This window comes from Lepidochelys olivacea (assembly GCF_965140295.1).
Source record: "Lepidochelys olivacea isolate rLepOli2 genome assembly, chromosome: 2".
Classification (NCBI taxonomy): Eukaryota; Metazoa; Chordata; order Testudines; family Cheloniidae; genus Lepidochelys; species Lepidochelys olivacea.
In genome coordinates, this window is record NC_140412.1 from 205,152,041 (window position 1) to 205,224,129 (window position 72,089).

Below are 72,089 nucleotides of genomic sequence, written 5' to 3' on the forward strand. Positions count from 1 at the left end.
GGACTGTCTATGCAAACCTTGGACATTCCAACTTGCTGCTCTTCCCTTCCTTAAGGTAGGGTACTCTGAAGAAACAAGCCTTTGGCAGGGAGGTAGCAAACACCTGATACTCCCCATCACAAACAGGAACAGGGATGTTGGCATTTCAATTCAGTTGTGATTTTTCTGGACTAAGCCACAGAACTGGCAAACTTAAGTGCTTAAAATGTACATGAGAAATATATTCCCCCTATCCATTAAGCGAGGAAAGAGCTGTTTCATGTCATATAACCCTAAGACATCATAATATATAATGCGAGGCTGCCTAACTGGATATTGTGGCTACAGCTGTTGGAGTGAAGAAAGTGAATATATAAGTCCGTTACAGTGATGAGGGAAATACTAGTTGTTAGTACAGTCACTGCTGAACATATACCAGTCACAGGAGCTTTGGAACTTAGAAACTGCTAGCTGTTAGCTGATTCTATGTGCAGCTTACAGTAGTAGTGTGCGGGTTATGAAATGAAAAACATGAATTTGGTCTGTAACTCCTGTGTCTATGGTGAATTACTGTCATTGGGATCTGCCTTCAAACATACCCCCATGTGGTCCTGCAGGTGCATTGCCCTCAGCACCCACTTGGCTTTCTTCAGTCAATTACTCAAGACTCAATTAGTTCAAAGCATATGCCCCCCTGATGGGGGTCTGGTTTATTAATTCTTTCTATAGAGAGTAACTCATTTCTTTAGTCACTCAAGTTCACACCCACACTGGGTCCATATAAGAGTCCCAGTAGGTTTTTCTTGTCCCTGTTCAGGAGGTCCCCCGGTCCCCTTCCTGGAGCTGAAGTTGTACTTTAAACAGTCACACTCTCAAGACAGGAGTCCCCAGCTCTTCTCCTTGGAGCTGAGTTGTAATTTAGGCAGTCCCTCTGCTTTTCCGTAAAGCAAGAATTCCCCCAGCTCTGCTCCATGGAGCTGGGTTATAATTTAGGCCAGCTATAAGGCCTTAGCCGGCTTCTCCTTAGGCTAGCCCCTTTTCCACAATTAGTCCCCCAGCTCAGAGGGTTCAGCAGGCAGCTTTCTCCTGGTATGAGGGAACATATAAGCTGGTCCCCTTCCTAAAGCTCATACCAATTGGTTGGGTGAGAGGAGTACCTGGCTTCATCCACTGTGCAAGACTCCTCCGGGTCCTGAGCACATAAAGAAACAGTGATGGGATTTCCTCCCAAACACTACGTATTCCCAGGACTGCTTCCTATCTACCTATAACTCCTAGGTCCTTGTACATATAAGACCTTTCAAAACCCTAAAGGGCCACATCACGGGATGGGGATGGGCTGACCCCTAGTCACCATGACTCTTAAGGGGGTGGACTACCCTGTCACAAATTACATTTTGCAGAAAGACCAAAAGATTTATCCCTTGGCTATGCTATTTTAGGGTTTTTGTTTTGTTTTTATATATCTTAATGTTGTGGTGTTTTGAGGAGCTGGGAATGGTAAAGTGTAAAGAACCTAGAGCACAAGTTCCTGTCTGGAACTAGAACAAGAAAATGGGTGCTAAGTTACAACACAGAAATACTTTTCCATTAATTTAATGTATCTGCTTTTGTGTACATATTATTATGAGCATAGTAATAAAGTTGAAAGCTTGTCTCCTCTCTTCCTATATTAACAGCCCTAACGTTGTTAAGACTCAGTTGTCTTAGTGTGTTTATTATTTTAATAGATGATGCCATCATACAAATTTATTTTGCTACTATATCTCATAGGGTGATCTTAAAATGTAATGGTCTTATATTTATATTTCAAATGGATTAAAAAAATATATGAGATCACGTCATCAACCACTGAAATGCCACCACGGTGCAAAGAGGCAACTGTTTATAATGACATGCAGCAATGTAGTAACTCAGTCGTTTATCGATGAAAATCAAGAATACCTTATTAAAGTAAAACTGAAGCGGTATTTTAGGCAGGCAGAATGTACCTACTTAAACTGGAATTTGTCCCAGACACTACAGTTAACATCCTATTTATGGAGAGTATTGTGGGATCTATTGATCATAAATTCTCATCCAAAAGACTTATGCCCCTTAAACAATGAACTGAGAAACAGAAGTGTGGATAGGAAAAACAGGAGTGTCAGAAGAAACAGGAGTGAGGACAGGAAAAACAGGAGTGTCAGGAGAAACAGGAGTGAGGACATCCAAATGCTTAATTGCTTTCAAGTTCTTTAAATTCAGGCCAACGGTGACCAGAGGGCAAGTGTGAAAAATCGGGACAGGGGTGGGGAGAAATAGGTCCCCATATAAGAAAGAGCCCCCAAAATTGGGACTGTCCCTATGAACTCAGGACATCTGGTCACCCTATTCAGGCCCAACTCCAAAATATTTAAGTGCCCTTAACACCGTATTCTTGTAATTTAAGTACAAGTATGTAGTACGAGGAGTGCTACAGCATAGTGCTGCTGCTATGCCACCATAGCACTGTAGTGTAGCCACTACAGCACAACAAGGGGTTGTTCTATCACCTTGTAGTAAATCTGCCTCTTTGAGAGGCACTAGGTAGGTTGACAGAAGAATTATTCTATTGACCTAGTTGTGTCTACAGAAGGGGTTAGATCCTAAGTACACTGCACAGAGTATGACATTTTTCACTGTCTTATGGGCTGCAGGTCACTTAATCTGTTTTAGGTGTAGACCAGGCCTAAGTGAAGCTACATAGAATGGCCTTGCTGAGTCTAGCAAGGGTAGGGATAGCTCAGTGGTTTTGAGCATTGGTCTGCTAAACCCAGGGTTGTGAGTTCAATCCTTAAGGGGCCCGTTTAGGGATCTGGGGCAAAAATTGCAGATTGGTCCTGCTTTGAGCAGCGGGTTGGACTAGATGAGCTCCTGAGGTCCCTTCCAACCCTGATATTCTATGAAGTCTTACCATTAAGAATAAGATTCTGTTACTTTCATCCCTACATTAATTTGAAGTAATTTAACTGATTACAGGTCCATTATGAATGTTTAAATTTTATTTTACTTCCAATGACTATGGGCCAAATTCCACAGCCTGTACTCAGGTAGAACTCTCACTGAAGCCAGTTAGAGTCAGTGCAAACACCTAACAAGGATCAGTTTAGCATTAACTAAGGGCTTGGCTACACTTGCAAGTTACCAATGGCCGAAAGACTCCAAAGAAACAGGAAGCATCCACGAAGAAGCAAAGAGGATCCTTAATGAAAATCAAAAAGTGCAGGAGTGGCAGGAGACTGAAAGGAGGCTCCGCCAGCAGAATGTGGATCGCTGGCACCAAAGCACGGAGCGGCTGCTAAGCATCATGGAGCACCAAGAGGACTCGATACAGGCGCTTGTAGCAATGCAGACGGAGCACATCCATGCCCACCTCCCCCCCCCCCGCAGCCCTTGTCCCAAAACTCTCTCCCTTGTGCCCCCATGTCACCGCCAATCTGCTTTCCCCAACATCTGGGTTCTTATCGTCACCAGCTGCCTCCAACTCCTGTAGCTTCACCACCCAGCCTACAGTGCAAATTACAGCCCTTACCCACTGCACTCAACCCCCATCACCATGCATTTTAGCCAGCCTGAAGTGCAGCCACCCGCTTCTCCACTGGCAGGGCAGCTCTCAATCTCATGTCCTTGCACCGCAGGGTGGGGGCGAGCTCAGCACACAGTCCCATGAAAGTGGCTTTCCTCATCTGAAAGTTCTGCAGCTACTGCTCGTGGCTTGCATGACGATGTGATCCCACCACTCAGTGCTTGTTTCCCGAGCCTAAAAGCGGTGTTCCACTGTGGTGAGCATGTCCGTGAATGCCACAAGCAATCTCATGTCGTATGCGTTACGCAAGTCGACATCATCATTGGACTCCTCACTGTCAGTTTGTAGCTTAAGGAGTAACTCAACTGCAATTTGTGACGTGCTGGCAAAACCCATCAGCATATTCCTCCCAAGTCCAGGATCCATTCCTGCAGATCGAAAGGGAAGACAGAGTGCGCAGTACAAAAAATGTTGAAAGATGGCACCAAATGTGGATGGAAGCACAGGGATTGCTGGGATGTGAAGCGATGCATTATGGGGCATTAGGACAGGACCCAGAATGCTCCGCACCTCCCGGAGGTGCCACAAGCCACAAGCGCCAGAATGGGAAAAGGTGCTCTGTGGGATAGCCGCCCATAATGCACCACTCCCAATGCCGCTGCCAGTGGTGCAAATGTAGTCACGCCACTGCACTTGCAGCTGACAGCGTGAACACATGGCAGCGCTTTCCCTGCTGCGGTCTCTGAGGGCTGGTTTAACTCACAGCACTTTACATCTGCAAGTGTAGCCATACCCTAAATCTGATTTAAATTAAACTGGTGCAAACCCTGTATGGACACTTGTTTCAGTGTAATAGTGCCTTATTTCAGTGCAGCTTAAACAAATTATAATGTTGCCTTCCCTTCCCCCTTCCTCTCCTACAATTCTCACCTCCTTCTCCCATCACAGATGCAGAAGTTTCTAGTCACTCTTCTCTTGCCCCAGTGATCGCATCCCCTCCAATTCCATCTCCAGATCTCCCTCACATCCACTCTCATCTCCACACTTATTTTTCTCCTTAACCTCTCACTCTCATATTGCTCTTTCCTCTCACAATACAACCGGGCCCTAGTCTCCCCCCATCTTAAAAAGTCCTACCCTTGGCCCCACTTGCACCTCCAACTACCACCCCAAGCTCCGTTCTCCCTTTTATCTCTAAGTTTATTAAAGGCACTGTGTGCAATCACTATCTGGAATTTATCTCCTCCAGTTCCATCCTAGACCTTCTCCAATCCAACTTCTGCTTTTTAAATTATCCTGAAAAACCACTCTAAAGGCTCTAACCTCTTCCTAGCTCAAAACCAGTACTCCATCCACCTCCTCCTTGATCTGTCTGCCACCTTTGGCACCTTTGACCACACTCTTCTTTTAGAAATGTCCTCCTTGGCTTCCGTGGCTCTGTTCTATTCAGGTTCTCCTCCTACCTCTCTAATTGATCCCCACCTTGTCCTTTGGAGGATCCTCCTCACCACAGGGCTCTGTCCTTGGTTCCCTTCCCTTTTCCCTCTACATCTAATCTTATCCACAAACACAAATTCAACTACCATCTCTATGCTGGCAACTCACAGATCTACTTCTCAACTCCAGACCTGTCTCCTTCTGTCCAAACTAAAATCTCAACCTGTCTCTCTTACATCTCCTTGTGGATGTTTGGCCACCAGGGCAAGCTAAACATGGCTAAAAATTAATCTTCCTACCTAACCCCTGCCTGGTACCTTCTATCTCAATCACTGAGAACAACACCAGCATTCTACCTGTCACTCTGGCTCATGACCTGGGTGCCGTCTTCAACTTGGACCTCTCTCTAGGTCCTCATATCCATGCTATATCTAAATTTTGCCAATTCTTTCTGCAAAACATCTCTAAAATATGGCCTTTTTATCCAGAGCTCAAAATCTCTTCCACCCTCTCATCATCTTGTGTTTCAATTACTGCAATGTCCTTTTCTCTGGCGTTGACAAATGCAAAGTGGATTAAACTGATATAGAGAAAAGCACTCTGATTCCACAATAAGAGCATCCACACATGGAGTTATTCTAAATTAGCTATTCTGGAATATCTCCATATGTAGATAAACTCTACTTGTGTTAAAACTACAAACTACCTTGCCTTCATTAGGATTTTACTTCATGTCAGGCCTTGCCTGCACATAAAAGGTTTGCTTGTATAGCTATACCAGCAAACCCTCCTAGTGTAGACATTGTTTATACAGGCAAAAAAGTCCATTTGCTGGTATAATTTATTTGGTTCCCTGAGCAAAACAAGCTATATAGGCAAAAGGATTTTCTGCCAGTATAATTTTGCTGACAGCTATATCAACAAAAAAATCACATCCCCAACTGACACAGCTACACCAACAAACTTTTAAGAGTAGACCAGGCCTCATATATCACATACTACCAAACACAGGTTAACAGAACACACCTTTTTTCCATTGAAGACAAGCCCTCTGGTCTTGTCCATCCCAGGCAGAAAGGTGTTTTTTTAAAATACAACAGATAACATGTTTTAAAATCCTAGGGTAAAACACAAACTTCTGTTGCCTGAAACAAGTATTTGAGGAATGAACACACTAGCCTTTAAATTAATTGGCAAAAGAAAGAGAAACCCAAATCCTAGTAGAGAAGCTTGGATTTACCTTGATCAGTTAACACGTGTTAAAACTAGAGTTTGCCTTATCTGCACTAAAGTTTTAATGTGTGTTAGCTAATGTCTTAAAAACACACCTGCTTTCTTAGTGGAGAAAAGGACTAGGAGTAAGTGTGTGTGTGTGTGTTGTTTACATTGGCCTAGATCAGAAGTAACTCTATTGAAGTCAAAAGTAGTACACTGGTGTAAAACCAGTGTATTGAGAGGAAAATCAGTCCCAATCTTCATGCTGGGGGAAAAACAGCAGAAAAAATCATTAAAATAATAATTGAGGGTGTCTTTGCATCATATGCAAGCAGTAAATAGCAACAATAAGTAAATAAATAAATACATACATAAAAGTTTCCCTACAGTGTTTTCCCAGGAGAAAAAGTGAGAATAACCCACATAAGAAAGTGTCAAAAACAAGGAAAGGCTGGAATACAAGGTTCTTTCAGACATAGTTAATGTGATCTTTGATTGGTGTGTATGTTGCCAAGATACTACAGTTATGGACAGGTGACACATGCTTATACAGATAGTTTGGATTTTTTTGTTGCTTTGCAGCACATCTTTAAATTCTGCAGAAATCTGAGACAAGGAGACTAAAGTGCTCCTACTTATACTGCAAGCTCTCTGGGACAGGAACTGTCTTTTGTTCTGTTTGTACAGTTCAGGTCCACCAACAGCAATTGCGGGCCCCAGGGCAGAACACTCAATGGGTGCTCTTCTGGCAGAGCCAGGGCTTCCACATGACTGCCTGGATGGCTTTGCCACCTCCACTACCACCCCACGCGTCCCTAGGATCCCAGTGGCCATCCCGGCTGATTTAAAAGGGCCCGGGGCTTGCAGGCCCTTTTAAATCGCCAGGCCCCTGGGCCACTGCCCTCTTTGCCCCCCGACCCTCTGTCAGCAGGCCTGGTACAGTTCCTAGCATAATGGAAACCTACCTCATGACTGTTGCCCATAAGCACTAGTGCAACACAAATAATAAATAATAATACAAGCCTTCCCTTCAATCTGCAGAGCAGTTTCTCCCCTGAGCTGAAGGCAGAATGTGATCTTTTACTTTGGAATCTTACAATCCACCTTTAAGCAATTATGTATCACTAAGAACTCAGCTGCCTTTTAAGCACTGAATTAAACACAAATTGCATGCTAAGTTCTTTAGAAAATCTGGCATTTATTTAGGTGTCTAAATGGGAGCTGAGCTTTTTAGAAAGTCTGGTACCACATCACAAGAGTATCCTGTCTCTCTTAAGTGACACTGGGCACTGACTTGTTGGTTGTCAAGAAAAACAAGTAAAGGAAACAAGTAAAGTTTTAATGTTTTCCCCCTGTCTTCAAAATAGAATTTTTATAAACCCTACATTTATAATGTACGAAAGTGGCCTTAAAGGCTTCCAGCCTTTGGAGATTGTGTTTTTAATGAGCTGTTGCACTCAGTATAGTAACTTTGATTTGAGTCATAAAGCTATGCTTTTGGATTGAAAACTGGACGGATGCCAGCGTTTTATTTGAAGGCAAACCATACACTGTGGTATTAAACAACAAGTCAAACGGAAATATTAAGGGTCTGACATAAGCAAAGAAATTCAGAGTTAATAAGACCTAATCACTCCAGCGTGATTATGCAGAATTAATTATTCCTCCCTATACTAAATGCAGCACATATGCTGTACAAACCATAGACTACATATGCACCATATGAGGAAAAGATATAGCCATATGTTGGCCAAATCTACACTACAAACTTACACTGTATAATTACGTTGCTTGGGGTGTGAAAAATCCACATCCTTGAGCAATGCAGTTATACCGACCTAAACCCCGGAATAGACAGCGGTATATCGATAGGAGGGCTTTTCCCATCAAGATAGTTATTGCAATGGTGGATTAACTGCGCCGACGGGAGAAGCTTTCCTTTTGGTGTGACAGCGTCTTCACTGAAGCGCTACAGCTGTGCTGCTGCATCGTTTTAAGTGTAGACCTGCCCTATAAATCATTTCCACAGTGTTACATCCTGGTTCCACTGAAGCCAATGCCAAAACGCCCATTGACTTCAGTGGGACCAAAATTTCACCCGTCATGAACAAAGCTGCCATGGTTGTGCCACAGGATTTTCATGGACTATTACAGAAAAGCCTTAGAATCATGGAGACAAAGTCATAGGTATCGTAGCAAAAATAATGGAAAGTTTGTGCTTTGTGATTACAAAAGTGTCTTTGCAAAACAGAACCACAGCATTTTATTGTGAGAGGTCTTTTTAGTGGTTGGGAGGCTTCTCTTGTTCACTCAGCTAACGTCATTTTTAAGTACAGGCATCTTTATTTCTCTTTTCCCTAAAAGGTTTGCCTTGAAAATTATGGGGGGCACAATTAAGGTTGATGTTATCCATCCGGTAGTATTCAGGAGACACTCCAATGATGATGTTTACATTAAAATGCGTGTGCTCTGTCCTACCAGTGGTTTTTTTTTTTGTTTTGTTTTGTTTTTAAATATCTAATCATTGAAATAAATATTACTGAGTTTATTTCATGGTGCAATGCTTCAGCAAAACTCATAGGCACTTGAGTAGCTATACTGACCTATGCCCAGATACACAAAGGTATTTAATTGCTTAACTCCCATTTATTTCAATGGGAGATAGGCACCAAAATATTTTTGAGGTTATAGACTCTAGGTACTAGAGGTCTAATCCTACTCCCATAAAGTTAAAATAATCTTATTACCAGTGGTACAAGATTAGACCCTAGTATTGTACATTGTTTAAAAGTTAGTGAAAAAAATGAAATACTGTAGATATAGAGAATGCAATTTTCTAAAACTTATAGCTTGAATTTTTAAAAACTAAATTTCCTCAGACATGTCAAAGGCACTTTATACACTGAGAACACTCAGACCTGAACTGAACAGACGAGAGAATAGACAATCCAGGGCAAACTTCAAGTTTTGGACGAGGCCACTTAAATTTTCAGCCTATCTTGCTGTGGCACCATACACACAGACACACAGTTGTAAGCAAGGAACAAAGCTCGGACCTTTTAAGCACAAGCCTTTACTATTTAAGATAAAAGAGGGTTTCTTAAGTTATGAGGAAAATAGGCAGCTATAGTCGGAGGCGTCAGAGATTGACATGATGACACGTACTACTTGAGCACAAAAGATATACATCTGAAAAGTTGAGTAGATGATGGAAAACAAAGTCTAAAGAGAAATTTACCAAATGTTTAAAACATTACCTTTGGGCTGTAAGCTTGAGAAAATTTCAGCCCAGAGAGTAAGTATTTTTGGAATGTGATTAGCATCTGAAATAATGGGAAGGCCTTCTCAACCAGAAGTACAATGTCAGTAGCACAGCACTATACCAGAACTGCGGTTAGGTACTCTCCCCAAAGCAGGCAACCAAATGAACTTGCATACACTGGGCACTAAGGATTGGACAGAAATCACATTTTGAAAACTACAGGATTTATTTCAGTGTTAAGAGTGCAAAAAATCATGCAAAATCAGAAAATAATATAATATAATTTTTACTCCCTTGTAACTTGATGATGATGGTGATGAAGATCCATGTAGGGTTTTTACACTTCAGGGTTTCAATTCAAATGGAAGTCAAGTATCGGAGGGGTAGCCGTGTTAGTCTGGATCTGTAAAAGTGGCAAAGAGTCCTGGGGCACCTTATAGACTAGCAGACGTATTGGAGCATAAGCTTTCGTGGGTGAATACCCACTTCATCAGATGTATGTGGAAATTCAAATGGAAATTTTACAGCTGTGAAAATATTGGTTTATAATGAAGAGGCTGACTCATGACAAAAGCAGAGTAAAAGGGGCAGCTACAGCATAATCAGTGATTATTTATTTATTTAGCAAAACCCTGTCTGTAATTGCCTGATCAGCAGCACTATCATCATAGCATTATATGTGCATTATGAGCAAGATTTTCAGCTCATTTTAAGGCTAGGCCACAAGTGTAGCAGACTATCTAAGGACAGTGATGGATGGAATTACTATGAAAATGCTGGCTCTGTAGGCAAATATCTAGGATACTCTTAGAAATGAAAGCAATAAAGAACAAAAAATTCCCTTTAAATCATGTATCAATTTTTATTTTAAAATTTTTTATACATGGAGTGGTCCATATGCCTTTCCCTTTCCTTCTTCCCCACACTGAGAAGGACTTTCCTATCTCTGACTTATATGATTATTATACAGTGATTCTGGTGCTTTGGTAGGGAGTGCACAAGATCAAAGTGAAGTAATGTCAGGATCAAGAATGATTAGTACTAGCAGTCCACTCGCTATAGCTTTGCCCTCTGGACTTGAACACTAAACTCAAGTGTGAGTATTTGCCTATTCTAATAAATTAATTTTAGGCATTTCTAGAACACTCACACTATAGTATCTAAGTCTTCTTGTAGTATCTAAGTCTTAATGTAGTATCTAAGTCTTCTTGATTTCTGCATTTGAAACTCTTTTTACAAGACAGATGTGTGTGAACAACAGGCTTCTCCGCCAAACGTTGCTATCTTAAATTAGCTAGCTGTAGAAAATTGAATGCCACTGAGGTTAAGAGAGATGTGTAGATTTTTAGATTCCCTCTGGGTGTGCCTTCCTGAGAGGTAGATAGGCCAGATACATGGGCAGATACATAATGAAATGGTAGGAGGGGAGGTTAATAAAGGCAGTGATTCCAGTATTGCCAGCTTGCACAATTTTATCATGAGTCTAGTGATCTGGGAGAAGGTTTTTTACCTGTCTTAGGAAAACAGGATGAAAGGCTGCCAACTCATATTTTTCCCTTATTCCACCATCTCCTATTATTGTCAATGGGACTGAAGCCAAATAGCTGCCATTTCCCTACAGTTTATCTGCATATGGAAGTGAGGCTACCCTTAATAAAGTTGGCTGTCATCACTGATTGTTTTCAATGAGATTGAAGCCACATTCACAGGCAAAATGGGAGCAGTGAGAGGTGCATGCAGAGAGTGAGGGCAGCAGGGCACTGAGGGGAGCAGGCAGCAGATTTAGGGGTACAGGAGAGTGGATGAGGGGAGTGAGAGATGGTGGAGATAGAATGGCAGCTCTTCTGGCCTGGGGGTAGTCAGAAAGGGGGAGTTTCCCCTCCTAACAGTCAGGGGCAGGGAGCAGCGTGGTCAACTCTTGCAAGTTGCAGGATTTTCTTGCCTCCAAGAGGAGCTGTCCCGATGATGTGAGAAGCTCCTCTGATCCTGCAATTTTCAGGGATTGGCATGTGGGCAGCGTTCTGTGTGAGAGCCTTGTGGTGGGCACATGGACCTGCTCTGACACTGAGCCCTGCCTTCATGTCTGGCCTTAGAGCAGAGAGAAGAGCCCAGGGCAGCGAAAGGCAGGCAAGGGGGAATCGTGGCAGCCAGAGAGGGCATCTGGGGAAGTGGTGCTGGTGGGACCTGGGCAGAGGAGAGGCGCCAGAAGAGCAGGAGGCAGGGGAACTGGGAAGTGGTATCATTGGGATTCCCCCAGGAAAGCGGGAGATGAGGGGGGGAATTGTGGAAATGGTGCCACTGGGCTCAAAGAGAGAAGCCCTGGGCAGAGGGAGGCAGAGAAGTGTTGCTGTTGGATCAAGACTGTAATAGGAAATTGATGGCAATTTCCGTATATCGGGGTGAGGAGACAGTAAGTGAAGTCTACATCTGAGCAGCCAGGAAAAGGTGTGCTTTTGTGTGCGCGTTAAAGGTTGACTTTTCAACCTGAACTTATTGGCAGAGGAATAGAAGGCTGTTAAAAAGTCCAGTAAGAAACACGATTTAATTTAAAACAACAAAAACCCCTCATGAATTTTTCAGGCATTCTCAAGATTTTTGATCTCTGAGCACGTCTGACTCATGATTTTTGATCTCTTCAGATTGGCAATACTGTATTTCCAACTTCCATGATTTTATCATGAGTCTTATAATTGTTTTTCTTGAAGCCTTAGCTTCTGGAATCATATGAATACATGAGAATGTCAGCTTTTATTTTAAAAATAGTAAATTTCCAGCCTATATGGTTGTGGAGAAAAGACTGAAAATGTGAACCAAGTGTACACTAAAGGCTCAAAAACCAGAAGGCAAATAAAAAAACTCATAAACCGTATTACTTTAAAAAAAACTCAATAGTGTTAAAGCCAATTTTCAGAATGGAGGGAGGTAAATAGAAGTGTCCCCCAGGGGTCTGTACTGTAACCAGTACTATTCAACATATTCATAAATGATTTGGAAAAAGGGGTAAATAGTGAGGTGGCAAAATTTGCAGATGATCAAACCTACTCAAGATAGTTAAGTCTAAAGCAGACTGCAAAGAGTTACAAAGGGAGCTTGCAAAACTGGGTAACTGGGCAACAAAATGGCAGATGAAATTCAAAGCTGATAAATGAAAGTAATGTACATTGGAAAACATAATCCCAATTATACATATAAAATGATGGCATCTAAATTAGCTGTTACTACTCACAAAAGAGATCTTAGAGTCATTGTGGATCAGTGGTGGGTGCAGCCTGTCAGGGTAATCCGCTGGAGGGCCGTGAGACAGTTTGTTTACATTGACCATCCGCAAGCACGGCTTCCCGCAGCTCCCAGTGGCTGCAGTTCACCGTTCCCTGCAGGAAGTGGCATGGACTGCAGGCACATGCTGGCTGCTGCTTCCCACAGCTTTCATCGGCCGCGAATGGCAAACCACGGCCACTGGGAGCTACAGGCGGCCATGCCTGTGGACGGTCAATGTAAACAAACTGTCTCATGGCCCGCCAGCAGATTACCCTGATGGGCTGCGTGTGGCCCATGGGCCGCAGGTTGCCCACCATTGTTGTGGATAGTTCTCTGAAATATCCACTCAATGTGCAGCAGTAGGCAAAAAAGCTAACAGAGTGTTGGGAATCATTATGAAAGGTATATATAATACAATGGAAAATATCATATTGCCTCTCTATAAATCCATGGTACGCCCACATCTTGAATACTGTGTGCAGATCTGGTCGCCCTATTTCAAAAAAAGAGATAGTGGAATTGGAAAAGGTACAGAAAAGGGCAACAAAAATTATTACGGGTATTGAACAGCTTCCATATAAGAAGAGATTAATAAGACTGAGACTTTTCAGCTTGGAAAAGAGATGACTAAAGGAGGGTATGAGAAAGGTATATATTAATCATGACTGGTGTGGAGAAGGTAAATAAGGAAGTGTTATTTACTCCTTCTGATAACACAAGAACTAGGGTCACCAAATGAAATTAATAGGCAGCAGGTTTAAAACAAACAAATGGAAGTATTTCTTCACACAGAGCACAGTCAACCCGTGGAACTCTTTGCCAGAGGTTGTTGTGAAGGCCGGAGTTCAAAAAAGAACTAGATAAGTTCATGGAGGATAGGTCCATCAATGGCTATTAGCCAGGATGGACAGGGATGCATAACCATGCTCTGAAGTGTCCCTAGCTACTGTTTGCCAGAAACTGGGAAAAGGCGATAGGGGATGGATCACTTGATAATTACCTGTTCTGTTCATTCCCTCTGAAGCACCTGACATTGGCCACTGTCGGAAGATACTGGGCTAGATGGACCCTTAATAGAACCCTGAAAATCTGCTGAGATCCGTGGACCATTTTTGCAGATAGTGGATCAGATGCAGATACAACCATGCAGGGCTCTACTTTCCGGCGGTTCCTGGCCCGTGACTTCTGGCTCGGGCGGCCTGGGGGGCGCAGCACACTCGGGGCTGGCAGCTAGAAGTTGGGGCTGGGTGGCAGGTCGGAGTTGGGGCTGTCCAGTACCTGCTCGCCATGCCACTTCCTGTCCAGCAGCTCAGGCCCCTCAGGCAGCACCAGCATCCCCTTCATGGACCATTGGGCATGCGGATTGGAGGCCCCGGCACCCCACCCCTCCATCCCACTGTGATGCAATTCGCACTGTTGCTGCCGTGTGCTGTTGCTCGCAAGCCCCCAGGAGCAGCATGTGATGCAACGTCCCTTCCCCCCAGCCTCGCCCCCTCCATGCCATCCCTTCTCCTCAAAACTCCCCCCTGTTTTGCCCCTTACCCCCAGTTCCCACCCTCGCACAGCCTCTTCCCTGCAAGGCCCCGCCCCCCACTCGCTCCCTTCTCTCCGCCCACGCCACACACACACATTGCTAGCCCTTTTGGACGGCTTGCTGCTGCAGGTGCAGATGCCGGTAAAGATGGCTAGCAGATCATGGGTCGGATTGCGAGTTGATACTAGTGGATGCGGATCGGATGCAGATCCACATTTTTGTATCCATGCAGGGCTCTAACCGTTAGTCTGACCCATTATGGCCATTCTTATGTTCAATCTCATTTTTTAAGGCCTGACTCATGATTTTTAAATTTTTGGTGTTGGCAGTCTGGTTTCTAACCCCATGATGGTGGAGGAGAACTTAAAAACATGAACCCTAAATGCTCTAATACCAGAAGACAAAGAAAAAGAATCTAAAATATGTTATTTTAAAAATCTCATTATTTTTAGGCAAATGTTTGGGGCCTTATTTACGATTTTTTAATGCTTGGAGATGGCAATGCTGTAAAAGTATGAGATAGAAGACTACTGGTAAAGTGCTGAAAGTTATTTCCTTGACCCAGTCAGCTGGCATGAGCCAGAGCCCTAAGACAGTAATACCCTTCTCACGTGACAGGGGTCATTATCCATTGACTAGAACTACAGAAGGAATCCTGCACCCCTGGTTGCAGAGTAGCTGTGAACCTTATCCACAGATTCTGCTTATAAGTGCCAAGTTTTGTGCCACTCTGTGTGTGACATTTTACACAAAACATTGAATTAGCTGATTTATATATAACCACAAACTTCAGCTGATGGTCAGTGTGCCCTCCCCCAAGTAGGGTAGGACACAGAGATGAATAAAATTTGGGAGCTGAACCTGGGATTGGCAGGCGCTGGGTAGATGGGTAGGTACTGGAGGGTATTAGGGTATCTGGGTTCAGTGGCTGCTGGCTTTCTGGGGTCAATGATGATACTTCCTGATGAGGATGCTGGGAACAAAGCTAGGGCCAGTACTAGGCCCCTTACTGTTTCTGCTGCTGCCACATGCCCCATTTGTTCTTGCTGAAACTAATGACATTTCCTTTCAGCAGCTTCCTTTCATGCTTGGACCCAGCACAGGGAGCAGTGACACTGCCTGTTCAGTAGGTACCATAGTGGCCCCTGGTCACTGGCATCAAATATCACAGGCTATTTTTGTAGTCCAACTGAATGTGTGTTATTTCAGATGCGCTGCAGGAATGTGCGACAGGCTGTCAAATGTGTGTCACACAGGATGTGTGGCACTTTGCAGCCCTCAGCCCTGTGGATTCTTATGTGACCCTCTGGCCAAGACAGAGAAGGAAGAAGGTCTGAACAGTGTCAGATCCCTATTGCTTGCCCCTTACTGTCCCTGTGTGATTCCCCACTTAAGGACCCTGAAAAACTCAGCTTTGTGCAAGGAGTGTACCACCTTTGAGCAGTCCTCCTGGATCCCAAATCTAGCTTCCTCCCCACTTTGTTGAGTGGAACTGGACTCCACCACTGTCTGTTGAGTCTCTGCACCTGTAAAGCTAGTGATGTGTTAGAGCTCAGAAACTATGGAACTGGCTTCTGTAGCTATGCCAACAACAATATTAATTTTGTATCAGTGTGTGTGCTTGGATTTACCTTCCAAAGGAGAGTACACCCATGAGAATAACTCTCTCCTTGTGTGAGATCTCTTGGCCAATAAGTCTTAAGTCATCAATTACATGTAAAATCATGTTAAACTTAAAAATAATCATTCCATAAACAAGTAACAAATATATTAATTAATCATTATTGCAGCAGTCATTGACTCAACCTCAAACTGCCCTGTATCCAGACCAGACTAGTGCTGACTATTGAGATATCCTGGAAATGTATTGAACAATAACCTGCACTACATGTGCCTTTCTATGTTATAACTTCTTAAAAGATAAAAAGGGTTACAAAAAGAACTGGATAATTGGGTAGTATTCTTTGCAAGGTGTTCACTAAGTGTATTGGAATCAGATTCAAAAGAAATTAGTGACAAGGTACAAAACAAATGAGAGCTTTTAAGCAGGGGTTGCTGGTCACAAATATAAAAATGGCTAATAAATTTCATTTCGAAGTGAATAGGAAAAAAGTTCTTGAACTTGGAACTCATAATCTGGGATCTCTTGAAGTCTGATCCCACATGAAGCCAGACAGTGAAGAAAGAGGAATAAATTTGCTTTTGAATAGAATAAAAAACATTATCTTAAATGAATCATTGCCATGTCTTTGAATTCTGATTTTCACCTTAATCAGAGGTGAAGAAACACTTATACATGCATAAAAAGTATCAGCAAAAACAATACACATTCCTTCAATGCTTGAAAGGAAAACTTTGCAGCAGACTTAGTGGGTCAAGTAGAAATATGTGCCTGAATACACACACATACTTTAGTCATAGTTTCCTGGCAGTGTGGACATAAAATTTGGAACTTGTAATTTTTATAAACGTCATCAGGGGTTGCCTGGTCTCACAATATGCTTCTGTTGTTAGCCCTTTTTTTTTTTTACATGGCATTTGGAGTCTGAATGTAAACTCAGTAGGCTGCCTGCAGACTTCATTTCCTTCTATGCCAATAAGTAATTCTTAACTTTTTACAATGAAGTAGGTTATACCATACAGGCAGGTCAAAAACTTGGTAAATGGCAAAAATCATTGAATCAATCTATTCAGGAATGAGGAAAAATACTCAGATTGGAAAAAGAAATGGAATCTAGTTTCTTATAAAGGAGTCTGATTGGTGTCATTATAGAAATATATTGCAGACAAATGCAGTATATTCCATTTAAAAAAAGACTGAAAGTAAAAAAAATCTAGTTTGCTTTGCAGTATCCCATCCAGTCATATATATGTACAACAACAAACACAAAGTTATTTGATACATCTGAGGAGGCACCTGATTTTCTATATCACATCAAGGAATCTTATGTGCCTAATATATATATATATAAACATTACCCCCCCCCTCATAATTTCAGCTGAACACATCAAAAGGATGCTGTATATTGATCTTTTAACTGGGCTCTAACAAGAAAAATTGTTAATATTCAAGGAAAGAGAGCAAGGAAAAAGACATGGATACTCTCAGAAAAGCTAGCTAAACTACAGCTTGCGGATATTTGGAGAGAAATGCATAAGAGAAATTACTCTGAGATGCATCTCTTACTCTAGAATTGATTTAATTTGCACTGATAGAAGTAATCTTCACACGGTACAACAAAGTGAGATAAATTATATCATTATTTCAGATTATGCCTCTGTGTGGGCTTTAATGAGCAGTTCATTGGGACCAAAACAGATAAAGCACTGGGTTTTTATGATAATTTATTGCAAAATGATAACACAGTTAAATAGCACAGGGCAGACATCAAAGAGTCTATGTGTAACTGCACATCTGTGAGTCCACCTTCACAGAATAATTTCCTGTCTGTGGCAATAAAAATAAGTGGCATGAAGGTAAACTGCAGTATATTTTAAATTACTTAGAAATAAATTTGGGAATTTATGGGGATAAACAGTTTAAACAAGTTTTACTCAGTGGGAATGATCAAGAATTTTTACAACTATAAAAGAAAAAAAAAGAAAAGAAAAAAGGAGCAGCACAGAGTAAGAAATAAAGATCAGAAAATATCCAGATCTTGATGGGTTTTCACTTATATAAATTTTTAGGGGAAAAAATCCTCATTATTAAGAAGGGTTTTGTTGAAACTCTGAAAATTGTCCCTAAATTGAGACAAATTTATACCGGTAGGTTTAAAACATAGAGTAAACCTTTTATCCACTACATACATCCTTTTATCCAATGTCAAATATAGATTTAAAAATCCTTGCAAATAAATTAGTAATGAGAACCATTGGAAAGTTGATTAGTTGGGAACAAACAGGATTCAAAGCTACCAAGCAGTCTCTGCACACAGTCTGACGGGAACATTAGGATCTGATCCTTCAAAAAGATCCTCATGCACAGACCTTTGTGCCGTCATGGATCTCTTTGTAGAAGTAGGTCCTTAAACCGTTGGCCGCTGCCTGGTCATAAGTACCAAAGCCTTTTACTTCTTTCCTTTGATAAAAGGTGTTTGACTGAGGCCTGGTCTACACTACAGCATTAGGTCAACGTAAGGCAGCTTAGAAAGCCAGCTCCCAGAGTCCTGGCTCCCTGCTACCAGTGGGCTGCTGCCCAGGCTCTTGGCTCTCTGCTCTGACCCAGGCTGCTGCCCAGGCTCTCAGCTCCCCGCTGGGAGCCCAGCTGCTGTCCCTGGGCTCTCCAGTTCCCACTGGGAACAGGGCAGCCGCACCACACTTCTTGGCTCCCTGCTGCGAATAAGGCAGCTGCACTGGGCTTCTTGACTCTCCACTGGGAGCACGGCAGCAGCACAGATTCCAGGTACAGATCTCCCTGCCAGGAGCCTGGCTGCCCTTCCCCCGCAACCCCTGCAAGGGTCTCAGCTCCCTGCTCCACACTGAGAGCACAAGTGTGCCCGGCGGGGAGCTCTACACTTGGAGCCTGGTCAGCTGCCATGCTCCGGGGGGGGGGGGGGGGCTTAAAAGCCCGGGGAGTGGTGGGGAGGGGGGAAGGGCAGCCCAGCTCCCAGCAGGGAGCCAAGAAGCCCAGTGTGGCTATCCCATTCCCGGTGGCGAGAGGAGCCGAAGGGAGGATGCAGCCCAGCTCCTGGCAGGCAGCTGTGAGCCCTGGCTCTCAGTCCCCCCGCCCCCCTTATGTTACTGGAAGTGCTCCTGGTGAGGATGCGTACCACTGACAGAAGAAGGGCGGTATGGACATGAATGTCTGCACTGGTATTTTTAGCCCTGCAGCCTGAGCCCTGTGCGAGTGAATCAGTTGACCCAGGCTGTGAGATTCGGTGCAGCAGGTTTTTCTTGGCAGTGTGGATGTCTACACTGTCCAATTAAAAACTTTTGGCTGGCCTATGCTAGCTGATTTGGGCTCATGGGGCTCAGGTTTAAGGGGCCGTTTATTTGCATTTGGACTTGGTTGGCACATGGCTCTAGGACCCGCTGTGGTGGGAGGGTCCCAGAGTTTGAGTCTGCGCCCAGACATCTACACCTCAATTAAACATCCCCTTAGTCCAAGCCAGTGTAGACATACCCTTAGAGACTAGCACAGATACCAAACATTGGTCCCCATCCAGGTGTCACTGAAGTCAATAAAAGAACTCCCATTGGCTTTGATTGGAACAAGTGCCTCACATTAAACAGATGCTTAGACACAGGGTGTGTAGAGAAGCCTCAAAAGAAAGGATGAAAGTCCCAAGAGGCACAAACATCCTCAGAAGTACATGTAGTAAGGCAATAAGAATTCTCTTATGGAAATAATCTATATTACAAAACCCTTCAGTTTGAAGGTGATTGTTAAAATGAGGAAATCAAACTGAAACCTCTTCTCCAGGGCCATGTCTTAAGTGAGGACCGATTAAATGAAGTAAGATTCTCAAAGAATGGGTGCCTCATTAAAATTAACACATCCTGAGCAAAGTCCTCCCATTTGATTAAAAGAGATCATGCTACACTGCAAAATGTTACCCTTTTCACTGGCGGGCAGGGGGAAGCTACAGGACACACAGTAAAATACCTTTCCCGACTCCAGAGGGGTTAGAGCAAAATCCACCCCAATCCTGTACCACATTAAAGGCAGGGTGGGAACACCTAGAAGAAGCCAGTCTTCGAGCAAAGACGGCCTCCCTCCCTCCCTCTGTCTAGTGACCAGCAGTACCCCGCTGGGTGTGGCCTCTCCCCGCCCCCTTCCCCTCACTGAGTATTTAGAGAGGCGGCTGGCCCAGCGGGAGGAGCGGCTGTTTTTAGGGGGGTAGGCGGGAGGGAGGGAGTTGGTGGGGTTAGTGTTTAGCTTCCCCCTCTGTTTTTAGCGGGGAACGGGCACTGTCCCGCGCGTGGGGAACGATGGTGAGTGAGGCTGGCGGCGGGGCACGTGCTCGGGGGGGGTTAGCGATGTGGTTTGGGGGCAGAAAGGCCGTGCTCTAGGTCCCCGGGGGGACGAAGCCGTGGATCGCGGGGGGCGGATGTGGCTGGAGCGGTGAGGCAGGGGTCCAAAGCCGCTGCCCAGTCGTGGGTTAGGGTCGCTGGGAACGGGGTGCAGGGCTAGCTGGCCTGCCTATGGGGAAGGGCTCACCACGGCCTAGGGCTCAATGGGACGGAGGCTGGGGGGGGGACGGGACTGAGGTCCATGTGGGGTGGAAGAGGCGGGGCTGGAGGGCAAGCGGTCGCCGCGGGGTGCAATGGGCCGGCTCTGCTAAGGGCAGGCGGGAGGAAGCCGCGGCCGCTGAGACTGGTCTTCAGGCGGTCGAGGGCGGCGAGAAGACTGGGCCATGCCCCGCAACCGCCGCCATTTTGTTGCAGCCTGGCTTGCGACGCCTGGCCTGTTCCGCTCGCTCCCCCCTCCCCGGACCCGCGCCGCGCACGCTTACTGCGCCACATGGCGCCTGCAGCTCGCCGCCGCCGCCGCCGGGGACTCACACGGGGCGGGTTCTGTCCCGGTCGGTCTCCTGCTGGGGTGGGGCCGGTCCCGGGCATTTCCACCCTCAGGGCAGACTAGAGTGTGACTCCGGTGGAGCCCCGGCCCGTTCCCTCGGGGTACTGCCGGACGGAGCAGCAGCCCCCAAGCTTGGGGGAGTTGGGCTTCTTCCCCTTGTGCCTCGCCTCGCCTTGTGGGGCTGGGTTTAGCCAGTCTGTGGCGACGTTTCCCTGCTCTGATGCCCCTTGGGGTGGAGGCTTCAGCGCGAGGTTACTGATGGCTCAGATCAGCCTGTCTGTAGGAAGCCTTTTCAGGAGAGGCGTCAAACCTCCTCTTCCCTCCTGCCTCTCTCGTGGGCTGTAAGGTGTAGTGCCCCATATGAGGTCAGATCTTGCAGACTGTTTGAAACCCATGCTTTCTTTGGCCTCATGGCAGGTTCTCTACTAGCAGTAGTAGGTGCAGGCACTGCCTGGAAATGTTAACTTCCACTGGCTTCTATGGAGACTTGCCCAGGTTATACATAACAAAGCAATTCTAATTTATGTACATTAGACGGTTACATATTTCAGCTGAACTAAAGTTGGTTTGAATTTTTTCAAAAGCAATTTCATATCATGAGCTTGCTACTAACTGCTCTTAAAAAAGAAAAAAACCAACAACACCCAACAACTGCAGTTCTCAGATGTGCATGTTGAAAGTACACCTCTACCCCAACATAACGTGACCCGATATAACACAAATTCAGATATAATGTGGGAAAGCAGCACTCTGGGGGGGGTGGGACTGCACGTTCCGGTGGATCAAAGCAAGTTTGATATAACGCGGTTTCACCTATAACGCAGTAAGATTTTTTTTTTTTGGCTCCTGAGGACAGCGTTATATCGGGGTAGAGGTGTACTAGTAACTAAAGCATGCATTTTTTTTCTGTCAAACTTTTAAAAGTCAAAGTGTACCTTCTTCCTTTTGAGAGTAATTAGCTCACTTCATGTGAGTTCTCTTACTTTCAGGGTGTACTCAACATATTTGGCTCCCACATACAGTTAACTATTTACTAGATAAGAATATGGAGAATTTTTTTCAAGAAAATACTTGATGCTCTTTGCACATCTTTCAGTAAATTATACTATTGTCTGTTTGGGGGGTGGGTGTGGGCGTGTTCTGCATTAAGCTTGATGTGATGCAAACAATAAGACTAAACTGGTAAAACAATTTGAAGATACTAGAAATCAAGAATGTCAGTTGAAAGGTAGCAGTTGTATTGTAGCTCTCGGCATGTGCTGTGCTCTGTACAAATATATAAAAACTGCCTTTCCTGCAGGTGTGCATGGATAGATCTTATAAATTGGCTTTAAAATATTTCAAATGGTGACACTAATTCAGTTGACCTTTTGTATTCTCAAAGCTGGTTGTTTATTAATATTTAAATTTTTTGTGAAATAGCAAATTTTTTTTAGTGACTTGCTTTTCATATTCACATTCTTCCATTTATAGCAGCGCATGACACTGCTATATTTCATAGCTATTATAATGAGGTCCTAAACACACACAATCCAAAAGCCACTTCCTGTCATATTAGCGACTTGATTGTATAACAACTTTCAGTCTGTACGTGTTCTGTTAAGTATTAGTTTTACAAATCTAAGCCAGTGGTCCCCAAGGGGTGGGGGTGTGGTGGAGCAAGGGCCAGCCTCCAGTGGAGGATGGAGAGGGAGCACCCCCCACTATGCTTCCTGCAGCTCTGGCCCCAGCCGTAGCTCAGCTGTGGCCCCAACTGCAGTTCTGCTCCACTCACAGGCCAGCTTTGTCTTCAGCCCAAGCTCCTGTGCTGAGCCAACCGCAATAATGGAGCGGGGCCATGGGCAGATTCCATTACTGATAAGGGGTGCGTGTGGTATGACAGGAAATGTTTGGGCACCACTGATCTAAGGTACACTTTCTCCCCATTCCCCTCATGTAAGAGATCTTGTGTTACCAGACTCAATTTATCAGTTAAATTAAATTGAAAAGCAAAGCAGTTAACACTGGAACAGCGGCCTTTTTCACCTTGGGTGTTTGTTCCAAAGCTATTTGCTAGAGAATGTTTGCATGCTTCCAGCCTCTTTATAAGAATAGGTAAAAATAGAGGTTGAATTAATTATAAATAATTGTATTGGTCTGCATCAGTGGTGCTCAAACTTTTCCAGTCGTGCTCCACTCCCTTTATCAATGATGGAATCTGTCTGTGCCCTCCCTTCAATTACTGCACAGCCAAGTTTCAGAGTAACAGCCGTGTTAGTCTGTATTCGCAAAAAGAAAAGGAGGACTTGTGGCACCTTAGAGACGAACCAATTTATTTGAGCATAAGCTTTCGTGAGCTACAGCTCACTTCATCGGAGGCATGCCGTGGCAAGTTTAGTAGCTCATGAAAGCTTGTGCTCAAATAAATTGGTTAGTCTCTAAGGTGCCACAAGTCCTCCTTTTCTTTTTTGCATAGCCGAGGCTTCCTCAGCAGCAGAGCTTGGGTTGAAGGCAGAGGTGGGAGTGGAACTGGGGATGAGGGGAAGAGCTGAGCCTACAGGCAGAGGAGGAGTGAGGGTGGAGCTGCTCTGGGAGCAGAGGAGGAGTGAGGGTGGAGCTGCTCTGGGAGCAGAGGAGGAGTGAGGGTGGAGCTGGGTCTGGAGGTGGAGCAGGACTGGGGGATGACAGGGTTGGAGGTGCAGCTGGTCTGGGAGCAGTGTGGGGCTGGAAACATGGTGATTCCCTCTGTGCCGTGTGCCCCATCGGAATGTTCCTCCATTCCTCCTAGGGGACATGCCCCCACATTTTGAGAACAACTGACGTACAGAAAACAGAGCTACAGCTAGGAGTAAGATCCTAGTCAACTTTTTCAGGACTTGGGTATCTGCTAGTTTGCAAAAAGCATGTACAGTGCGTGGCTAATAGCTCCATCTGCTGCTTGATGTGTAAACTATACTATCACTGTTATAGGGAGCCACGTTCCTTTTCCCTTTCAGGTAATATGCTGTCATGATCACTTCAACTCCTGTATGTAGAAGTGCTGCACATGTGGGTGCAATACCAGGAGTGTGAGTAGACATTACATCTCTTTATATTCTGAGCAGGGTGTGGAAGGGGTGGAGAAAGGTAGGACAAACTTCCTGTGTAGGAGAGAAAAAAGGCACAGGCATATTGCTCTGGGGTGGGCTAATTGAAGCTCTAGTGAGGATCCAACAGAACTGTTGGTTAAGTTTGTTGAGGTTTGTTCTTTCTTCTGCATTGCTTTTCATAAATATCAACTCTGCTTTATTATAAATATTGTAGGGTATAACAGAGGCCCTGCCTATGCAGAGGCAGAATAGGACCTAGTGCTGCAGCAACAATACCTAAATTCTTTGGCAACTCTAATTTATGATTGTCATGAAATGTCCTACATTCCCATCTGCCATCTTTCTGTATACACATCTGAGGCTCATCGATTTTATGTCAGTTAGTACTTTCAACTATTGCTCTTTTTTTGTTTTGAAGATTTCCCCTGCCCCCCCCCCCACCCAAACTTTTCTAGGCAACCTAGCTGCACTCCCTAACTTTTGGTCCCTGTGATGTTGGCCAGCCAGCCTGGATCAAAACCTCTTCCTATTCCCCTGTATAATAGAGAAGGGTGGAGCTTGCAGTCATCTGCTGAAGCTGGCTACTCCTAACTGTGATCATGCTCTGTAGGAAGCTCAGCTTGACATCTTACACTCTTGGTTTGCTTGGCTTCCTGGCTGCAAGTTAGATTCCTGTTCTAGTTCCCCAACTTCCTACTACCTGACTCTTGACAGTACAGAGAGAGCATACACTGTAATCTGTTTAACTTCCCATTGTCATGAAATCTGGAGAATAAGAGACAGTTGCAAGAAGAAAACTTACTGCAGCCATGCATCTGACATAATAGCAAATGGTGTGACATAAATGTTGAATTCCTTGGCATTTTGGAATCTGATTTCAGAGGCCCCAGGTTGAGATGAATGAGGCAGGTTACCCCACTACACTTAGACAGCCTGCAACAATAGCTCTGTTAACTAAAGCAGTAATATGAGTATAGTCAGTTAACTGTCTTGAGGTTTTATTTCTAACTACAAGAGTAAGAAAGACTTGAACTTCAGCTCTCATTTTAGAGTGTAATTCTCCAGCAAGATGTAAATTCAGTGGCTATGGAACACACAGGACTCTTGAGGATCAGCCAGCATATATGGTAAAAGACTGTAGAATCTTTGCCTTGTGGGAGCTTAAAATGGTAACTTCTTGCTTTTTCCTCATCTAGCACTTAAGGCAAAACCCTTTTGCTAATGCCTTGTTATCTAAATCATAGTGGCTGGAATAAGGGCCAACAGTTTACATGCTTGCATTTCAATAGATTCCCGTTTGGGATGGGGACAGCGAACAGTTTAGGCCAATTGTCAGGAGGAAAGATTGCCCATCTTGGACAATTTGAACTGGAATATGGCTGAAATGCACTATGACATTAGACCTTGAAAGGTGACATACCAAGGGGGGGAAAAGGCATGTACCCATTCTTTGCTGCTTTATTTTGTAAGAAGACTTTTCTTAAACTTGTCTCAACACTAAAAAATTTATTTGGTCTATTCAGGAACTCATGGATAATTGGAGAACTAGGACAATTACAGGAGTAACAGCTGAGCAGTTAGGAAGTTAAAAGATTTTTAATTGGATTGTTTAAGTCTGTGCCATTAACCTCTTTAATCCCAGTGCCTGATAAACATCTGGGAGAGAGGATATGTCTAGATCCAGAACTCTGAACCTTAAGGTGCAAGAAACTCAAAATTCACACTTGAGTCTTCCAGCAAAACCAGGAAAAGTCATAGGAACATGCTCCTGACACAAAGCTTAAACTTCCTGAAATAAACTAAGGTTGCCTTTTTTGCATCAGAAGCAAAAAGGGCACAAAATGTAACTTTATCTTCCCTGGCAGGTCATTTTGTAGCTGGATTTAAGAAATTGTTAGCAATGAAACTTGTTTAATTTCTCTCTCCTTCAAGATCCAGTTGACAAATCAAAAACCTGTCAGTGGCTCCAAACTAGTTTGTCTAAACAAGTGGAAAAGTGTCTAAAGTATAGCAATATAAGTCACTGGAAGATGTATGTAATAGGCTGTTAGTAGACAACTGATTCATTGAGAGGCAAGCGGCTAAAAATGCCTCCAGCCACATGAGAAGTACCCCAATCTCCATTGAATTCATGTATAATGGCTATTGTAGTTTTCTGTATTTTTTCTGAATACAGTAAAACAGACTTCACAGAAGAACAATGAAAGTAAAAAAGCAAGGAAAGATGTAAACATCTGTTCTAAGTCAAATTACACTTTGTAAAGTTACCTTGAACTAAATGGATTACATTTTTTAGCCTTATGGTTCAAGTTAACCTTCTGAATGTAAAGTGATGTAGTGTAGGCCTTCCTGAGATCAAAGAAAAATGGCTCCAGTGCCTCTGCTGCTGCTCATGGTATTGTCAGGCAGCAGTAACAATGTGGGATTTAGTAGACTCTGGGTACTTTAAGTGTTGCGGTTCAGAATCTTGTAGGAACTAGCAAAAATGGCAGTTGTCATTTTCACTGTGCTTACAAAGCCAGGAGCTGTGGCAGATACTGGACACACTCAAAAGGCTGTGGAAGAACAGTGTAACAGACTCGTTTGCAACAGTGAGGAGGCTCTGAAGCTTGGTAGGAAAGAGGAAGAGAAGGTTCCTCTTGGCAGCTGCAATGATAGCTTCATTCCCTTGATAGTATCCCCCGCTGTCAAGCATGTATTCAGGTATAGATCTTGTATGCCTAGAAAGTCAAACTTACTTTTTCAGACCCAGCATGGAGATTCTCTTTTAGAGTAAAGGCCTCTTCTCTGATCACTCCCTGCCACTTCAGATTAGCAGCTCAGGTATTTTATTTGGTTTCAGCTGCTTCCTTATCTTCAAAACACAGTCAAGAGACAACAAGACCACCCCCCCCCCCAATTGTGTACTTGCTAGCAGAAAGTGGGCAAACACCATCTGAGAGGGGACCAATAACTGGAAATAATTATACTGTTTTTCTTCTCAGCCACTGGCATCTTCTGGTTTGAGTCCTGATTTGGTTAGAGGCTGGCTTAAACAGATTTTGAGTCACCCAGATCCAGTAAAAAACCAAGTCCACTGACAACTAGGTGTTATCTTCTGTATCCCGATGGCAATACAGTCTAAATCTCGGTATTGCCCCAGATGTATTGTCTACACAGGCATCAGGAAGATTGACAGAACAGAACCTTGTGATACCTTTTATATAGGAGAGAGTTGTCATGGCAGGCTGGTGTTTTCCTTCACACTCTGGATCCTGTTGAAGATCTCTGATATAACTTCGGTGCTACATTAATTGAGTATTACTTTGATCCTGTTCCTTCAAATGTTTGGAGCTCATCTTCCAGAGAAATGGAACAAAATAAAGGAAGTAACGTAACATATTATTTACTACATCACTGAGGCTTCATTTACCTTTTTGCTGCTTTTCCCATAGATGCTTGGCATACTTTTCTTTCCCTACTGTCTTTTTCCCCCTCAGTTGAAAACTCCTTTTGACAATCCAGAAAAGTATTTTTTTTGTAGTCTCATTTCAGTCCTGTTTCTGTAGCTGTGTAGTTTGAGGTGGGACATAAATCACAGCAGGAGAACCATAAGGGATGTCTATCCCCTCTCTCCAATTATAGCAGAAGGCTGTTATGGAGGGACAAATGGCTTGAAAGAAAAACACAGAAGAATAAAAGGGTGGGGGAGGGGGGGGAGAAGGAAGATCTACCTACACCAGCACCCTTGTCTGTAAATCAGATAGATGTGTACCTTGAAGAATCAAGGAAGTTTCTCTTATGAAAAGAGATGAAAGAGGAGTGCCCAGTCCTTTGTGTGTAATACCACTGAGGAGAAATACTTCATCATATACAGTAGCACTTCATTCCTGTGCATATGAAATTAATGGCAGGGATACCTGCAGGAAACAAGCTGGGGTTGCTGGTTTCTACTTTTGCATTTGGTAGCTACCCTGGCTCAAACTATACTAGAAATATATCTAAACTGATGATGAGTTTCCATACAACTACCTCATGTCTGCTACGTATCCCAAATATGAAAAGTTATCCTTTTAAAGAATGCAAAAGTAATTGCATTTAGTAGTTGTATCTGGATGTTTAAAGGATTGCTGTAGCCTAAAAGGGTTTGGGGGAGCTTTGCAAGTAGAGTAGAAAAACTAACAAAACCCGATCGCTGATTTCCACTAAATTTGACTACCATTCCGTGAGTTTGCTTCGAGAAACTTGAGCTAGTTAATAGCCAGGCACAAAAAGATGAGGATCCTTTGAGATCCTATAGGTATATCCAGTGAAATAGCTAGTCTTGCTGTAGCAGTCTTATGTATATAACATTCTATAAAAGTTGTCTTAGTTCATGCACAAAGATTGCATTCTAATCAGTTTTCTTGATATAGCAATATTTGTTTCTTGGGATGCAAAAATCTGAGTAAAAATGCCATGGGACAAATGTCCTCTCAATCTACAAATGCTTACTTTTATTGAAAATGTTTAAGAGACCGCATTCATGGGACCATTAGACAGATACACTGACTTTTTTCCAGATGACACTCTACAACTTGGTTCTCGCACTAATTCTTGCTGTGTTTCTACCTATTTCTAACAAATATTCTGTTTTGTACAAAAGGCTCAACCAGTCAAGACTTATTCCTTTTTGAGGGCCTGGAAGTTGTGCTGCTGCTCTCTCAGATCTTAAATTTACCCCTTTGGGGGGCGGGGGGTGAGGCTTATAGGAATAATTAAAGATATTTGCCCAGCAAGTGACTGGTCATTGCATCATTAAGGATTCAGTGTTGAGGATACTGCTTTCTTCCTTGACTCTTGTTGACTGAGGTGAGGAGCCAGAGATGGATGAAGATTTGGAACTCAAATGGCAGAGTCTGAGGGGTGGAGCCTGGATCTAACTAGGCAGGGAGGTTGGGGTGAAGAAGCAGAGAGCACTGGGTTGGGGGTAAAGGGGGAAGCAGGATCTAAAGCAGCAAGAGACTGCTTCCCTCCAGAACCTGGAGTGGAACCTAAGACTCACGTCTGTGGTCTGCTTTTGACAAATGTCTGAAACCCATTGGCAAAGTGTGTGTCAAGTCCCCCTCTAGCGTTGGTCCACATTGAGAATGACATCCTCTACAGTTACCAGTTTCTCCAGTATCTCAAGTGGCAGAGATCTGTCTGGATCTAAAGGTTCCAGTCCTGTAGATGACTCCTGTGGGAGTAAGAGCCACCTGATGGAATTTCTGCTTTTCAGTTAGCTTTATGTTCTCTTTTAATAAAGAACAACCCAGGAAATCACTTGCACACAACTGCACTAAAAGAATATTAAGTTTGAAAAGTGAAACACTCAAAAGTTAGGAAATGCCAGAATTAAGATTGGCTGTACAAACTTAATTTGTGTGCCTTGTGTGTCTGTATTGTGACTGTCCTTGATTACATGATCATTTACTGCTCCTCCCCTCACCCCACCCCTGCACTCCTCCCTCATTCAGTGCGCAGGCTGGACCTGCTCTGAGAATGAATCGGGATTGTGAATGGAAGAAGGCAGTAGGACCCCCTCCCTCATTTGTTGTAGATATTGAGGGTGCATGTACCTACTGCAGATACTGGGATGACTTGCCCAAAACTAAAGGCCCATTTCCTCCTCTGAGGGGACAAAAAGGGGTGGGGGGGGAAGGAGTGAAGGTCACAGAGCTGAAATAGTGTGTGTGCACTGCTTGTGGATAGTGAGACAGTCTGGTCTAGGCCTGCCCAAAGCTAAAGACCTGCCCTCTCAGCTGAGGGAGATGAGCCATTGGACCTAGGCTGCATGTGAGTAATGGGGATAACAAGTGAAAAAACAGGGAAGGGCGTGAAGGTCAAAGGGCCAAAACTGTGTTCCTGTGGTTCTGGGAGATGGTAGACCTAACCATGCCCAAAACTAAAGACCCTCCCCATCGATTGAAGGAAGAGGCAGGCCAGTGAACCCAGACCACAAGCTGCAGGGAACAAGAAATGATGGGAGTGAAGGTCAGTGGGCTAAAACTATGTAGTAAATGAAGCAGGGGATTGGATGAAGGAAAAAGATGGTCTCATAGTTCAGGCAATTGAAAGCTACCTTGGGCAACGATTCTAACCCTGCCTTTGCCACATGGGTGTTCTTTGTCATGCTAGGCAAGTTACTTAAACCACATGTTAAAAATTTGGTCACTAACTACACGCAAATTTTTTTGTGTGCTCAGCTTGCACCTGTGGGGTCTAATTTGCAAAAGTGCTGGTCACTAAACTGTAGCTGAAGTCCGTGGTGGCTGTGCTTTGAACATATGGTGCTATGTATTCAATTTTATTTGAAAAATCAGGCCCTAGGCACCCAAACTTAGTGGATGCTTTTGACCTTCATTGTGATTCCATTTTCTCTGTGGCTAAAATGAGGATAATTAGATCTGACTAAATAATTTAGTGTAGCGGGAGAACGTAAATAATCCATTAGTTTTGGTTTAAAACTAACAAAAATATTGAGTTGAATCAACACTTCTTTAGGAGAAAATCAGGTTTTTTTTTAGTTGAAACTATTCAAAAAATTGGAGTTAAATTGGCAAATAGTTTTAGTATTCTAAAATGCATTTTTGATGAATTTGCTATTTGTTGAAAATCTTTGTGCAGCTCTTATAATACCATCTCACCTCATGTGGGTGTTGTGAATATAAATTAGATTCACATTTGTGAAGCTCTCTGATACGACAGTGTTGCGTGCCATAGAAAAGCCCATGAGGAAACTAATAATTCATTCTTCAGAGCGTGTGGTTTGAATGGTGTGCAGTAAAAACAAGGGGCCACTCATGGCTATATGCTCTTTGAACAAAATACTGGATAGCTGCTCATTCACTGAGTACCATCCATTCTGTGTGCTAAGTGAAACTGGGGTCCTGTGGAAAAAATAGTATATGATCATGTAATTAAAGACTGTATCATAATGTATAAACATAAATGCATGCAATTAAGGCTGCCTAGGCAGCCTTAATTCTACTATTTAACTTCTGAGTGCTTGACGTAAGATTGTTCTTTTGAATGTTTCTTTCTGTTTAATCGGGGGGGGGGGGACATGGTGGCCTGTGTGTATACCCTATTACAAATGTAAATGATTTGTAAAAGTCACTTAATCTCAAACTATTCAGACTGTTTAAGACAAAGTTGCAGATCTTGATAGACCTCTGATTTGATATAACTTTAAATTGCGACAGAGTACAAAATCTCTCCTTCAAAGGGATCACAATAATTTGATCATATTAAGAGCTAGTTGTAGTGGCTATAACGGTTTTTTTAAAGATAAATTTCTTCCATGGGTTTTGTTCTGGGATTGCTCATATGAGTGCCGCATTTAATTACTTGTTTAAGGATTTGGGGGGGGGGGGATTGGATAATGTGGAATTCTGGAACTCTGCAAGCAGATCTGGCAGTCTTCTATGTCTACTAACTCTGTCTTAAATCCCAATTGATAGATATAGAAGTGCATTTTTCAAAAGTTTCATTGTAGAATTAGTCGTATAGGTTTAAAGTGACCCCATGGAGCTTTGAGGAAAAGCAGCTTTAACTATACATATTTAATTATTCTAAATGCAGCTTAGTGCTAGGTAAAAAGAGTAAATACTGAAAAACCAGTCCATGAAGTGGAATTAATTCAGAACATATGTTTTTGGAAAATTATTTGTGGTATTTCTGTTGTAAATAGGGTAAACTGGAAATGGAAAGTATTTTATGCATGGGAACATTTTGAAGTTTTAGTATCCTAAAATGTAGTATATAAATTTATCGAATTTGCAGTCTGCAGCAAATCCAGAGTCCCAATGTGCAAGCATCTCCAGGGAGGAGAACACCCAGTTGTCGTCAACAACCAGTCAAGGATATGTTTTACCAGAAGGAAAAATCATGCCGAACACAGTCTTCGTTGGTGGAATTGATATAAGGGTATTTAAATGTCTTGTCTTTCACATATATTCTGTATATATATAGTGATTGGACTGTTCTTTTTGGGAGTGCAGAGCAGAAAACAGACTTTTACTTTTTGCAGGAATTACCTGATCCCATGGCATCTACCAGTTTTATGGTATTGCACTGCTATGTGAGATCTGAGTTCAGTTCCAGTTTTATCCCTTAGCTAGGTGAGCAGCACTGAATTGTGCAGTAACAGTGGGTGGGTTTGAAAGTGGCTCCTGCTTCTGTAAATCCACTTCAAACAGTTAACTCCTTTTTGCAAACTTGTGCTCAAGGCTTTCTTGTGGTGGCCAGTGATTTTTTTTTTTAAGCTAAACAAATTCTGTTCCTTTAGATGGATGAAACAGAAATTAGAAGCTTCTTTGCCCGATATGGTACAGTGAAAGAAGTGAAGATAATCACTGATAGAACTGGTGTTTCCAAAGGGTAAGTAGAACATGAATGATTTGTCTTGGATCATTAAAGCCTTTTCTAACCTAGTGAAGTTGGTAACTATAAATCACCAGAGGAAGCAGCAACACATGGAGAGTTGGACTAACCCACCCTACAACATGCTATTAAAATGCTTGAGCCCTGTATGCATCACTACTTCCAGAAGTGGTGAATTACAACTAACCAGTTGGCTCATATAGACTCAGTTTAAGTATAGCTGATTTTGTAAAGAATAATATGGTATGCTTTAGCTGACTTAATAAATCTTGTTTTTTCAGGGGGCATATAATTGGTGGAAGCAAAACTTAAAACTTGCCTTGGCTGCCAAATGCAGCCAGCTTTTGATGGGATGAAATTCTTCTGGGTGAACAGTAATGTAAGCAGCTGGGCTAAAAAGATAAGAATCATGGATACACTTTCTAGGTGTGAGCTTTTGGAGCTGGAAAGAACTCTCCTGTCACTCCTCTATACCTGGTGCCCCAGCCTTCCCCCTGCAAGTTGTGATCCACTCTGGGTAGCTGGAAGTCTTGGTTATTGGTAATGTGCTAAACAGAAGACTAATTTTGATTTGAAAATTACTGTTTTGTCCATGCTTAATGTAATAAAATCTTGTTGCTCTAAGTCTCGCATCAACTCTGTGATGGGACCAAATACTATCCCAGTTTCCCAAATTGTGGAAACCAAGACAGAGGTGAAGTGAATTGCACCAGTCGCACCCAGTCTGAAATGAGAATCAAATCACTACCTGGATGCTAGTTGGCACCTTGTAATATATACACCTTTGCATCAGTTTTTGGTTCACAGAATCCAGTGGAATGATACTTACTTGGGCTTGACTATCTTTTGGCATACAGTAACCCAATTTATGCTATTGAGTCTTGTTCAAAACAGGCTTGTAGGTTGTGCAGTAGTCACACTGAACTTTTTTCCTTTGCAGATATGGATTTGTATCCTTTTTGGACAATGTGGATGTTCAGAAAATAGTGGAAGTAAGTTACTTGGCTATTTGAGGATGCTCATATTCATATCTGTATTCTGTAATGAAGAATGCAGTGTGGTGGTTGGTTTATGGAGGTAATAACAAGGAAATTGAGTTGTCTAAAGGTTATATGAGCATCTGGAATAGATTAAGTGATTAGGAAGAGGCAAAGATTAAGACTGTTCAAAACAATCTTTCTAAAATGCCCCGTGCTGTTGAAGTAGGCTTTTTTTACGCAACGTATTTCGCCAGAAATAAGACTAAAACATTTAGTTTTATTGCTTGGAGGTGTCCATTCAAAGTCCATTCCTTCCACTCCTAGCTGCCATTCAAAGCACACTTGGGTAGTTAAGGGCAAGATGCACTGACCAAGTTATGTAAAAATTGCACTATTAACTGATAGAAAAGACCAAGAGTACAACAGAATTGTAGTATGACAGCTGTGGAAAAAAGGCTCTAGCAGTATGCTTGAGCATGTAGAGCGCAAAGCAGGTTAAACACCCTGGGCTTTCGGGTGTGTAGGGCACTCTACTCGTCTAGGTGGTGCCTCACTGTCCACACTACCATTTATATCCATGCTAGCTGTGCATGCAGTCTCTGTACTCTAAAGGTACATCTACATTTACAGCAGCACGTAGATTGACTTAAATAGTTATTGACCTGTCGTTGAATCTGAAAGTATAGTAAGTGGTGAGTGATTTTTGTTGGTTTGTTGTTTTTTTTTTCCTCCCCCAGTCACAAATAAACTTCCATGGTAAAAAACTGAAACTGGGCCCAGCAATCAGAAAACAACAGAATTTATGTAAGTAGATCTAGACTGGAACCTTAACTTGTAAAGCAGCATCCTTTCATAAGGAGGAACATGTAAGATATTAAAGTCATTTGTTTATCTGTGATATTTACAATCTTGTATTATTAGTATGAAAAGTGTTACAACTAAAGTAAAATCTAAGTAATTATCTCAGTATTGACTGTTAACTTTTTTTACTCGGTTTTGACAAAGAAAGCCAACTGTGATAAATTTTGTACTATCATAATGCCCCAGCATGTAAACTGCAAACACTGCTGAACTGATCTATTATCCTGCGCTACTTTTTAATTTAAAATAATAATAATTAATTATTAATGGAAACATACATATCTGAACTCCTACAAACCTTGATTTTTTTTTAGGCCTAAACTACTGATAAAATTACAAAAAAATGTTTTGGATCATCTTTCCTTTGTCTCTAAACTAGGTGCTTACCATGTGCAACCCAGACATCTGGGTTTTAATCCTCCTGTGCCACAGTTTCATAGCGTGTGGAGTAATCAAAACGCAGAAACATACATGCCTCCTCCAGCTATGATGAGTCCAGTAACTCAGTATGTTCAGGTAAGTTTATTTCTTTATGGTCTGATCTTGGATCATAACTGCTTTCTTCAAAGCACTAGAATGTAACACTTCTGAGAGCCACACTTGCATGGCCTCTGAAATATGTACTAGAGGAACTTTAATTTTTGACATTCATACCCCTAAAAATGAAAATCTAGTTGTAACAATAGCAAATAAACCAAGTGTGGACAGAATTGTCTTCTAAAGCAGGCAGAACTGTCAACTTAGAAGTACCACCTCAATATGTCTTTCAAATTAGTCTTCTACTGTATAGAATCTTGATACGTGCAGCCAGTTACTAACCCACTATACCACAAAGTACCTCTGCAATGTGTAAGCTCACTTTGTATTTAGGGAGATTGTTGATTTCTAAATGAAGCTAAACCATAAGAATGGTCATACTGGGTCAGACGAAAGGTCCATCTAGCCCAGTATTCTGTCTTCTGTTCATTTCCTCTGAAGCACCTGGCACTGGGCAGTCAGAACAGGTAATCATGAAGTGGTCCATCCCCGGTTACCCATTTTCCCATCTTCTGGCAAAGCAGAAATCTTCAGCCTGGTAATGCTACAGAATGGAGCAAGAAAAGGGAATGGGGGGAAATAACCTAGCTTATAAGAGATGTTGAGTAGTCTGGAGGTTGCTCCCAAAGCGCACAATTCTTTACATAACACTTGAGCAGAGAAACTTATTTAAAAGATCTTTTTGATTTTGCTTGAGAGTAAGTTAAAGGACTAGTGTACAGCGTCCCTTTTATTAACGGGGTATGGAACAGCAAAGCTGGCTCTGTCAACGCTTTCTCCAGGGAAAACTGTTTGCTTGCTTCGGATTGGTACAGTACCCTTGTATAAAACACAAATATTGCACTCACTTCTGTAAGACATACCATTATTGTGGGCATGATCAATATCCCCATTTAAGTGATATCTTTATACATCTAATGAGGGGAAATGGAATACATGCTCATACATATCTATGCAGTAGTCTCCTAAGCTGTCGTCATGCTTTGTTCCCTTCCAGCACCACATTGGGAGGATCCCCTAATAGCTTTTCTTCTGAACTCCCCCAAACCCCATTGCCTACTAACTATGACCAAATCCTGATATTTATTGTAAACTTGCTTGGATTTGGCTACTTCTTTTTTCTTAAGAAGGCATGCATCCCATGGTGAGTTAAGAAAATAACTTACTAAAAGTAAAATACTTGGTAAATGTGCTCTGGCCCTAAAATTTGAAGGATGAAAAATTTGGGGGGTGGGAATGATTCTAATTCCTCATGTGCTGAAATAGTGTAAGTAGACACCGGAAGGGCTTTACCATTTAGCATCAAACGAGCTGTAACAAACCAAAAATAAACTGTCTGTAAAATCTTACCTCAGTTTTCCAGTTGCAAGTCCTCTTTAAACAACTCCAGACCAGGGGTTCTCAAACTTCATTGCACCATGACCCCCTTCTGACAACAAAAATTACTTCATGATCCCAGGAATGGGGACTGAAGCCTGAGCCCCAGGTGGGGGGTCAAAGATGAAGACCAAGCCCCACTGCCTTGGGCAGTGGGCCTTAATCTGAGCTCTGCCACCCAGGGCTGAAGCCCTTGGGCTTTGGTCCCAGAAAGCGGGGCTCAGGCTCTGGCTTTGGCTTCAGCTTCAGCCCCAGCAAGTCTAACACCAGCCCTGGTGACCCTATTAAAACAGGGTTGCGATCTGCTTTGGGCTCCTGACCCACAGTATGAGAACTGCTGTTCGAGATGAACCTTTAGTTTAAGGAAAGTAGGGGGATGATTTTAAGAAATCAAGTAGTGTAACACTTTTTGGGGACAGTAAATATTTGATTCCAGCTCAACTGCTTGAAACCTTGCATGTCCTGAGAGAACAATCTACTTCAGACTTCTGTTGATGTTCAACTATTGGAAGTGAATTGTTTACTTTGCCTAAACTCAGAATCTGGTTAAAATAAAAAAATCATTGTTAGAAGCAACTACTTCCATTCCTATACAAATGTTTACTGCACAGAAGGCTAAAGTGAGCTAAATTTACATGCCAGCTTGCTGCAAATTCAGTATTTTATAGATAAGCCCTAAAGAATGTTCTGTTAGTCAGTGTATGTTAAAAGCCCCATTTGAGGCTCAGTGAGACTGACTGACTTACTCTGTTGCAAGCCAAGGTGTGGGTCTACAGTGGGGAAGTCCTGCATTGGAGTACTTTCCATACAGTGAAAGCAGCAGAGTGCAGCTTGGTGGGATATGATAAAACAGTGGTTACACAGGATGTTACTGTACAGCAGATTGGTGTGCTATAAATTCACACCATGGCTTGCCACTCTGTAAGTAGCTGTGTAGACAAGTCTTTAAGCTCCCTTTTGAAAATTGGACACACCCTAAGTGTCTAAGACCTCACTGTGGTCAGAGGTATAACTACTGGCTTTCATACACATACCCGTGTAAGCTGTCGTCAAGCTTCTGTGCTAAAAAAGCATGTAGCTATGACTACGTGGGCTAGCCACCCTGAGCATACCTGACTCCCTGCAATTGTAGTTGGGCAGCTAGCCTATGCCGCTGCCCATGTATCTGTGGCTACATTGCTGTTCTTAAAAAGAAAAGGAGTACTTGTGGCACCTTAGAGACTAACAAATTTTTAGTCTCTAAGGTGCCACCAGTACTCCTTTTCTTTTTGCAAATACAGACTAACACGGCTGCTATTCTGATAGTTACACTAAAAATAGCAATCTCAATCAGCTGGTGCTGGTAGGTTTACCAGAGCTGGAAATTCTACACTGGCTGCAGTGTAGATGTACTTTACCTAATCGCTTTAACCTATGAAATGCAAAACTTCCCCCCCCTCTCCCGCAGGCATACCCTTATGGGTCGCAAGCTGTACTGATACAACAGCAAGTTCCTGTAGGCTACCAGCCTGCCTACAACTATCAGGTATGTATTTTTTAAAATGGCTTAATTGATTTAAAAAAAAATCGTGAATCAGAATATCTAAACATTCTGATGTCTAAATATTGGACCTCAATTTGTTGGTCCCTCCCCCCACCAAAAAAATCTTTCTCCAGTTGACTTGATAAATTCTTTGTTTTAGGGTTGTTGATTAATCAGTTAACTCACATGATTAACTAAAAATCACAATTAACTTTTTAAAAATGTGATTAATTGCCGTTATAATAGCACTGTTAATAGACTACCAATTGAATGTATTTTTGTATGGTTTTCCTACATTTTTCAAATATATTGATTTCAGTTATAACGCAGAATACAAAGTGTACAGTGCTTACTCTATATTTTTCATTACAAACATTTGCACCGTAAAGAATTGAAAAATACTTTTTTCTTTTGCTTATCACCTCATACAAGTACTGCAGTGTAATCTCTGTTGTGAAAGTGCAATTTACAAATGTAGATTTTATTTATTTTGTTTGTTACATAACTGCACTCAAACAAAACAATCTAAAACTGTAGAGCCTACAAGTCCACTCATTCCTTATCTTGTGTGTCTTTTTGGAATTGGCTGAACAAGTTTGTTTACATGTACAGGAGATAATGCTGCCTGCTTCTTGTTTACAATGTCACCTGAAAGTGAGAGCAGGTGTTTGCAAGGCACTTTTGCAGCTGGTGTTGCAATTATTTACATGCCAGATATGCTAAACATTCATATGCCCCTTCATCCCTTGGAAACCATTCCAGAGGACGTGCTTCTGTGCTGCTGATGCTCATTTAAAAAATAATGCATTAATTACATTTGTGACTGAACTCCATGGGGGAGAATTGTATGTCTCCTGCTCTGTTTTATCCACATTCTGCCATCTATTTAATGTTATAGCAGTCTCAGATGATGACCCAGCACATCTTCATTTTAAGAACACTTTCACTGCAGACTTGAAAAAATGCAAAGAAGCTACCAATTTGAGATTTCTAAAGATAGCTGCAGCACACAACCCAAGGTTTAAGAATCTGAAGTGCCATCCAAAATCTGAGGGGCAAGGTGTGGAGCATGCTTTCAGAAGTCTTAACAGAGCAACACTCTGATGTGGAAACTTCAGGACCCAAACCACCACCAAACATAAAATCCACCTTCTACTGATGGCATCTGACTCGGATGATGAAAATGAACATGCGTCAGTCCACGCTGCTTTGGATCATTATCAAGCAGAATCCATCATCAGCATGGATGCATGTCCTTTAGAATGGTGGTTGAAGCATGAAGGGACATACAAATCTTTAGTGCATCTGGCATGTAAATATCTTGTAAATATCGATGCCATGCAAACAGCCATTCTCACTTTCAGATGTTGTAAACAAGAAGCGGGCAGCATTGTGTCCTGCAGATGTAAACAAACTTGTTTGAGCAATTGGCTCAACAAGAAGTAGGACTGACTGGACGTGTAGACTCTATGTTTTACATTGTTTTATTTTTGAGTGCAGTTATTTTTTAACATAATTCTACATTTGTAAGTTCAACTTCCATTATGAGGAGATTGCACTACAGTACTTGGGTGAATTGAAAAATACTATATTTTTTACAGTGCAAATATTTGTAATATAAAGTGAGCACTGTACACTTTGTATTCTGTTGTAATTGAAATCAATAGATTTGAAAATGTAGAATACATCCAAAAATATTTAAATGGTATTCTGTTAACAGCACAATTAATCGTGATTTTTGTAAATGCTTGACAGCCCTACTTTGTTTAAAAATAGATGAATACTGGCAACAATTTAGACATTCTGGACACTTACTCCTGGGTTGCATGGCTGTTTAGAAATTGTTTGCCAGCAAACAATAGACAACTGATCATGTTGCTAAATGTTCTGATGGGAGAGGGCAGGAATTCTCCAAACCATTATCTGGCTTAACCAGGAGCTCTTCAGTGATCTGAAACTCAAGAGTCCTACAAAAAGTGGAAACTAGGTCAAATATCAAAGGATGAACATAAACAACACAAATATGTAGAGACAAAAAAGAACACGGAAGATGGTGGAGCTGGAGGTAGGAGCTGCTGAAGTGAACGCTCGTTCCCCAGCTCCCCACCCGGCTCCCTGGGCTCCACTGCACCGCGCTGCCTGCTGAAGGGGCCTGCACAGACTCCAGCTAAGGTCTGCTGTTTCAGTTGTAAGGTTGTTGGGGGCAGGTACTCTTTCATACTCTGGTCACTCGATCTGACCTAAAAGTCACAATATTACAACAAAAAGACTTCAAAAACAGACCCCAACAAGAGACTGCTGAATTGGAAGTAATTTGCAAACTGGACACAATTAACTTAGGCTTGAATAGAGACTGGGAGTGGATGAGTCCATTACACAAAGTAAAACTATTTCTCCATGTTTATTCCCCCCCTTCCCCCCCACACTCTTCCTCAGATGTTCTGCTGGAAATGGCCCACCTTGATTATCACTACAAAAGGTTCCCCCCCCTCCCCCCCTCAGGCTTCTTCTCAGCAGCTCTCCTGCTGGTAATAGCTCATCTTAAGTGATCACTCTCCTTACAGTGTGTATGATAACACCCATTTTTCATGTTCTGTGTGTGTATCAATCTCCTCACTGTATTTTCCACTGAATGCATCCAATGAAGTGAGCTGTAGCTCACAAAAGCTTATGCTCAAATAAATTGGTTAGTGTCTAAGGTGCCACAAGTACTCCTGTTCCCAGAAAGAAAAGTCAGTGGTTCACGATCAAGCTGGAAGGGCATATCGAGTGGGATCCTGTAGGCATCTGTTCTGGGTCCAGTCCTGGTCAATATCTTAATGACTTAGATAATTACGGAGAGTACAGTTAAAGTTTGTGGATAATATCAAGCTTGGAGGGGTTGCAAGTGCTCTGGAGCATAGGATTAAATTCACAATCAGTTGCATACTTACAAAATGGGAAATGACTGCCTAGGAAGAAGTACTGGGGATCATAGTGGATCACAACCTAAATGAGTCATCAGTTTAAAAAAAAAAACATTATTCTGGGATATATTAGCAGGAGTGTTGTAAGATGTGAGAAGTAATTCTTCTGCTCTATTCTGCGCGGATTAGACCTCAACTGGACTACTGTGTCCAGTTCTGAGCAGTACATTTCAGGAAAGAGGTGGACAAATGAGTGGAAGTCTAGACAAGAGCAACAAAAATGATTTAAAAGTCTAGAAAACATGACCTATGAGGGAAGATTGGAGGCGGGGGAGTGGGTTTGTTTAGTCTAGAAAATGATTATGTCCCCCCACCCCCAGGCTTCTTCTCAAGTACATAAGTTTGTTACAAGAAGGTTTTTATTAAAAAAAAAAATTACTTTTTGGATAGGACAAGAAACAATGGGCTTAAATTGTAGTGAAGGTGGTTTAGGTTGGACAGTAGGAAAAACTTCCTAACTGTCAGGGTCCGTAAGCACTGGAATAAACTGCCTAGGGGGGCTGTGGAATATCTATCATAGAAGATTTTTAAGAGCAGGTTAGATACGCATACTTGTCAGGGATGGTTTAGTTAATACTTGTTCTGCCATGAGTGCAGGGAACTGGATTAGGAGACCTCTTGGTCCCTTCCCATCCTGTGAGTCTATGATGCAAGCAGTTTGGTGAGGAAGCTTCAGTAACTGCTTGGGAATAAGTAAACATTCTGCACAGCAATGTGGATAAAAATGTCTTTTTTTTTAAAAAAACTGATTTAAATGCATATTTTTTAATTTAAAAAAAGGCCTAAACTTATTGTAATCCTATTTAAATAAAAATGTCCAAGCATACATACATGCTGCTGAAATGTCAGACTACTGAACAGCTAAGTCACTGGCTAAACAACTGGAACCGGTTGTTTGGTTTAGCACTTAAATAATTCAGATATCTGCCGCTAATTCTTTCTTTAGTTTTAAATGTTCAGACAAGATTTGATAAGCTTTTATTATGTATCAGCACATCTAATGTAACTTTTGTAGCTATTTTTTTATATTTATTGAACTCCAGTTGCCACACAAATGCAGTTTTACACACTGCATGAGTAAAAATTAATCCTGTAGTACTTAAAATATTGTTTTCTACCACTGAAAGGAAAAATTGAGAATAAGAATCAGACTTTATTGAGGAAAACTTAAAGTACAAATTCAAAACCAGATTAAAACTGATTGTTTAAATCATGTTCCCTATTTCCTGATTGAAATTGCTTTTGATTTAAATAAAATCATCCTGACCTACAGTAAAGAAGTAGGAAGTGCGACATCGTGGTAAAACTGCTACATACTTAACCAAAATACTAAGGGCTGAATACCTGTTCTCCATAAATACACTGACACATGTTGTTCTTGACGTGCTTAGGTAACACACACTGGGCTACAGGCTTTATCTGTAGGCTTGTTTTTGCACATATAACTGACCTCAAGCACCTCATGCTCCTGCCAAACTGGGGGTGGTATTCTATCTTGCCTATTGCATTATTTTAAAAAGTTTGTAGAGTACTTCAGTTGAACTTGGTACAACTTAAACTGATAAAGTGACTCTCTTAACAACATGAAATCTTCTGCTTGGTGAAGGGATGATATTCTAGTTGTGGGCCTTGGATGCTCTATTCAAGCTAGGCTGTAAATATCTTCACCAAATGCTTTTAAAGGTGACATGCAAAAGAAAAAGAAAAATGGGTTTGAGCCCTCTTTGTATTTTTCAAATATAAAGAATGCCCAAAAGACAATTGAGAAGCCAGGTGATCAAAGTGTGTGTATAATCTTTAAAAAATATTTGGAATGTCAAGTCTGGTTTTCCCTGGGTTTGCTAAAAGATTGGAGATTTCAAATATGTATTCTGAGTTTTTTCACCTCTTAACTGAGAGTCAGGGGTATTCTCTTTTTAAGAGATCTCTTCTAAGAATTTCTCAGCCATTTGAGTTATAGGAAAGTTTTAAAGTCTGATTTTTAAAAAACACCCTCTTACTTAGCTTTCAGTCTTAAAATAAATGCTTCCTGTCAAAGAATGCATCTGATACCAGGAAGTGAGCATCCCAGTCCTGAGAGATCTTGAAGTTCAGCTGTGTCTGAGCCACTAATCTGTGGGTGCAATCAAAGATATCTACAGGATGGCCAGAGTTCTGTGTAAAGGCTCTTAATAATCTTGATTAGATTAGTCAAAATGCTGAATTTAATGGTGCAGGCCACTCTAGCTATCCTGAGCTCCATGAATTACTTTGGTCAAGTTGTCAAAACTGATCAGTGATTGGTGGGGCATCCAGTATCACTAGTCACTCAGGCAAAAATTTAGGATGTAGTCTTGTTTTGTAAAGCATTCTTGGTAATTTGGCTACCTTGCAGAGCCTTTCTACCATTTCTGAAAGAAACCACAATGCAGATTCTGATGCAAATACTTGCTTAACAATATATTATGTCAGGGTTGGCCAAACTTACTGAGCCTCTGAGCTGCATACAACAATCTTCAGAAGTTTGAGATCCAGCAGGTACCTGCTGGGGCTTGGGGATTCAGCCGTGCTCCTGCTGGAGCCCCGGCAGGTATGCCCTGCAGGGCTGAAGCCCCAAGACACACACCCCTTCTCTGTAGAAGCTGCTACCTGCAAGGCAAAGGTCCCAAGCTTCCCCCCCCCTCCCCCGCCCAGTCTGGGAGGTGGAGAATTGGGAAGGGCAGCAAGGGGAGCACCATGACCCACACTTTAACTGTAAAAGATGCACCTGGGAGTGTTCTTTGCCAAAAAAAAAAAAAAAAATTCTGTGCACAATATTTTAAAATTCTGCAAATTTTATTTGTCAAAGTAACACTATGGTATCACGCCACTTTCAATTATTTTGCTAATTTGTTTAAAAATACTTATAAGCCACGTATGTCTGTAACCAGATGTGCTCTCTCTCTCCCTCAGGAGTAGAGAGTTAAAGAAACCCCTCTGACACCCCAGTTCCTGTTTCTCTGTCCAGTCCCCCCTTCCCAAGCCCAGCTGGGAGACTAGACACCCACAATCTCTTCTCCTCCCTAGAAGGCAGCTGCTGTGTGTCCCCCCTCCCCTCCAGCTCCAATATCTGCACCCCTCCCCCCAGAGGCCAGCAGCGGGGCCCCCAGCCCAGATTCCTGAACCCCCTCCCCTGCCAGAGGCTAGCTATGGTCCCCCTAGCCCAGACATTCCCCACCTCCAGAGCCCAGGGATCCAGAGGGAGAAACAGCTTGATGCTCTATCCCAGGCTTGCATGGAATTTCCTGTGTGCCACCCTCTCCTTCCCTCAGGGCATGCTGGGGACTGCAGCTGCCAGGAACGCTCTAACATCCTCTCCATCTCCCCAGCAGTGTCTTCTATATGTGAGCGTGGCTCTGCTGGGCCCAGTGGCTCCTAGTGGGGGCTAGCAGCACTTCAGCCCATTTCTGTGGGGGAAAGGAAATTGTGTGCATACATTAATTTCTGCAAAATTCTGCATTGAACAGTGGCACAGAATACCCTTAGGACTAAAAAGAGCCACAGTTTAGCCACTCCTGTAGTATGTCAACAGGCAAGGGAGTACCTACAACTCCTTTGTCGAGAAACTGTTAAGCCTAACATACTTCTCATGGACCTTGTAGATCTCTCATTTGATCCCTTATCCAAGGCACTCTACCACTTCACCATTAAAGCAGTCTTCCTGATCGCTATCCCCTCAGCCAGAAGCATAGGTGAAAGCCAAACACTAATGGTATATCTTTCTTAGATGGTATTCCAAAGTGTGGTGCTGAGATCATAGCCTAAATTCCTTACAAGGTGCTGTCTAACTTTAATTTAAACCAAGCCCTCAATCTCCCAGTTTTCTTCTCCAAACCCTATTCAGACATAGAGAAGCCAAATTGCACACCCTGTGTTCAAAGCCTTTCTTTATTGCCTAGCTAGCACAAACCCCTTCAGCTTGCCTAAGGGAGACTCCTGTACAGGAAATCTGCAGAATAGCTACAAGGAGTGCCGTTTCTATAATTACAAAATATGCCCTACATTTGGCATCTAGGTCAGATGCCAAAATTTGGAGAACAGTTTTGCAATCTGTAGTTAGATATAAATAGAACTCCTTGAACCTTCCCTCCCCCCACTTCCTTTGGAACCTGCTAGAACTCATATCCACATGGACAAAGACTGAGAGCACATTTCCTTATCGTTAAGGCTAAGATTTTTGTTATGCATATTTTTAGTAAAAGTCACGCGGGTCACGGGCAATAAAGAAAAATTCACGGAAGGCAATGCTTATCCTGATTTTTACTAAAAATATGTGTGACAAAATGGGGAGCTGTGGGGTCTGGCTGGGAGGTCCTGGGGGTACCCCGCAGTTTCCAGCCACCACAGGTGGTGGGAAGACCCTGCAGCTCCCAGATGCTGTGGACTGAACTCATGCAGATCTCTGGAAGTTAAGGACTCTGACTTCCGTGACCTTCATGACAAACTCGCAACTTTACTTTATAGTTACAGTGGTTCAAGATGTCTAGTCTGTGTAGCGCCCATGACCTATCCTCTATCCCTGTGCTTTTGGAGTCCATATCTGCTGGGATTCTAAATTAGTGAGGGAAGTGAGAAGCAGTAAGGGCTGCACTGCCGTACAGTTCTTCAGCTGGGGCATGCATGAGGAGACAATGCTGAGGGTCAATTTAAGGATTTAGAATGAATGAATTAGAGTGTATGAGCACCACAATTGTAACTCTCACACTTACAATAACTGCAGTTCTTGGAGGTAAGTAATTGTTCTTTGCACAAGACAAGATAAAGGATAATTCTTATTTATTAAATCTTTAAGGTCCCACCACAGTGGCCTCCTGGGGAGCAAAGGAATTATGTTATACCTCCGGTAAGGTGATTAAAACTTAGTGCATGAAATTTCAACCTTCTTGTTTGAGTCATGCTCTGCTATCTTAACACTCGTAATCAAAATCAAACTTTTATTGGTGTAAAATTGCTCTGCAAAGAGTAGTTTCAGAGTAGCAGCCATGTTAGTCTGTATCCACAAAAAGAAAAGGAGTACTTGTGGCACCTTAGAGACCAACAAATTTATTTGAGCATAAGCTTTCGTGAGCATCCGATGCAGTGAGCTGTAGCTCACAGAAGCTTATGCTCAAATAAATTTGTTAGTCTCTAAGGTGCCACAAGTACTCCTTTTCTTTCTGCAAAGAGTAGACATCTCTGGATTAAATGCTGACAGTGGTACTCATGACTGATATTGCTGATTAAGTCTTGGTTTAGGGTTTCGTACTTGCATGGAAGCTCTCTTAAGGAAGGGTTTCTTGGGAGAACAAAAACAAGTTTCATTTCTTCTTTCTTCATATTCTCCCAATTGAGCCCCTGGGAGAGTTCTAAGGTTCTAAAATAACATAGTTTGAACTACTTCTTTTTCATGGAAACTTAGAGGGGATAAAATCATAGTCTTCACTTTTTTCTCCAAGAGCTGTACAACGAGGGCTTTACTGCTGCTTATTGATTGTTCCAATTTTTTTGAAAGGCTCTCTGATAGTGTATAATAAAGCAGACGCTTGTAGTATTTCTGAAAGTGTCTACAAGTTGCTGAATCTGGTTCCTTCCAAACCCTACTGAAGCAAGATAGACTATAGTATGTCTGCCAAATTGAATGAACTGGCAACAGTGATTGGAAACCATCAGCTCCAACTCCCAAAGAAAGGTAACTTTCCGTGGTTTTGCAGAAGTGACAAAACATGTAATTCTTACTCTTATTTTCCCTTTAGAGACTTGTAAGAATTTTATTCTACTTGTATAAAACCTAAAACTCGAATCACTGTCCACATTTAATCCAGATGTCCTTTTTTTTCCATTGGAGGGTCTGACATCACTTGAGGGATAATTTATTTTAGTGCAATGAATTATTTGGCCATGATCTGAAATTGTGCTGTTTGAGTATATGGATAGGATATGTGTACAGTGGAATTGGACACCGGCGGCTGGCCTGTACTAGCTGACTTGAGCTTGTGAGACTTGGGCTAAAGGGCTGTTTAATTGCAGTTGTAGGTACTGGGGCTTGGGCTGGAGCCTGGAGATCACAGGGCTTGGGTCTGAGCTTGAACGTCTACACCACAATTAAACACATAAGCTCCCTGAGCCAAAGTCAGCTGGCATGGGCCAGTTGCAGGTGTCTTAGACTAGATCTACACTGGAATTATCTCAAAGTTGCTAAACTTCTTTTTTTCTTACTGTGAATGGTATCTCTTCAATGCCATTTCTCACAGTCCCCCTATAGGATGGGTGGGGGATTGGAAATAATGTTCATTGCTTTCCCACTCTGATGTTTTGAGTCTCAGGGATGGACTTCTCTTTCACAAACTATTGCAGGTGTCACCACCCATGCCCATGTTGAACAATTACTCAGTTCAAGTCATAGATAAGAAATGGACTTATATTGTCCTATTTTTGAGTGGGTAGGGGTAGATCATGTGTACCAAGCTTTCTTGGTAGCATACTCTTACATCTAACATAGAGGGAGAAATCCCTGTGCTCAACACATTCTTTGCAGGGAAAGTCTGTAGATACATTCCAGTGTGTCTTCCATTTACTGGAGCTCACCAGAAACAGACTTATCACTGACCACTCACAGCAATCTGGAAGTGGCCATATCCCTGAATCTCCAGCCAGTTTAAGCTACATAACCGTTAATGTTTAAAGGAATTCATTCCAACAGGCTGCTAAACATTCTCCTAAAAGCAACTTCTAGTTCCATTCCAATTACTAGCTGGCAGACAAATAGTGTGCATTAAAGACAGGTGCTGTAGAGTGAGCTGTCTTTCAGAATTATAGTGCTTATACTGGGTTGTATGGATCAGCAGAATTTTTTCTCTAGAAGAAACACAGCTGCTGCTTCGAGTGATTGCTCATGTGTATTCCACAATAGATGTGTGTGCTCGCCACATGCATTGATGTGGGAAGCTTTTCCCCTAACAGTACCTGTAGGGGAATGCCCCAGCGACCCCTGGAGTGGTGCCTCCATGGCACGGTATAAGGGGCGCTGTGCACTCCCCCCCCCCCCCTCAAGTTCCTTCTTGCTGCCAGTGAAGGTGCTTCGGAACTGCTCTGCTCCAGCTTTGCTTTAGCTCGTCCCCAGAGCTCTTGTTCATTCAGTGTATGGTACCTGTAGTTAGTAGTTTAGTTAGTGCGCCTGGGCCAGGGCGTGCCCTGGGTTTTAAGTCATGCGACACTTGTAGGCAACCAATGCCAGTGAGTGATCTGCCCACAGACTGCTTACATTGTTTGGGTGAAACCCATCTCTGTGATCGCTGCAAGATTTGCAAGTCGTTTAAGCCTTGGACCGAGAGAGAGAGACATTAGGCTCTGGGCCATCCTGATGGAGTCGGCGTTGACCCCAGCTCCGGCATGCCTCTCCGAGTCGGTACGGAGTACCATGGTGTTGGTACTCGGCGACCCACCAGCGCCATCTACCAGTCGGCACTTGTCCCCATCCGCAGTGCACGCCAAGATGGCGAAGAGGCCTTCTCTGCCGCGGCACTGGAGCAAGACTGTGGGAGAGGCTAGACCCATGTTGGGCAGTCCTCTGTCCCCATCAGCCTGTAGGCCTCCAACTCAGGTCCAGCCTGGCCCATTTGGAGCAGGCTTCCCCGGATGTTGGGATGCCCTCCATGCCAGAGGCCCTGCAAGCGGCTCGGGACATTATGTCCATGCCAGTACCAGGAGCACCGCCAATGTTGGCCCCGTGGTCCAGAGGCAAGCTGCCACTGGGATCTCCGCAGTCACCTCCAACTTGGTACGATCTTGGTTGAGGGAATGTTCCTGACGCCGTTCGCCACTCAGCGACCGTCGGTGCGTAGTCTATGCAGGTTGTCATCGACCACCCACCCCTCCCTTCCCCCCCCCCTCCCCCCGGTTGTCTGGCTGGGTTCCATCTGACAGAGACTCCAGGCACCGCTCCACCTCGAGGAGCGGATACCGACAGGACTGAGGCAGATAACACTAAATGTCTTCGTTTTAGAAGGGCTATCATAGCCAGTTGCGACACAAACATTGACACCATTCTTGTTCGTCTCGCTCCAGGACCCCACTGCTCCCGTAGTCTTGGTTGTCAATTGTCATCACCTCACCATCGCGGATCAGCCCGCCAGAGCCGACTGCAGAGGAGCTGCTACCCGCGGTATCGTTCCTCTACATCAGGGTCATGGTCTCATGGTCAGCACCACTCCCGGCCCGCTGCTCCTCCTGGTCCAGGGACAGCGGCAGGTTGTACGTCAGCCTGACCTCCCTTCGTAGTCGCCCGTCGGTGGGTCAGGCTGAACAGCCTGCTCCGCTGGTGCTACAGCAGGTGCAATGTCACCGAGCCCCGTGGCCGGCACAGTGGTACCAGTGGGCACCGTGGCCCCTGACGCAACCCCCGGTGGGGGCTTGCTCGGTAGCCCGAGCCTTGGATCGGCCTCCCTCTCCCAGCATCCTAGGAAGGAGTCGGTGGGACATGCATCTTCAGCACTGGGCCCAGAGAGCGACCAGGGGGTGGATCTCCGGTGCCAGTGGACATGCAAAGGACCGTCCCTGTCTCCTCGCCCTCCCCAGTGAGGCAATTATAGCCCTTCCTCCCTCTGTCCCGCAGGAGGACTCTAAAGCCCACCAGGAGCTATTGAAAAGGGTGGCATCAAACCTCCAGGCAGAGGAGGTGGAGGAGTCCTGAGACTCCCTTTTTAACATCCTGTCTGCCTCGGTACCAGACAGGGTGGCCTTGCCACTCCATGAAGGGGTGGTGAAAATTTCAAATTCACATTTGCCAAATGTCTTACGGCAAACCCCTGCCTCATTGGCCCCCCTCTCTGAGAGCAGAACGCAAGTAATTTGTGCCCACCAAAGGACATGAATACCTTTACACCCATCCTGCTCCTAACTCCCTGGTGGTTGAGTTGGTCAACCACAGGGAACGGCAGGGCCAGCCAGTCCCTACTCAGAAAAATAAAGATTCAAGGAGGCTGGATTGATCTGGGAGAAAAATTTATTTGTCCTCGAGCTTCCAGTTACGGGTGGCAAACCATCAGGCTCTCCTGGGTCGTATGAGTTCAATCTATGGGGCTCTCTGCCCTAGTTCAAGGACTCCCTCCAGGAGCATGACAGGAAGGAGTTCAGAGCTCTAGTGTAGGAGGGTACAGCAGCTGCCAGGTTAACCCTGCAGGCAGCGTTGGATGTGGCAGACACAGCCGCGCAATCCATGGCCTCTGTGGTGTCCATGAAAAGAGCGTCGTGGCTCCTGCTGTCCAGAGACGTGCAGAGCAATTTGTGCAGTTTGACAGCAAGGCTCTGTTTGTGAAACAGATGGACATAAAACTGCATGGCCTGAAGGAATCCCACACTACACTTAAGTCTCTATGTTCTGGCTCCGGCTAGAGCTAAGTTTAAGCCGCAGTAGGCTCTCACCCAGGCTACCCACTCTAAATATGAGACCCCTTATAAAAAGTTGCAAGACTGTCTCTGCGGCCGTTTCTTATAGTCCGTCTGCCCCCCAGCCTGGGTCATCCAAAGGCAAACAGGCAGGGAAACAACAGTTTTGATGGGATGCCCGGGGGAGACCTACCAGTTCTCATCAGGGATCCACACTCAATAAAGACAGGTTTCAGAGTAATAGCCGTGTTAGTCTGTATTCGCAAAAAGAAAAGGAGTACTTGTGGCACCTTAGAGACTAACCAATTTATTTGAGCATAAACTTTCGTGAGCTACAAGTGAGCTGTTGCTCACGAAAGTTTATGCTCAAATAAATTGGTTAGTCTCTAAGGTGCCACAAGTACTCCTTTTCTTTTCACACTCAATAAAGCTTCCCTTCTCCAGTCGGTTGTGTGCTTTTCTCCTGGACTGGTTGCGGCTAACCTCGGACCAATGGGTCCTCAGCACCATCTCTCGGGGCTACACCCTCCAGTTTACCTTGACCCCTCTGACGAGGCTCTGCTCGAGCAGGAGGTGGGATGACTCCTTAGCCTAGGAGCAGTGGAAGTGGTGTCAGCAGAGTTCAGATGCAAAGGGGACTACTCCCACTATTTCCTTATCCCGAAGGCCAAAGGGGGGCTCAGGCCCATCCTGGACCTGCGAGGCCTAACCAATACATGGTGAAGCTCAAGTTCCGCATGGTCTCCCTGGCTTCCATCATTCCCTCCCTGGATCCTGGGGACTGGTACGCTGCCCTTAATCTGCAGGATGTGTACTTCCATGTCCATATATTCGAGGGGCACAGACGTTTGTTCCATTTCACAGTGGGGCAGGAATACTACCAATTTACAGTCCTCCCGTTTTGGCCTGTCCACTGCCCCCAGGGTATTTACAAAGTGTATGTCTGTGGTGGTGGCCTACCTCAGGCACTGCGGGGTCCAGATCTTCCCCTATCTGGATGACTGGTTGGTCAAGGGCAGCTCCCGGTCTCAGGTGCAGGACCACATGGTGCTCATTCTGTCCATGTGCACCACTCTGGGTCTGTTGGTAAATGACACCAAGTCCACATTTAGTCCCGGTACAACACATAGAGTTTAGCGGGGCGGTCCTGGACGCCATGTTGTCCAGAGCCTCCCTCCCACCGGACAGGTTCAGGACCCTGAAGGGGCTCTTCAATACAGTCACAACAGTGACAACCACCAGAGCGTGTTTCCAGCCCTTGGGTCTCATGTTGGCGTGCACATGTGATTCATCATGGTCAGACTGAGGATGAGGCCCCTCCAGCTCTCGTTGGCCTCTGTGTTCTCCCAGGCCAGAGACAGGATTGACAAGGTCCTCACTGACAACACGGCCTTGATGTTTTACATCAATAGACAGGGCCCGATCCTCTGCCTTCTGCCTGGAAGCCCTCAGGCTGTGGGATTTCTGTATAGCCACAACATTTTCCTACAGGCCTACCACCTACCAGGCGCCTGGAACTCGCGGGTGGATTGCTTGAGCAGGGACTTATCCTCTCAGAACGAGTGGTCTCTTCACCCTGAGGTGGTGCCCAGACTTTTCCAAGAGTGGGGAACTCCCCAGGTGGACCTGTTTGCAATTTGGCAGAACCGTCACTGTCCCTGGTTCTGCTCCGGGGAGGGGGCTGGGATGGTGCGCTATCTCCGATGCCTTCCTCCTGTCCTTGTCAGGCCAGTTTCTCTATGCCTTTCCCGCTGATCAGCAAGGTCCTGGAAAAGATAAAGACAGGGCCCGGGTCCTCCTGATTTCCCCGGTGTGGCCCAGCATTGGTACAGGACCCTCACGACCCTGGCAGTCGCCCCACCATGGCCATTACCGTCCCACCCGGACATCCTTTCCCAGGACCAGGGCCGCCTCCTTCACCCCAACCTAGCACCACTCCACCTCGTGGCGTGGCTGCCTCAGGGGATAGGCCAGGAGAAAAGGACATGGTTGGAAGGGGTTCAGCATGTCCTCTTGGAAAGCAGGCAACCCTCCACGCGCCGAGCCTACTTGGCAAAGTGGTCTCGGTTTTCCCAGTGGGTGACTGACTGGGGCGTTTTCCCCCATGACTGCCCTGATACAGCTCATCTTGGACTAACTCCTTCACCTTAGAGCCCAGGGCTTGGCGCCCTCATCTGTCAAGGTGCATTTGGCAGCCATATCTGCCTTCCACCTGCCGGTGCAGGGACACATGGTATTCTCCCATGCTATGACTGGCCGATTCCTTAAGAGATTGGTCGTCTCTTCCCGTACGTTAGGCCCCCATCCCGCAGTGGGACCTGAACTTGGTGCTGGCCCAGCTCATGGGCCCCCTCTTTGAGCCGTGCTTCTGGTTGCACCTCTCATGGAAGGTGGCCTTCCTGGTGGCGATCACGGGTCTTGGAACTCAGGGCCCTGACCTTGGAGCCCCCGTACATGGTGTTCCATAAGGATAAGGTCCAGTTCTGCCCACATTTTTCGTTCTTCCCAAAGGTGGTCTCCGCTTACCACATGAGTCAGGACATTTTCCTGCTGGTCCTCTGCCCCAGGAGTCCAGCGAGGAACGCCATCTCCAAACACTAGATGTGAGATGGGCTCTGGCTTTTTTATCTGGAGCAGAATAAGCCATTCAGGAAGTCTTCGCAGCTGTTCATTGCCTCGGCCGAACGCATGAGTGGTCCACCGATCTCCACTCAGTAGCTCTCCAAGTGGATCACCTTGTGCATCCATACCTGTTATGACCTGGCGGGAATCCCTCCGCTGTCAATTGTGAGGGCACACTACACTAGGGCACAGGCCTTGTCGGGTGTCTTTTTAGCCCATGTCCCCTTTCAGGACATTTGCAGGACTGCTACACGGTCTTCAGTTCACACGTTCATCTCGTATTATGCAATTGTTTCCCAGACCAGGGAAGATGCTGGGTTCGCAGGGCTGTGCTCCGTCCCGAGAATTTGTGAACTCCTACCCACCTCCAACAGATATAGCTTGGAATCGCCTATTGTGGAATACACATGAGCAATCACTCAAAGAAGAAACGACAGTTACCTTTTCTGCATCTGGTGTTCTTCGAGCTGTGTTGCTCATGTTTATTCCACATCCTGCCCTCCTTCCTCTCTGTTGGAGTTGTCTGGCAAGAAGGAACTGAGGGTGGGAGGGGGGCGCGTAGCGCCCCTTATACCGTGCTATGGAGGTGCCGCTCCAGGGGTTGCTAGGGGCGCTCCGCTATGGGTACAGCTAGGGGAAAAACTTCCAACACCGGTGCATGTGGCAAGCACGCACACCTATTGTGGAATAGACATATGAGCAACACATCTTGAAGAACACCATTTATGGAAAGGGTAAAGTGTCTTTTTTTTGAATGAGACATTTTGCTGGTATGTATGCATGTAGTAAGCACCATACAGCTTCATGGTATAGTGCTTCATAGTGGCAATGTATTAAGCATTTTATAGTGTGGAACAGGAAAAGTGAAGCCTTTAATTGTAGTAGTCTGAACACAGAGTGAACAAGTAGGGAGAACAGACCTTTTTAGGAAGAAAATTTATCACAGATTTGTGTGTAGGGGGCTTTTCTCAGAAGGGCAGTGGCCACAAGGGTGTTATATGAGTAGTCAGCCAAGCTCCCTTCCTTGATTACAGCAGTTTTTCTTGGCTGAAGCTTCAGATACCAGCAAGTTTCTTGTAATGCTTAGTTATAACTTTCTCACAGAATAGCTTTAGACTGAGTTCTTATCTCCCATTTGGGTGGTCATATAGGGTAGAAGATACTGTCGTGTCATTTTTGCCTTGATATACCAGTTGAACCATGAAATGATTACTACTTTTGTGCAATACCTCTAATGGAATGGCCTTGTACTCCTAAATCTTTCACTGGGAGACTACTGGAACCTCAGTGGTCTCAAGGATTTTTGGGCCTCTGTTTGTTAGTGTCTTGAGCACTACCCACCTGTCAGTACCTTGGATCCCCCAGAACTTCCCGTGCCAGATTCTTTCTGGTGGCAATCAGAAACGATTTACATGTGCTCCCTTCCAGGTCTTGGCCCGGTCTCTGCAGTCTATTGGCTTCAGCTGTGAACACCTTTTTTTCCCTTCTTCTCCACCCAAATTAGATAAAATTCCCTATTAAAATAACCCTTTTTGAGAGGGAGAGCTGGGTCTAACTTCCAGCATAATACCATGAAATGTGTCCTGGTGGACCAGTCATTCAGCTTATCTGGAAGGAGCAATAGATACTCCTGTGACATTTTTCGATTTATTTTTTTTTAAAGTGTCAACACTTTTACTTTTTCTTTAATATTTTTTTTCATTATTACTGTGCCTTAGTGGTAGTTGAGGACCAAGGACCCAGCTGCTGTTTTTCCAAACTGCTCCAACTCAAATTGTAGTAGACCTACAACCATCCACCTTGGGATGGGGAGCATCTATACTTTCATTCCTTAACTGCAACACTTAATTATACAGGCTTATACTTCAGTAAACTACCACTGCAGTGAAGTAGAGCCAGAAGTTATCCAAGCAGAATGTTCTGTTCCAGAGCCTGCACAATCATCTGGAAACAGTCCACAAAAGGCAAGTGTTCACTCTGAAGATGTATACTCTTAATGTAACCCTATAACCTATTTCTAGGAACTTGTGTAGAAGGAAGATGTAATAGATAGGGCACAGTCCTGGGATCCTGGAAAACTGGGTTCAGTTTCTGCATAGTCTTAGACTTTGAGAGACTTGTCCAAAGTCACAGTCTACCCAGTGCCTCAGTTTCCCCTCAGTAAGAGGGGGGTAAATACTTCCTCAAACAGACAGTGTGAGGTTGTTGGGTACTATGATAGACAAATGTATAAATCAGCATTAATTCAGCAAGCAACTTTGTTTAACCATTTGGCTTGACTTACAGTGGGAATCACATGAAACAAGGTACAACTTGTTTTTTTAATTGTTAAAGTGAATTTTATTTTGCTTCTAACATTTGTAGAGACAAACATTGGGGAGTATCACACTTGTCTTTCATGTTGAAGACTCATAGTTTAGGAAAGGGCATCATGTCCCCTTCTTGTTGTAGATTCTTAACTTTTGGGACTGAAATTTAACTTGGTATTCAATAGACATCACTTACTCATATTGCCAATTAATAATAAATTCTGGCTTGAGATATGGAGATGGAACGCTTTTTTGGTCAGTGGCATTTCAGGTATGGACAAGGTTACTAGAGGAAACAAGTTAACTGAAATCTGTCCTTCAGATAATGCTGTAAAACCACAGCCTAGTAACTTTCTTTCACAAAGAACAGAAAAGCTTCATATAACTCCGAGGGAAAGAACAAAATTGTTGTGTAATATATTGATATAGTGTGAATATAAACTAGTTTTTTAGCATTCAGATACTATAAAAAATAAGTGTTTGATAAATATTGACACTTGCCAGTAATCCTGAATGTTTACACTTCAAAGTTTTTAGCATCTGATTTATAGACATGATGGTAGCAATGAACTAGATAATAAAATCAGTATTGTTGTAGATGCATGTTACTGAAAACATGTATTTCAGAAGTCTGTGGACCGAAGCATACAGACAGTGGTATCCTGTCTGTTTAATCCCGAGAACCGTCTAAGAAACACTCTTGTATCCCAAGAGGACTATTTCAAGGTACGGAGTAAAAGCAAACTTTAAAGATTTGACATATAGTTTTTCTTCCACCACTAAATACTATGGTGACAAGTAACTCAAATGCTGATAGACTTGTTCCATTTTTGCAACTGTAGGCTGCTCTGGACCATAGCTGTGTCTGGCTCTGACACTTACGGTGATTGTTTGCTTGCTTTTCTGTAGAGATTTTCGATATAAATATTGCAGTATCATTTGGAAGGTCTTGAATCTTAATACTACTGCCCAAGACAACCTTTGTGGAATCACTGATGTCCTTGATTTGTGGGTTTTAGATTTAACAGTGCAGTATCACAAACCTGCACAAAAACTGCTTGCAATTCAAACTGGCAATATTGGCATTAGCCTTTTCTTCCACATTTTCCTTCAGTGAGAAATAGATGAACCTTGGGTCTGTTGGTACTGAACAAGCAGCAGTTTACTCCCTCATCCAGAGGATGACTTGGGTTCTATAAAGTATGCTCTTCAGATCTGTCATAACTGTATTCTGACATGCAAAATCAGTAAGAGTTGCCACTGCAGCCCTTCCAACTGTGAAATGGAGAATGGTGGCTTGTTCTTAGACCTCTCGGGTCTAAGGCCTAAAGTTTCCAATCACTCTCAGGGTTGCTTTTGTTTTGCTTTGCTTTGCTTTAGGTCACAAATGTGTGTTTGGGCTAAATACAACTTGTGATCACACTGGTATCTTCTGATTAAACTCTCCATTAGGATTTTTTAAGGCTGTCTTTCTGAATCTTTGAATAGTTTTTCAGTTTCTACTGTTTTTGCGGAATAGACACTCCTACTCTATTATCTGAAGTAAAAAGCTTTACGTAGAATGTGGGATTTTGAAGGAGCAAAATTTTAAAATCTGTTTCTGCTTTATGTAACTTACTTTATTCTATTGTAATATCTAGCAATATTGTTACCTTTCCGTGAATTAAAACTATTTTTTTCTTTCCCTCCCTCCACAGGAGAAAAGGGTACATCACTTCAGAAGAAGTAGGGCAGTGCTTAAAAGTGTTTAACCAATGACACTTGAAGACTTACAGTGCCTGTATTCCATTGATTTGGGGTGTTACTGTTCAGTATAGCAATATGTGCTGTACAATTATGTAATCTTATAGAAAAAGTTACTTCAAGTTGAAGTTGTTCATATTTGCATGTTATCTGTTCCTAGATTGTTTTGTTTCTAGTATTTTAAGGATATGATAGACTAGAAAGTTTCAGTATTACATTACTTGGGTTTTGTGCATGTCCTTTCACTTGATGCTAGAATATGTTAAAGTTTTTTAAGGAATTTGTATGGAAAGATTACTCTTGGTTTAATTTGTAAATGTGTGAATTTTCTTCTGGGGTTTAAGGTACAGTTTGCATGTTGCACTTGTTTTCTCTTAAAACACAGCTTAAATGTCTGACAAGTTTAGCTCATTCAAAAGTTGAACTAGAAATTTGCCCAAGAGGTAGTTTTTAAATTGCGTTCTTAATCAGTGGAACAGAAGACCTCAAGTTGTAACTCAGTTGAAGCCCTTCAAGTCTGTACCCGGTGTTATATTGCTGGTTCTCTACAAATAATCCAATCAATGGGGATTACATTTATTAGTTACAGTTTATGCACCTGGAGTCTGAGCATCACTATCAGTTTGATTGGAAAAAGTAATTAAGCGAATTCTAAAATTCCTAGATCTAATTTAAGAAAAACCCAAGAACATAACAAGCTACATTAACTACTCAGTGGGTTACACTTTTTTACTGAGCAAATTTTAACAATGCCTGTATCTTAAAATTGTGGGAAAATATTGACATTAAAATATCCTTATGTTATGTCACACAAACTGTTAATCAAAGAATTTTGTAAGGAAATATGTTTTATAATAATTATGTAGATTTTAGAAAAACAAATTTGTTAGTCTCTAAGGTACCACAAGTACTCCTTTTCTTTTGCGAATACGGACTAACATGGCTGCTACTCTGAAACCTGTAGATTTTAGAGTTTCGTATTTGAAAAACTTAAACAATAAATTTTCTTTTTTGTTTGAGTTGGCTTCCTGCTGGAGATGCTAATTACAGTATTGCAGCTGTTGACACAGGTGTTAAATTTTGTCATTCTAGATTTCGCTGTATTCTCCCAGCAGCCATTTGTTGCAGTACTTGTGCTACATTCAACATTACACTGTTACATAGATTTGTAGTAACTGGATAAAATGTAACTAAAACCAGCAACTAAAGATCAAGGTAAAGAGTTTGTCTAATGAATTAGTTTGAGACTGTAGTACAGTCCTTGCTTTTAGACCAAAGTTAAGCCTCTTCAAAGATGGTGCACTGATCCCTTAAAAATGGACTAACTAAGGTGAGCTGGCAAATTCCAAAGTAATATTGGCTCCAAAAAATAAACCGTATCCAATGTTGCCCAGGGTTGTCTGAACACAAAACTATGGTAACTTCTATTTTTCCCCCCTCTCCAAGTGGTTTCAGGAATAAATCAATGGGGACATAACTCCTCCATTTGATAAATGATTGATACAAACGTCAGTGCTTTCACACAGCTCCCCCCCTCCCAATCCATTTTGAGTCTACAGCACACATCTAAAATAGCAATAGTCTAGAGCAACCCAGATATAGTTACCCAAAGTCTGAGATAGTGTCGAGCAGTCAGCAGCAGGTTTTTGGTGGCCAGCCTTCCTCTTATCCGTTGGGGAGTGGGATGTCACCCTCTGAGCTCATAAAAAAACTTCTCCAGCTTACACACTCTGACTTACGTTTTAATATGTGCTTTGTTTTGAGCAACCTATCTCATAGTAACCCCTTGCAAACTAACAATTTTCCTACTATCCGCAAAACCACTCTGGTCATAACATCAGCAAAAACTCAATCAGGAACACCTAGATCCATGGTTAACTATCCACACTTCCTCCTGTTCTCATGGTTCTTCCAATTCTATTTCTGTATCAGCAAAACTGAAGCTGCAGCTATTTCATATGTTTATGCAGAGCTGTTATTCACATTGGTGATCTCACTTCTAGTTAATGATGGCTGAGTACACCAAAATGGCTGTGGTTTTGTCAAGTCACTTTCTCTCATAACACCAGCTATTAGTTGCCACAGCTGAGTATGAAGTGGGGAGGGAAGTGATGTTCTGGGGCCTTAGGCGCTCCAAGATGTGACTGTGTACAAAAGTGTATAGGCACTGCTTTGAAGTGTGACTCAAGTATATGTTAGTAAACATCCAGAAGAAAGCATCTCTGGGTATCAAATACAGGCTTTTCAGGGAGAGGTTTTGAATTATCTTCAGGTACCAAGTTGTGCCAGTATTTAAAAAGGGTAAATGGGATGCCCAGGTAACTATAAACCAGTTAGCTTGACATCATTCCCAAGCAAGATAATGGGAAGATTGACATGGGACACATCCACTAAAGAATTGAAAGGATGGTAACATAATGGCAATCAACATAGTTGTGTGGAAAATAGGTTTTGTCAAACTCGATATTGTTTTTAATTGAGATTACAAGATAGAACTAGCTACATTGAGATTATATACTTAAATTCTTTATGATTTAGTCTTAGTATTACACAACATACTAATTTTTTTGTATAGTTCTAACTTTTCAATGTAGCCCATATTACATGGATTAAAAACTGATGGATCTCAAAGTAATTGTAATGGGTTATTAGACTATATGGGCGTGTTTCTAGTGTGGTCTCTTAGAGATCTGTTTTTGGCCCAGTGCTATTTAATATCTCATCCAAGATCTGGAAGAAAACAATCATTGCTGTTAAAATTGAAGATGAACATTTTCAGTGATAAACAACAGAGGACAGGTCAGCTATAGAGGCCACTCTGGATCATTTGGTCAGGAGGGCTTAATTGAATGTGTGCAGTACTACACCTGGATGCAAGGTCACATACAATATGGGAGATGGTATCCTTGAGTACAGTAGCAGTGAAAATAATTTGGGGATAATGGTAGATAAACAGCTGAACACAAGCTCCCATTGTGTGCTATGGCCAAGAGGGCTTATACCTCTATGGATCATGTAAGCTGGGAAGAACAAGTAGGAGAATGGAGGTGGTATTACACTGCATTTGGCATTAGTGAGACTATATAATTGAAATGCTGTGTCCAGTCTTGATGTTAGCATGTCCAAAACTATTTTGAAAATTGGAAAGGTTTTGTGATGCAAGAATGACTTGAGGTCTGGAAAACAAAGCCAATAAGTCAGAGACTTAAGAAGTTCAGTCTATTTTATTCAAAAGAAGGTTGAGGTTGACTTGATCTATCTACAAGTACCTGCATGAGGAAGAGATTTCTGGGAGTAGATAGTTCTTTAATCCAATGGAAAAAGGTGAAATGAGATCCAATGGCTGGAAGCTGAAACTAGACAAACTTGGGTTAGTAGTGTATGCATTTTTAACAGGATAATGAATTGTTGGAACAACTTACCTAGGTATATGGTGGATTCTCCATCATTTGAGCTCTTTAAGATGGGATATCTTTTTAAAAGGTCCCAGGCCACAACCAAAATGTAAAATTATATGTTTTGTTGCATGGTGACCTATAAATGACACTATGGCTGACAACTAATAAAACCTGTTTAGGGTGTTTCCTCATTATGAATAAAAAACTTGGAACAGATTAGTAGGTTGGCTTCGTTGGCAGAATTGCTGAGGGGCTACTCTCTCTCCTGCTTCAGAACTTGTGTGGAGATATTTTATAGGCTTATGAATAGCATGAGACAGAGCTGACACCATTCCATGCCTTCTGGTGTGTCGCAAAAGATTTGCCTTTCTTACTCTTGAAAAGATAAAATCTGATCACTAATTTGTAATTTACTCTAGTTCTCATCAGTAGTAAGTTACAAACCATATGCTTCTGAGCAATTTTACAGTAATTGAACGTGATTCCCCTGTACTTAACTGGGAGTTCTCTACTTTCTGTATTTTGGGATTCTTTGTTCCCTGCCGCTGTCTTAAGCAACTAAACACTGTGCCCTTACCTTTGTGACTCAAAATCATAGATTTTTGTTAAACTTTTCCTTTTTTCCCCCCAAAGGTAATTGTTTTTTCATTAATGCAAATTTCATTTAGCTTAACATTTCTGGTTGCAACTATAAGAAACTACTTACAAAATGAGATTAAAAACCAAAGTAGCAAAACCTCCAAAAGTATAAAAAGAAGATATCTACATAGAGTACATAGTGTTTATTTGATAGTCTTACCAGTAATACCATCTGGTGAGTGTTGATTGTTCTGGATATGAATTGTCCTTACAATCATGCTGTGAAGATTTTTTGTGGTGAAATGCATAGTCCAGGCCTTACGAGTGTCATTTATTTTCTCTTCCATGCGATAGCATTGTGCTGCGTCCCTGAGCTATTTCTTATCCATAGAAAATTTTGGGGGGATTGTTTTGTTTTTTTTTTATTCCCATCTGGGAATTGTACATTTTGTAGCATACACCAATAAAAGTAACAAGTAATAACATATACTTTTTAATGTTCTTTGGAAGACACAATAACCATAACACGGGAACAGTAGGTAAATCTCTATTGTACATTGCATTCAGGAAGTTTAAAACCTCTGTTTAGTATGGCTGTAGTTGAGGGCATTACCGGAATATACACACAGTAGAGCGTCTTGCAGATTTGCACCAAATATATAATCTGAGTGGATTGTTAATGTGCAACACTCAGTCTTGTGTGTTTAATCTCATTGATGTTTACAGGGTCAAACATTTTTAGCAATGAAGGAAATAGTATAATTTCCCAATACAACCTTGAATGGAAAATTAAGCTATTTTTTTGGTAGCATCCAAAATGTGCTAGGGACTTCAGAAATGGATGAGAAGACAGACCCTTCCCCAAAGAGTACTTAGACAAGAGAGGTAAATATACCATCATAATGTTAGAGCTTGTGTTAAGTACACCATATCAAGTTTTTATTGTTACTTTTTCTCTTGGTTCCATGGCCGGGTGCCCCCAACCAACCTGCTACACTGCTGTGGCCCCCATGCCTTCCTTTCACAGGCCCCACCATGTGAGACAGATTTACTCTGTATCAGACAGAAGGGCACTATCTGTCTACATTAGAATCCTACTCTGTGTCTGATATATACATGACGTCGACACTAAAAGGAAAAAAGTATTTCCATTTCAGGTATTTGTATGTTTAAAAACAAAGATTTTGCTAAATTCCTTGTGACGTTTTACGTGAGAGGGATCTAATACTTGAAGATGTAACTTGTAAAGATATGTTTCTTTAATTGTGTTTCACATCACAGGGCTTGCTTTCTTATGTATGACTTAAAGCAACAGATGGTCTGTCTTCCAAATCTGCTAATTAAAAGGTATACAAGCTGCAGCTATTCACAGGTATATCTTGGTGGACCTAATATTTCAAGGCAAGCACAGCATATTGCATGTTGCTAAATATGGGGTGTTTTTTCCCCGTGTCTTCAATTGGAGATGAATGCTCTTCAGTCTTAACCTTGATGGCTTGATGTATCAAGTGTTGCTCCTTTTGGAGGGAGGTCTCTGAGCAGATATTTGGGTTTCAGAGGCACTTAAAAAGGCAAGCTTAATTCATCTTGCTGTGTTGGGGTCATTTTTATTTAATGATTCTGAACTCCAGTGGGAATATTTGAAAATATAATCTGAATCCAGTGAGACTACTGAAAATTGGAGAAGGCTCACAAGGCAGGTGTAGGCTGCAATTTAAGACCAGACTCAGAGTTGATCCCAACTCCCTTTTGTCTACACACAACTCTCTCTGATTCTGTCTTGGACCTAAATTGCTAGGACCCTACGGGGCTGAAGTGTTCAAGCCTTAGTCAAACTGGGACCTGGGGTTTAAATTCAGTTGCTTTGCAGTGCAGACACACTTTCCCCTGCAGCTGAGGTTCTGGGACTCTGCCAAAAGTATCCCAGAATCCCATGAGCCAACTTCCTTTGTCCTCTTGATTCCAAGAATCTCTAATTGACCCCAGGGAAATGGAAGCATCTCCCTGTGGTGTAGAGCAACAGGTCTGAGAGTCAGTGTTCAATCCTTCCGTTGTCTTCTGAACACTGAGCTGCAAACACTCATCAAAGAGCCTTCTGTTTAGTCTCCATTGCAAACACAAGAAGTCTTTTGCAAAGGGTGCTGTTCCAGGGTCAGGGGAGCATAGCCAGACTTTGGTAAATTTCTGGTGCAGGGCCAGCAAATCAGTGGACTTAAGCAAAAGTACCAGGAATGACTATACATACTAGCAAATAGGGAAGAAGCTGGCAGTGTTGCAAATTTACTAGACCAGTGACCACTGCAGGCAGTGGAATAAGTGGCTCAAGACTGAGTACTGGAAAACCAGGGATGAGAACTGCAAAGTGGCTATATCATGACCATTCTATGACCTCTTGTTGGGTACTGGGCCAAGCATGGAGCCAATGGTGCATGATGACTTGGTCAGCCTGTATGGTGCTCAGCTGGGCCCAGAATCCAACATGGGGCCTGATGGGAGCCAGCAGTAGGTGCCAGGTGAGGATAATGCAGTCACTCTTGCTGAAACCAGTCCCAGAGGAGGCTTTGCAGTACAAGGAGCAGCAGCAGCATATCTTTGGGATGTACGCATAGGAGCTGTTTGAGCCCCCACCCCAAAGAACAGCCCAAGGTAGAACCTGCAGTAGACACAGAAGGGCCAGAAGTGACCCCTGAGTCCAATAAGTTTCTAGCTCTATTTTAATGTTAATATAATAATGGGAGTGTAGGGAGCCAGGGTGGTTTCCCTCCGAACCAGAGGATAAAGAGCCACCCTCTCAGCCTGAGTGGGCGGGGCAGGACCAAGCTTACGCCAATCCCCGGAAGGGGAGGGATGGGACAGGAAGTACAGAGGGCGGGGCCCTTTGCCCAGTGAAGGGAGCACCAGGGAGGGAGACGGACACAGGCTGCTGGCTGCTCCCTTCAGACCCTGCTGCCGACCCAGGGGAGGCCCTGGGCCAGGAGAAACCTGACCTGGAGGAAGGACTGAGGCAACCAGGACTGCCCGCCGCTGAGTACCCGGAAGGCCTGGAGGGGCCAGGTTGTAACCCGGGCCAGCGTGAGCCTGACACGGAGGGGGAGCTGGAGCTGCCAGCAGCGGAAAACCCGGACGAGCTGGAGGGTCCGGAGAGGCCCGCTTGAGAGACCGGGTAGGAAGTAGCCCAGGGGCAGAACTGCACCATGGGGTGGGTGTATTTGGTCAGCGGGGCACGGATGGTTCCCCGCTGACCCAGCGGCGGGACCCTCTCCTCCCGTCGCTGTCAGGGCCCTGGGCTGGAACGCAGTGGAGTTGGGTGGGCCTGCGTTCCCCTACCCCGGCCAACCCGCCTTGGGTAGCAGAATCCCGAACGCCGCAGCCTCGGGCGGGCGCTCCCCTGCCCGAGGGGCGTGCCGTGGCCTCAGGCCGACACACCTTCTCCGCTAATTCCCCAGTGACTGAAAGGTGTGACTAAGGCCTGCCAGTGGGACAGTAGCTCTCCATCACCGCCTAGAGGCTCGGTGGACCGATTGAAACCTGTCACAGAGAGATTTCTGTACTATGAACCAATGCAAAAGTCGTTAGAAGCCCTGGCTAACAGCATGTACTACATCTGCTCATGATGGATTGTATGCCACCGGCGGCTTGCTCCCCCTCCCCAACTTTGTGGAATTCAAAATGGCAACCAGGAAATGCAAACAGTAAAAATGCCTTGAAAGCCTTTTTTTTTTCTTCTAGTAGATGCAGCTGTGTATACCTCTTAAGTGTGGGCACACCCAGTGCACTGGAACCAGTGAACTTTGCCTAGCATTATTTGTAGAGGGACAATGTTTGTGCCTCCTGGCCATAGCTCCTCTCCTGGCTATATGAGGCAGCACTGCCCCCCAAACCGCCCTCAGTTCCTTCTTACCTCCCATGGCTGAAATCAGAGCTCTGTCTGGTTTCTAACCTCACAACCTCTATATTTCTTAGTGACTTTTCTCTACTTGCATATAGTTAGGTTTAGTATAAGTATTTCCTGATGATGCCCTCATAGGGGTTTAAACATTCTGTCATTGTTGGGGGATCTCTCCCCCACCTGATCCCCACACATGGTGCTTGCTGTGTATAGGCAAAGCCCATGACAAGGAGTAGTGTTTGATTTGCAAATTGTTCATGAAACGGACTCAGGTGACAAGGGATCTTTGTCTAAACCAGCACTTGCTCAAATAGGCCATGCGCCCTGCTTTGGATCAGAGGTCACTCTGGGTCCTGGGAGTGCTGCTGCAATAAATCCTGGAACTGCATGCTCTGAAGAGACGAAGAAGTCGCTTCCTGTTGAGTGTATCAAGGAAGAAGTAATGTAAGACAGATTGTGGCCATTCCAGGTTGTGTGCAGACTCATCTGTCTTGTCCAGAAGGACTACAGATTGGCATGGTATGAATACTGGGATGTGAGATGAAGCAGATTCCATCAGCTGCTCTCAGGTACCATGCAGGAAGGTCAGAGACCCCATACTATCAACTCCAATTCTGGCCCCGGGGAGACCAAGGGCAACAAGGGTAATGTGGATACCAGCTGTTTCTGTGCCAGCGGCATATCAGGATGCAATGGACATCTGCTTTTCTGTCCCAACCTCTCTTGGTTCAGGACTTTGTCAGGGCTGCATCATTTACAGCCCTGTTGGTGGGAGGAGGGGCACTGAACCTGTGGGTCAGTTGGCCCCAAACCCCACTGTTTTCCTTCTACAGTCAGTGGAAGTGGGGCTGGTGCTAGACTCAGCGCAAATTGCCTCTTCGGCACCCCTGATGTTGGTGCTGCCAATGTTACTGTGGCGGCACTCACCACCATTGCTTCAGCACTGTTAGTGACCTCTGTACCACTGCTGGGGTTGACACCACTTCCGGCACTGGAAACAATGGGAGTGTACTGGCTGCCACCGTTGGTGCTAGTTTCCTCTCCATTTTGGGCTACCAGTTTAGCAGACCAGTAGCTCACATCCCCAGGGTTGGCTCCACCATTATCCTCTGAAGCCTATCCTCCTCCTGTTCTCCATCACCTGATGCACATCTAGGGTTGTTCCTGGAGCACTGTGGGTATCTGGGTTGGTGCTTGCCCCAGTCAGGATGGGGGCCCCAGCCTGGTACCTACTGGGCACCAATGCCCTATCCATACTAGTGGCCTCCATGGAATCTATGGGATGCTCCTTGGTCACAGATGTCCTACTCCTCATCTCACTGTAAGCAGTGATCCCTGAGCAGGCATGTAGTGGTGACCATCGATCCACCATAGGCCCAGGTACCAGTGAACCTTCCCCTTGTGGAGCCTTCAGCGTCATGGAGCAGGATCCAGCTCTGGCACAGTTAACTGCTTTGTCTTTGTCCCTGGCTAATTCTGCAGTACCTAGTTCTTTCTCCTTTTGGTAGCAGAGGATTTCAAGGTGTACCAGGACCTGTTGTGGTGCATGACCACTTCCTTGAGTATTCAAGCAGAGGTTCTGCAGGAGAAAACCCATAAGTTGTTGGATATCCTGCAGCCATCTGCCTCTGGGAGAGTTGCTCTCCTTATTAACAGTGGGATCCTAGAGCCTATTAAGATTTTTCTGGAGTATGCCAGCTTTGGTACTGTCTACCATGAAGTGAAGGGAGAGATGCTACTTTGTGCCAGGGCAAGGATTTGAAGCTTTTTACTTGCATCTGTCCCCAGATTCCTTGGTCATAACCACAATGAAATAGAGCCCATCAGGACAGATTTAAGTCCATTCCATCTCTGGAGCAAGGAGATTTTTGGTTCTCGGCCCTTGACATAAAAGATGCCTACTTCCACATTTCAACCTGATCATCTCCCAGGAGATTCCTCTGATTTACCTTTGATCAGGACAGAGTGCTCCCATTCAGCCTCTCATTTGCACCCAGGATATTCTCCAAGAGCCTCTCAGTCATAGCAGCACATTCATGAACATTAGGTATTGTCATTTACCCATACCTGGACGACTACTTTCTCCAGACTCGTTCCTTTAAAGCCACCCTGGAAGCCACCCAGAGATATGCACATATTTGCTCACTGGGTCTACCCCTCAATACCCAGAAATAGACCTTGTCTCCAGTACAATGTCTAGAGTTTATGGGGGCTGAACTCGACAAAGTGCAAGCAAGAGCATTCCTCCAGCTCCATGGATTCCACACCCTGATGAGTCTCATAGACAGACAGTCCAGGCTAACCCACAAACAACGGCCAGGAATTCAGCTTCTTGGACACATGACGGCATGAACACTTGTGACCCCACACCCCAAACATCATATATGAGATGTTTTGGATATGGCTCAGATCTGTCTACTGTCCCACAAGGACAGGCTAAACAAGCCACTGTTAATGCCCTCTAGGGACACTCTCTCACTTGACTGGTGGAAAGAGTCATCCAATGTCCATGCAGGCATCCCATTCACACATCCCAGCAACACTGATTCTAATAACAGATGCCTCTCTGGAGAGCCCACCTAAACCACTGTAAAGTCCAGGGCAGGTGAGTAACTTCCTCTTCTTTGAGTACTATCCCTATGGGTGCTCCATTGTAGGTTACTTCACAGTAGTATCCCCCATGGAAGGCTGCGACTTTGAAGTGGAGTCTGTTATTGATGATAGTACTGTGGATCTGAAGATGGTATCAGACGTTGAGTCTCGAGTAATCAGGTAGTGTTCCACAAAGGTATGGGTAGAGGCCCAGATTGCTGCCTTGCAGATTTCTGAGATGGGAACATCTTTAACAAGCACGACTGAAGTGGAAACGGATCTTGTGGAATTCATGAGGATTCCTGATAGGGGCAACAGGTTATGTGCATGGTAACAGTGGTTAATGCAACTGGAGGCCCATTTTAGAGTGTCTTTGAGCTGATATTATGGAGCCTCTGGATCTATGATGCTTCCCTTTGGCCTCTTTTCTGCCCCTCAAGTTTTTACCAAACTTATGGTCGTGGTGATTGATGTACCTCCAGAAAGGAATCCACATCTTCTCATACCTGGATGATTGGTTACTGTGGGGAAGTTTTTTTCCCACATTCACATTGTACTGTGTTTGCTTGGCCATCTGGATCTCATCCTAAACACTGGAAAGTCAAATTTGGTTCCCATTCAGAAAATTGAGTTCTTTGGGACTGTAGTAGATTCTGTTTGAGAACACTTTTGTTGACCAACCGTTTTCAGGCAATTTGGCACCATTGGCTCAGTTTGCAGCTTGGGCTCAGACTCTTGGGCCACATGTCTGCTTGCATGCCGGTGCTCCAGTTCGCAAGGTATCAAAACTGATCTGTAGATATCTCCAACGGGACTTCAGTTTTGCCATACAATAGAGTAGTACCCTTTTCTGTTTATGTACTCCTTGAAGAGGGCAAATTAAAGGCACATGAGTCCCATCAGTTGCCCCAGCACAGTTTGGAAACCTCATTCTCTGACATCCATTCACAGATCATGCTCTTTAGTAGTTGAAAACATCCTGGCTTCCAGCAGAAAGGGCTCCACTAGACTGCTAAATGGAAGAGGTTATCTGAGCATTCAAGAATCATTTTGCTTCTTCAGAAGCACTACTGGCTGCCTTCCTGGACTTCTGCCTTGTCTTAAAGGCATTCAGACCTTTTTCCTCAGCTGATTCAGAGTACACCTGGCAGCCATCTCCACCCATCATCCTTTGGCCACACTGTTTTCTCTCATCTGACAGTGCTTCAGTTTCTCAAGGGTCTCTTCCATGTCATTCGACCAGTCAGGGAGACTCTGCCCTTCTGGGACCTTCTCTGAGCCCTTGGTACCAGGTATTTCTGGACACAGAACTTGCTTATATATGCCAGATGTGTTCATCATAAGATCATTTAATGCTCTGCCAGATGTGGCTGGGTTTAGCTTAAATAAGGTATTTTATGTAAGTGCCACCTAGTGGCACACAGTAGAATACAGGTTTCAGAGTAGCAACTGTGTTTGCCCTGGTCTACACTAGGACTTTAGGTCGAATTTAGCAGCATTAAATCAATGTAAACCTGCACCCGTCCACACAATGAAGCCCTTTATTTCGACTTAAAGGGCTCTTAAAATCGAGTTCCTTACTCCACCCCTGACAAGTGGATTAGCGCTTAAATCGACGTTGCCGGCTCGAATTTGGGGTACTGTGGACACAATTCGATGGTATTGGCCTCCGGGAGCTATCCCAGAGTGCTCCATTGTGACCGCTCTGGACAGCACTCTCAACTCAGATGCACTGGCCAGGTAGACAGGAAAAGAACCGCGAACTTTTAAATCTCATTTCCTGTTTGGCCAGCGTGGCAAGCTGCAGGTGACCATGCAGAGCTCATCAGCACAGGTGACCATGATGGAGTCCCAGAATCGCAAAATAGCTCCAGCATGGATCAAACGGGAGGTACGGGATCTGATCGCTGTTTGGGGAGAGGAATCCGTGCTATCAGAACTCCGTTCCAGTTTTCAAAATGCCAAAACCTTTGTCAAAATCTCCCAGGGCATGAAGAACAGAGGCCATAACAGGGACCCGAAGCAGTGCCGCGTGAAACTGAAGGAGCTGAGGCAAGCCTACCAGAAAACCAGAGAGGCGAACGGCCGCTCCGGGTCAGAGCCCCAAACATGCCGCTTCTATGATGAGCTGCATGCCATTTTAGGGGGTTCAGCCACCAGTACCCCAGCCGTGTTGTTTGACTCCTTCAATGGAGATGGAGGCAATACGGAAGCAGATTTGGGGGACGATGATGATGATGATGATGATTGATGATGAGGTTGTAGATAGCTCACAGCAAGCAAGTGGAGAAACCGGTTTTCCCGACAGCCAGGAACTGTTTCTCACCCTGGACCTGGAGCCAGTACCCCCCAAACCCACCCAAGGCTGCCTCCTGGACCCAGCAGGCGGAGAAGGGACCTCTGGTGAGTGTACCTTTTAAAATACTATACATGGTTTAAAAGCAAGCATGTGAAAGGATTACTTTGCCCTGGCATTCGTGGTTCTCCTAGATGTAGTCCTAAAGCCTTTGCAAAAGGTTTCTGGGGAGGGCAGCCTTATTGTGTCCTTAATGGTAGGACACTTTACCACTCCAGGCCAGTAACACGTACTCGGGAATCGTTGTAGAACAAAGCATTGCAGTGTATGTTTGCTGGCATTCAAACAACATCCGTTCTTTATCTCTCTGTGTTATCCTCAGGAGAGTGAGATATAATTCATGGTCACCTGGTTGAAATAGAGTGCTTTTCTTCAGGGGACAGTCAGAGGAGCCCATTCCTGCTGGGCTGTTTGCCTGTGGGTAAACAGAAATGTTCCCCACTGTTAGCCACAGGGAGGGGGGAGAGTTGAGGGGGTAGCCACGCGGTGGGGGGAGGCAAAATGCGACCTTGTAACGAAAGCACATGTGCTATGTATGTAATGTTAACAGCAAGGATTACCCTGAAAGAGTGTAGCCACTGATTTATAAAATGTGTCTTTTTAAATACCGCTGTCCCTTTTTTTTCTCCACCAGCTGCATGTGTTTCAATGATCACAGGATCTTCTCCTTCCCAAAGGCTAGTGAAGCTTAGAAAGAAAAAAAAAACGCACTCGCGATGAAATGTTCTCCGAGCTCATGCTGTCCTCCCACACTGACAGAGCACAGACGAATGCGTGGAGGCAAATAATGTCAGAGTGCAGGAAAGCACAAAATGACCGGGAGGAGAGGTGGTGGGCTGAAGAGAGTAAGTGGCGGGCTGAAGAGAGGGCTGAAGCTCAAATGTGGCGGCAGCGTGATGAGAGGAGGCAGGATTCAATGCTGAGGCTGTTGGCGGACCAAACCAGTATGCTCCAGTGTATGGTTGAGCTGCAGCAAAGGCAGCTGGAGCACAGACTGCCATTGCAGCCCCTGAGTAACCAACCGCCCTCCTCCCCAAGTTCCATAGCCTCCACACCCAGACACCCAAGAATGCGGTGGGGGGCCCTCTGGCCAACCAGCCATCCCACCACAGAGGATTGCCCAAAAAAAAGAAGGCTGTCATTCAATAAATTTTAAAGTTGTAAACTTTTAAAGTGCTGTGCTTAAAGTGCTGTGTGGCATTTTCCTTCCCTCCTCCACCACCCCTCCTGGGCTACCTTGGTAGTCATTCCCCTATTTGTGTGATGAATGAATAAAGAATGCATGAATGTGAAGCAACAATGACTTTATTGCCTCTGCAAGCGGTGATTGACAGGAGGAGGGGCTGGTGGTTAGCTTACAGGGAAGTAGAGTGAACCAAGGGGCTGGGGGTTTCATCAAGGAGAAACAAACAGAACTTCCACACCGTAGCCTGGCCAGTCATGAAACTGGTTTTCAAAGCTTCTCTGATGCGTATCGTGCCCTCCTGTGCTCTTCTAACCGCCCTGGTGTCTGGCTGCGCGTAATCAGCAGCCAGGCGATTTGCCTCAACCTCCCACCCTGCCATAAACGTCTCCCCCTTACTCTCACAGATATTGTGGAGCACACAGCAAGCAGTAATAACAGTGGGAATATTGGTTTCGCTGAGGTCTAAGCAAGTCAGTAAACTGCGCCAGCGCGCCTTTAAACGTCCAAATGCACATTCTACCACCATTCTGCACTTGCTCAGCCTGTAGTTGAACAGCTCCTGACTACTGTCCAGGCTGCCTGTGTACGGCTTCATGAGCCATGGCATTAAGGGGTAGGCTGGGTCCCCAAGGATACATATAGGCATTTCAACATCCCCAACAGTTATTTTCTGGTCTGGGAATAAAGTCCCTTCCTGCAGCTTTTGAAACAGACCAGAGTTCCTGAAGATGCGAGCGTCATGTACCTTTCCCGGCCATCCCACGTTGATGTTGGTGAAACGTCCCTTGTGATCCACCAGAGCTTGCAGCACTATCGAAAAGTACCCCTTGCGGTTTATGTACTCGGCGGCTTGGTGCTCCGGTGCCAAGATAGGGATATGGGTTCCGTCTATGGCCCCACCACAGTTAGGGAATCCCATTGCAGCAAAGCCATCCACTATGACCTGCACATTTCCCAGGGTCACTACCCTTGATATCAGCAGATCTTTGATTGCGTGGGCTACTTGCATCACAGCAGCCCCCACAGTAGATTTGCCCACTCCAAATTGATTCCCAACTGACCGGTAGCTGTCTGGCGTTGCAAGCTTCCACAGGGCTATCGCCACTCGCTTCTCAACTGTGAGGGCTGCTCTCATCTTGGTATTCATGCGCTTCAGGGCAGGGGAAAGCAAGTTACAAAGTTCCATGGAAGTGCCCTTACGCATGCGAAAGTTTCGCAGCCACTGGGAATCGTCCCAGACCTGCAACACTATGCGGTCCCACCAGTCTGTGCTTGTTTCCCGAGCCCAGAATCGGCGTTCCACAGCATGAACCTGCCCCATTAGCACCATGATGCATGCACTGGCAGGGCCCATGCTTTCAGAGAAATCTGTGTCCATGTCCTGACCACTCACGTGACCATGCTGACGTCGCCTCCTCGCCCGGTATCGCTTTGCCAGGCTCCGGTGCTGCATATACTGCTGGATAATGTGTGTGGTGTTTAATGTGCTCCTAATTGCCAAAGTGAGCTGAGCGGCCTCCATGCTTGCCTTGGTATGGCGTCTGCACAGAAAAAAGGCGCGGAACGATTGTCTGCCGTTGCTC

At 44.0% G+C, this 72,089-nt stretch overlaps 1 protein-coding gene across 6 annotated transcripts; it reads left to right on the plus strand.

Moving 5' to 3' along the window:
* Positions 1-20,088: 20,088 nt before the first annotated feature.
* Positions 20,089-56,655, plus strand: DAZL (deleted in azoospermia like). 6 transcript variants are annotated; one of them, XM_084621047.1, is made up of 11 exons: positions 20,089-20,169; positions 31,609-31,752; positions 32,114-32,205; positions 33,149-33,200; positions 33,926-33,992; positions 34,429-34,565; positions 37,411-37,488; positions 45,262-45,312; positions 54,311-54,418; positions 55,362-55,489; positions 56,461-56,655. In XM_084621047.1, exons 1-10 carry the CDS (start codon positions 20,167-20,169, stop codon positions 55,452-55,454), a joined length of 825 nt encoding a protein of 274 aa, XP_084477173.1. In that variant the 5' UTR covers positions 20,089-20,166; the 3' UTR covers positions 55,455-55,489; positions 56,461-56,655. The 6 variants fall into 6 exon arrangements, with proteins under 6 accessions (XP_084477173.1, XP_084477171.1, XP_084477172.1 ...); XM_084621045.1 differs by having other exon boundaries at positions 55,391-55,489; XM_084621049.1 differs by lacking the exon at positions 20,089-20,169 and adding an exon at positions 23,744-23,802 and having other exon boundaries at positions 55,391-55,489.
* The last annotated feature ends 15,434 nt before the right edge of the window (positions 56,656-72,089 follow it).

What these genes read in the sequence shown, in the direction of transcription:
- DAZL (XM_084621045.1), top strand. An exon ending in AGAACTGGTGTTTCCAAAGG is followed by an intron (nt 32,206 to 33,148) that starts GTAAGTAGAACA and finishes TTTCCTTTGCAG; the next exon opens with ATATGGATTTGTATCCTTTT. An exon ending in CAGTAACTCAGTATGTTCAG is followed by an intron (nt 34,566 to 37,410) that starts GTAAGTTTATTT and finishes CCTCTCCCGCAG; the next exon opens with GCATACCCTTATGGGTCGCA.